The sequence below is a fragment of the Halichoeres trimaculatus genome, unplaced genomic scaffold (genome assembly GCF_033239565.1).
Source record: "Halichoeres trimaculatus isolate MK-OKI-2021-1 unplaced genomic scaffold, fHalTri1.1 fHalTri1_scaffold_3, whole genome shotgun sequence".
In the NCBI taxonomy this organism is placed as follows: Eukaryota; Metazoa; Chordata; class Actinopteri; order Labriformes; family Labridae; genus Halichoeres; species Halichoeres trimaculatus.
The window spans coordinates 16,918,732-16,974,137 of record NW_027437181.1 but is presented as its reverse complement, the minus strand read 5'-3'; the positions used below and the strand labels follow the sequence as shown (position 1 = coordinate 16,974,137).

The 55,406-nt window shown below is 40.2% G+C and overlaps 5 protein-coding genes across 8 annotated transcripts; 4 read left to right on the top strand and 1 right to left on the bottom strand.

The window, feature by feature from the left end:
• Positions 1-239: 239 nt before the first annotated feature.
• golm2 (golgi membrane protein 2) lies at positions 240-10,397 on the top strand. Of its 2 annotated transcripts, XM_074666900.1 has the most exons (10): positions 240-1,349; positions 4,191-4,245; positions 4,394-4,496; positions 4,714-4,801; positions 4,957-5,077; positions 5,286-5,369; positions 5,769-6,044; positions 6,441-6,578; positions 8,180-8,347; positions 9,352-10,397. In XM_074666900.1, the coding sequence occupies exons 1-10, from the start codon at positions 1,023-1,025 to the stop codon at positions 9,426-9,428; spliced, it is 1,437 nt and encodes a 478-aa protein (XP_074523001.1). In that variant the 5' UTR covers positions 240-1,022; the 3' UTR covers positions 9,429-10,397. The 2 variants fall into 2 exon arrangements, with proteins under 2 accessions (XP_074523001.1, XP_074523002.1); XM_074666901.1 differs by lacking the exon at positions 8,180-8,347.
• A 240-nt stretch (positions 10,398-10,637) lies between these two features.
• Positions 10,638-20,727, top strand: ctdspl2b (CTD (carboxy-terminal domain, RNA polymerase II, polypeptide A) small phosphatase like 2b). Of its 3 annotated transcripts, XR_012598105.1 has the most exons (14): positions 11,538-11,716; positions 14,347-14,537; positions 15,250-15,388; positions 15,478-15,627; positions 15,771-16,019; positions 16,148-16,244; positions 16,884-16,995; positions 17,120-17,206; positions 17,556-17,618; positions 17,705-17,784; positions 18,004-18,130; positions 18,357-18,452; positions 18,586-18,707; positions 18,935-20,727. XR_012598105.1 is itself a non-coding variant. In XM_074666905.1 (13 exons), exons 2-13 carry the CDS (start codon positions 14,370-14,372, stop codon positions 18,649-18,651), a joined length of 1,434 nt encoding a protein of 477 aa, XP_074523006.1. In that variant the 5' UTR covers positions 10,638-10,894; positions 14,347-14,369; the 3' UTR covers positions 18,652-20,727. The 3 variants fall into 3 exon arrangements, 2 of the variants coding, with proteins under 2 accessions (XP_074523006.1, XP_074523005.1); XM_074666905.1 differs by lacking the exon at positions 11,538-11,716 and adding an exon at positions 10,638-10,894 and having other exon boundaries at positions 18,586-20,727; XM_074666904.1 differs by having other exon boundaries at positions 18,586-20,727.
• Positions 20,728-22,873: 2,146 nt separating this feature from the next.
• strc1 (stereocilin 1) lies at positions 22,874-41,344 on the top strand. The gene is made up of 29 exons (XM_074666516.1): positions 22,874-22,889; positions 23,461-24,159; positions 24,278-24,302; positions 24,829-26,203; positions 26,409-27,239; positions 28,061-28,126; positions 29,248-29,358; positions 29,545-29,699; positions 31,368-31,554; positions 32,188-32,303; positions 32,496-32,625; positions 32,757-32,939; positions 33,547-33,585; positions 33,684-33,854; positions 34,070-34,210; positions 34,822-34,883; positions 35,012-35,147; positions 35,245-35,333; positions 35,615-35,750; positions 35,873-36,069; positions 36,564-36,654; positions 36,885-37,056; positions 37,239-37,414; positions 37,554-37,709; positions 38,989-39,131; positions 39,249-39,397; positions 39,675-39,772; positions 39,944-40,094; positions 40,950-41,344. Exons 1-29 carry the CDS (start codon positions 22,874-22,876, stop codon positions 41,057-41,059), a joined length of 6,111 nt encoding a protein of 2,036 aa, XP_074522617.1. The 3' UTR covers positions 41,060-41,344.
• A 1,201-nt stretch (positions 41,345-42,545) lies between these two features.
• On the top strand, positions 42,546-48,140 carry eif3jb (eukaryotic translation initiation factor 3, subunit Jb). The gene is made up of 8 exons (XM_074665564.1): positions 42,546-42,669; positions 42,816-42,907; positions 45,097-45,154; positions 45,257-45,363; positions 45,476-45,572; positions 46,295-46,468; positions 46,562-46,635; positions 46,976-48,140. The coding sequence occupies exons 1-8, from the start codon at positions 42,657-42,659 to the stop codon at positions 47,102-47,104; spliced, it is 744 nt and encodes a 247-aa protein (XP_074521665.1). The 5' UTR covers positions 42,546-42,656; the 3' UTR covers positions 47,105-48,140.
• A 365-nt stretch (positions 48,141-48,505) lies between these two features.
• On the bottom strand, positions 48,506-53,457 carry cilp (cartilage intermediate layer protein, nucleotide pyrophosphohydrolase). Its single transcript, XM_074667116.1, has 8 exons — positions 53,397-53,457; positions 52,697-52,750; positions 52,279-52,548; positions 51,897-52,076; positions 51,453-51,758; positions 51,218-51,326; positions 50,963-51,111; positions 48,506-50,865 (listed from the first exon to the last, which is right to left on the bottom strand). The coding sequence occupies exons 1-8, from the start codon at positions 53,455-53,457 to the stop codon at positions 48,506-48,508; spliced, it is 3,489 nt and encodes a 1,162-aa protein (XP_074523217.1).
• Between the last annotated feature and the right edge of the window lie 1,949 nt (positions 53,458-55,406).

Genomic DNA, 55,406 nt, shown 5'->3' with positions numbered 1-55,406 from the left:
TCACCAAAATAATAGACGACACGTCTTCAGAAATATCTAACAAATTTCTTTGCCAATTCGGGCGAATGTGTTTCGCTTCTCGCAACACACTTAAGAGTTGCTAACTTTTAAGAGCTGCAAACGCACTTATTGCTACCAGTAGCCATTCAAAGACGAAACACATGCTTCTGTTTCCCGTAGTGGTCACTGCTGTGCTTTTATTTTGAGATGGGTTCGGGCTTTAATTTAGGGCGGAAGTTGCTCGGACGAATCACTCGAGCTTCACAGAGCAAAAATCATATTAGAGAGGCAGAGAATCGTGCAGGGTAATACAAAGCGTAGGTCATTATTGCTTATTTATTTTCTGGATTATTATCTCAAGGACTTCACCCTCTCTCCGTAAGATGAGACGATGCTTCCTTTCATTCAGTAGTGCCCAAGTGTTTTCTTCCACCACGCGATGCTAGTAGTGTGAGGTGGTTAGCTGGACAGCGTTAACGTTAATGGAAGCTAACGTTAACGTCAGTTCTGGATAGGGAATCATCAGTGGTCGTGTTCAACGACGATTCTGTGGCTGAGCTTGCCTCAGTCGTCAGTGTGCGTGGTCTCACTGGGCTCATTGCAAGATTCAGGTTAATGGGTAGCTGAAAGCTAACGTTATAACGCTAACTGTCTATGATTTGTATGTGCGCTCTTCACTCCCTCGGTGCTGTGTGGCTGTCCACGTCCCGTCTCGTCTGTTGTGTTAACGTTGCCAGCTGAGCTAGGCCACGTCCCTGCGGGCGTATATCACCCAACCTACTGACATTGGACGAGTTGCGGAGAGGATGCCGAGTGTGCGGAAGGAGAGTAGAGATCAGAAGAAATGTAGAAGTCTGGGACATTCATGACTGTTTGTGTGAGTAGTGTTTGCCTTTCTGAACGGTTGCCGCATATACGCGGCATGTCACGTAGACGGATGTGTTGTACAGCAGGAGAATACTCTCATTGAGCTCTTTGGGTTGCAGTAACAACCTAAGGTGACGTGACACTTAAATTTTGAAATGGTTGGGTTTGGTGCAAACCGACGAGGAGGCCGCCTCCCGTCCTTCATCGTCATCTTCTTGATGGTGATCATCGCCGTACTGTCTTTCAACTACTGGACGGTGTCCACCAAGCACGGCCACCTTATCGATGAGCTGGCGGAGGTGCAGACGCAGGTGAAGCGCACGGACGCAGCGCGGAGCCGGCTGGAGAAGCGGAACTCCGAGCTCATGATGCAGGTGGACACGCACAGGAAGCAGATCGACCAGAAGGAGGGGGATTACAGTGTCCTGGAGGGCAAGCTGCAGGCTCGAGAGGGCCTCATCAAAAAGTGCACTGATGAGAAGGTACAGTAGCAGTGTCTGGAACACTCAAGTTCAATCTCTCTCAAAGCCCAGTACTTCTGGAGAAGCGGCCAGTGGGTACATGTCACACTACAAGCAGAGATTAAAAAAACAAACCAAAAATTTTTTTTTGCAATACAGAACAAAACATTATCAGGAAAAATTATGAGAAGCTATTCAAGTGTTAGTCGTTTTAAAATAGACTATCCCTTTACTAGCTATGTCTTTATTTAGTTAGCTCATGCAATATTTGTTCTTTAAGAAAGCAAATAGTAATTAGGATAGGCGTAAAAGTCCGGTATCTTCGAACTTGTTGGTTCAGTTTCCTCAACTAAACTTGGCTCAAATGCAACCATGAATTTTGTTTGCCTTTCACCAAACCCTTAAATGATTGAAAAGCAATCCAAAACATAATGGAGGGAGAGTGGTTCTTTCCCAATATTTTCCACATTAAGTGCAAGCCATTGAAATAATTCATAAATTACACATTATAGTGTTGGTTAGATCAGTAATGAGTCTGTTGTGCTGTGACTCATGGGCTTTGAATCCTCATCTCCTCACATCACTCTTATAAATATTAATAATTTATAACACTGCAAAAGACATGATCAGGTTCACAAAGAAGCAGCAAATTGAAAAAAAAAAACTTTCAGGTGCTGCATTGATGATTTTAACTTTTTAGCTTATTTTTGTAATGCATCCACTGGGAGTGTTGTTTTGTCTTTGTGACTCCCACCTCTTTTACTCTGCAAAAGGAGCAGCCGTTTCACTGTGTTGTGTCCAGCTGCCCTGAGAGATGTTTAGACAACAGATGGGAGGGAGGTTTTCCTGTAATTTGCATCTTGCCTTTCATTCCTGTCTCTCGTTGACAGACACACGTTTGTTTGGCCTAAATGTTAATCCTAATGACTGCAATGTCCATCCAGGACACAACTAAGACAGTCTCAGGAGTAAGGGAACTGGCACAAAAGGCAACTTTAGGTTTGTCAATGTGATCTCAGAAATCAGTTGCATGAGATAGTGTTTGAATCTTTGAACAGCAAAAAAAAGAAAAAACATTTATAGAAACTATCTGAGGTGGTTTATTTAAGCAAGCCTAAGGGGTATACATGTCTTGAGCTTTACCACAATGAACTTTTCTCCTACTGACCATCACACACTTTTACTTTGTCAAATCCTTTTCCTGTGGCCAAATCAGATCATGGGAAAACAAAAGCCCTGTTACTTGCACAGCTGACACTGCCTAAAACACCACAAACTGTTTCATTCTTAAAGATACAAGACATTAAAATCTTTAGGTTGTTGAACACCCCAGTAAAGCCGTTAATGTACACATAAGGGATATTTCTGGTTGCCAGGGCTTAGTTAATTCCCTTGTTAAGGTGAGTTTAAATGATGAAGTGTTGAACAAAGAGGATTCAGAGCTTATTGGTTTCTTGGAAGTGACTTCAGGATATGCTCCCTGTTTCCCTGACAGAGGTGTGATAAAACAGAATTCCCACTCCTGTCTTTTGTCAATAGCCCAACCCTGTTTCAACAGAGGTACATCCTACTTAGAGTGAAGGCCCTGCATTGCAGAGGGAATAGTGACAGTTTGAGTTTAAACTGGCTCCCACACAGCACTGTAAATATATGGTCGTGTACCTATTTAGTTCAGCCAATGTCAGTGTTGTGAAGAAAAAGCAGTTAACCACATGTGATGGGGTGACAGCATGAAGCTTCAATCGTGAGAGCAGTTTGTATTTGAATCTGTATAGAGGAGAAACTTTAGAAAAAAAATCCTAATAGCATTAAAAAGAACTAAATACACCACAAGAAAGAAGAAAGTACAAAAAAGAATTCACAATTGGATGTGCATTACGTGTTGCCTGTTTTCCTCCCTATCCATGCTTGTTGCTGTGCTATCCCTCCCTTTGTATCATTGCCAGATTATCAATTTTGAAACGCAATGAGGCTGCAAGTTCAAATGGACCTTTTAGGATTTGCCTCTATTTAACATGAAATATCAGTCATATTCAAGGTTACCCCAGCTACTGTATTTGAAGACAGATAAGTATGTGTTTTAAACAGATTTCAGACCTGTATAGTGTGTTTTCAAGGATGTGGCCTCATCTCTTTGAAGTCCAGGGTCCTTTTCCGCCTCCTCCATCCTTACCTTACTTGGCAGTTCCTTCCCTCCTCTCCAGTGCAACACAACCATGAGTTTTATTGAACCTAAATAAACAGAAGCCAGCAGTTCCGTTTAATTATATCATAGAGAGCATCCGTGTGGGCTGCAGGTAGAGATTCATGTTTCATATCAGTCCTGCTGATGATGGGCTGTTTTATTGGGCTGTGTGTTAGACTGCCCTGAGATTTCTGTTTCCCTTACCTTCAGTGAAAGTGGAGTGTCTGCTTTAAGAGGACAATAACTGTATGATCTCTCAGTTTGTAATCCAGAGTTTTCTGCTGTTACAAAGGATCAGGGTTTCTTTAATAGTGTAATGCTTATCATTCTTGTATCAATCTAAGTCATTATTTCACAACATGAGATTAACAAGTAGGCCTGTGTTAATTTCTCAATATCCTACACTCATCTAGACTAGCAGGAATGTGTTGTCATGTAGCAGGAGCTTAAATCAAGTCGAACAGGATACCATCTGTTTGTGCTGTGAAGCCATGATACACAAAAAACAAGACAAACCTGTTCCCTTAGGGGAATATTTGCTAATTAGAAAACCTGTTGCCCAGTTTTCCCAAAGCTTTCAATAAACTGGTTTTAGGCATTGAAGAACTGAATGGGTTGTTGATTTCCCTCAACTGATTAAGTCTCCTTTTACCAGTCATTCCTCTTTTTCTGTGCAGATGAAGCTGCAGGCAGAAAACACAGCCCAAATGACAGAAATCCAGAGGCTTAAAGGTAGGCTACCATCCTAGTTAAGCCAGCAGAGGGCGCTCTCATTTGTACTTCAAACGTCTTAAAATAATTGTTTATTAAACAGAAAAGTAGTATTTTTTTCTGAAATGTCATGATTTTATTTTTTGTTGTTGTTTTTTGTGTGCAACAGAGCAGCTAAAGGATCTGAAGCAGGAGTTCATGAAACAGGAAGAGCAGCTAAGAGAAGTGAAGAAGAATAGTACTACCCTTGAAAGAAAACTGGAGTATGAGAGGTTTGTTAGGTCTACATATAACTTTATGTAAAGTTTAAAGTTTGATATTTCATTCATGTTGCATTTGTAAGGTGTCAAGAGCTGGTTTAAATGTGTCCCAGTCTTTTCATTTGGAAATTATTGATTTATTTATTTACAAAAGAATTACTTTTATTCTACAAAGGAGAAGTCATAAAGGCTTATGCGGGTAAAACTTTTCTGTGAATATGTTTACTAGTTTACAGTGTGGACGTCAGATCGCACAACTGAAGGAAGAGTATGAAGAAGCAAAAAAATCTCTGGAGATGGAGGCAGCAAAGAGACAAGTTAGTATCTGAAAAACCAGAACAACCCAGTGTTCATTTTCCTTTTTATCTTTAATAACATTCCAGTGAATGTACTTGAAGAAGCCAACCCTGCTTATTCCCCTTCTATCATATCAAATTTGCTTATTTTCTGATTCACCTTTGATAATTTTCAGGGTGCAGTTGGCCACAAGGGTGTAGCAGCAGGTAGAATTGCAGACAGAGCACTTGATGTGGACTTGGTCAGAGAGCGCCACACTGTGGCAAATCGCCAACACGACAGGCAAGATTTAAAAGGTACAGTAAGCAGGGCTGTGTCAAACAGTGTAATGTGCCATAACGTCTTTGAATTTGTCGTAACATTATTTAAGTTTCATGTGTTTGTTCTTGTGAATCACCAGTGGGAAATTTTTAAAAGTACTTAACTTTTTATGGGAATGTGGTTCTTTGATGTCTTTATAGCTATCCATCAAACCTAAGTCTCTTTTCCTCTTCTCTGTTTCAGAGGAGTTGGGCAAGCCTGGTAGTGATGCTGGTATGCCAGGTATTGAAGACAGTGAAGTGGGAAAGGTCGATGATGTGCAATTCGGTAAGGACTAAAGTGTATCTTGTAGATCTGTTAATAGGCTGGTAAACCCAGGGAGTGAGGAAAAAGCACTTAGTGCAGTGAAGGGTCAGAAACAACATATAACAAATATTTACAAAGTTTAAATTATAGATTCATACCAACACATCAGTTTAAGAATGAAAACTTTAAGACAGAAACAAACACTGTGAAATAAACTTTCCAAAAGACTTCAGCTGTTACTGTGGCAGGGTCAGGAAATGCCCCTCCTTGTGCGTCACTGAAAATGATGTAAAGAGACAAAGTTTCTTGGGATATGGCTTCAAATGCTTGCTGTATTTTGTGTCTTTGGGACAAATCAAACTTTCCAGAGCTGTCTCACTTCCTGAGTTCCCTCATAGTGCTCCCCTCTTTTATCTCCAGCCCTGAAGAAACCAGCCATTACTCAGAAACATGACGAGGTCGCTGAAGTGGCTGTAGAAGCTGGTGCTGGACCTAGAGTTGGAGCAGCTGATGGCCCTGGGGGCCAGGCCCTGTCCCTGGACCAGCCCAGGCTCCAGGACAGAGTGGAAGGCCAGGCTGGCGTGATTGGAGTCCCAGGAGGCCTTAAACAGGCGGACAAACCGATAGTGTTTGAGGAAGATAACAAGGCTGGCATCAAAGCCGATGAGCTGGGAGAGCAACAAAGACAACTACAAGGTAGTTACATCCTTGTAATTAGTATTCACTGTCACCATCAAATGTCTCTTTACAGGTTCAAATTTTCCCGTTAGGCTTCTTCTACCAAATACTTAGTAAAATTAAGACAAGAGAGAGATAACTATTACCTCAGATCAGGTCTATTTGGTTCCCACCTTTCTAAGGAGGTTTGTAGTTAAGTACAATCTGTCAAACTTTAGATCGTAGCTAAAGAACATGATGTGTTTGATTACCGTGCTGTTCTTAGAAATCAGTGTTTATAAAATGATCAAATTTAAACCAAGTAGTCATGAAGTTGCTAATAAGACTAAATTGCCTTTGAGGTAGATAAAGAAAACTTTGTGCTTTGTTGTATTTGTCTTTGGTCACACAATACCAAGGTTTCTTTCTCCTCAGTTCCTGATCATGTCAAGGGTGATGGTGACCACTTGAAGGGGATTCCTCTGCCCAACAATCCAGCACAGGTGCCCAACCCCATCCAGCCTCACCATGCCAAAGACCAAGCTCCAGTCGAGGCAGTTCACCACCGCCAAAGTGAGCATCTTCCGCACAGATTCTAAAAGTTTCTACTGGAACTTTTTGTAGCTTTTTATTAACCCATGGACTGACGGCTAACTACAAAGGTGTGCAGTCAAACAACCAGAAAAAAAATTCCCAGCTGTCATTAGTTTATCCTTTGTGCTTAGCTGCTGCCCCCTTTTGAGTATTTTGAGGTTACACTTTATATTTTCATGTAAGGTATACTATTGAGTTTGAATGCAAGTCATGTCTGAATATAGGGAGGGGAAATTTCAAGGAGCAGAGAGAGCTTAGTTGCAGTGCAGAGGAGACAAATGACAAACACCTGGCTCCCAGATGATCCTTTCCTGCTGCCTGCTTCTGCTGTGCTGCCTTCTTCTCCCCCCTCTCTCCTCTGTTTTCGTATGCTCTGTCCTTTCATCTCTCTCACACACCCACCTCAGCCCCTGCAGCTCTGCTGCTTAAACACCAACTGTATTCAGCTCACGTCTTCAATTTGTTTTTCATCAAATCTTCTGCTTCTGTTCTTTTATACTTGCATCCCATTATGGCAAATTAACACCCAACACACACCAGATGTCTTGTTTTTGGTAGTGTCTGGTGCTCACTAGACGCCAGCAGCGCCGAAGTACGGCATGCCTCAGTGCATCTCCAGTCACCTCCTAGAGCTGACCTGATCAACAGTGCAAACTCAAATCTCGGTGATGGAGAGATTGGAGGGTAAATGTTATCTTTATTAGATGTGCGTATCACAGATTTAAAATCAATACAAGTCAAGCCGTTCAATTGATGCTGTTTTAATATAAAACACAATTGATCTGTAAATGCTATTTTAGCTTCTCTTACTTTAAAGTTCAATATATTCACTTTCTCCTGATTCCTGTCCAACATTTTAAACACTCAGTTAAGTCATTTTAATTTTTCTCCATTCAGGGAAACATTCCCAGGTTGCTTAGAATTATCATAACTGACTTGGCTGCAGCTTTGTGCTAACCAGTGTCTGAGACAGTAAGTTGCATTTAAATGTTATAAAAACCACCTTTCTACCTTGGCACATATCATAATATAACTACATGTGTTTTAACATAACTTGATTTTAGTTTAAAGTGTATTGTACAACTACTGCCTTTCTCTGTCACTTAAAACTGCAACATTGTTTAGAAGCAAAAGAAGCTCATGGTATCTTTGGCCTTTAATATAACTATTCAGTTAAATCAACTCCTCTCACAGCATCCACACAAACTCAACCTAAAATTGGATTTACAGCAGGGCCATTGTGTTGTATGATTGGATTGCACAGATGATTAAACCCCTAACTCGATTAGCGCTGAGTGCTTTCGTGACTTTTAAGAGACACTCATTGAAAGTGAACTCCATTTGTTTTCTCTTGACTCTCTGCTTCAAGGCCATGATTGGTTTCTGTTCTTCTCAGAAAACACTTGTCTTCTACTTACTCTGCCACCTTGTATTCATTTACCTCATCTTTCATCCTCTACATTCGTTCACTCTCTCCATCACTGCGTTCGTTATGCTGTGTTTCACTCATTCCTCTCATCTCCCTACAACTGCCTTTGCTTGCCTTCCTTCCTGATGAGGCCCTTCTCTGCCTCCTGCAGGCCGGTTCTTTGATGAGAACGAGTCCCCAGTAGATCCGCAACACGGCTCTAAGCTGGCGGACTACAATGGGGATGATGGAAACGTGGGTGAGTATGAGGCCGACAAGCAGGCTGAGCTGGCCTACAATGAGGAAGAGGATGGTGATGGTGGGGAGGAAGACGTTCAAGGTGAGCCAGGCTGGGGGAATGGACTGCCTGTCTAGATGTATATCCACCATTCCTCCCTTGCTCCCACCCTCCACCCCTGACCTACTGCTGAACCCCTCCCCTGCATTTGTTCGGACAGTTAGAGTTGCTCACAGCACCCTGAGTTTGGTCCTTGAATCTGTAAAAGAAAAAAAAAACAGATTTCTCAAAAATTAACATTCTGGGTCAAAGCAGGACTGCCATGTATGAAGATTTTTTTAAGAGTAGCTGAACTGTGCCAGCCATGGTTTTGACTTGAGAATCCTTGACCCAGGAACTTATGGTTCTGTGAGAGTAATACAGTTGCCATCTAGTGTTTTCTCTCTTGCCTGTGCTTCATTTAAGCTATACCACCTGTCTGTGCCCACCAAACATGTGACCCACATCCAGACCAGTAGATAAATATAGCTCACTGTTTGTGAATGTGTCTATGTTCTCCATGAATAATATAAATGCATGCCTGTTTTCAGTTTGTCCTTTGTTGTAGTATCTTTCTACACTATTTGTTTTCATCCATTTAAAGATAATTTCTGTCATTCATTTTGAGCAATCGCAGTATGACACTGGTGTTTTTTAATGTTATATTTTTGATAAACTGTTAGTAGGCAGCCTCTGATCATTTATAATGACCAAAAACAAAACTACTGTTATGCAGACAAATGCAGAAAGTGTTACAAAATCTAACACATTGATCACACAAGATTGATATGATCACCAAAAAATATTAAAGCTGGAAAAGTCAAGTCATTGTCACTTGTGACATCCATTGTGTTGAAATGTATTTAAAAAGAGGAAAAACAAATCCTGATGGTTCCTTGATAAGCTTCTTGACAATTTTCCATTGATATGAACTTTGTCTGATGTGATTTAAGCTATTTTTGTGATTGGATTCATTGGGGACACAGTTCAGCTGCCATAACGCTTTACAACACAAACTTGATAAAATGTTGTGCCTGTCCCTTTATCTGTCGTTTCCTTTTTTCCAGATGACGATGATCGAGACATGCAAGGAGACCGAGCTGTGGATTATGGGAAAAGACATCAAGCTATGGATATTCTCTGAACAGGAACTTCTACAGCAGTGACTCATTGGAAATATCCAGACCTTCCTCTATGGGCAAGGTCATCCTTGATGAAACAGCTAGAACATCAATATGTTTGAGAAATGTGTAGGATGCATTCTCAATGTCATGGACTATTTTGAAAAAAACTGGCACTACAACTGATGACTTTGAATTACATAACATAACAGGAAGTAAAAAATCATGGGGTTTTAGCTGCTGTTTAATTGCTAATGATTCTAAATTATGACAGTAAAAATCATTTCCTGTAGACTGACTATCGTTTTTTGTAATTTGATACCTGCCTCAGTGTGAAGAAAAGTGGTCCAATGGAGCCCTGTTGATACATCTCAATTTGAAGGTCAAACTTTTGTTTTTGCTATTTTTCTTTTGAGGTTACTGTTGTTGAGATAAACAAAGTCTTCTGCTCAGCTGTTTGTCAAAGAGACTATTTTGGCATTCATCCTTTCTAACATACTTTTGGGACTTTTACATGGAGGTTTTATTTGTTTTTGTTTTTTTTTTTGGCCCATGAAGAGGGGATGGTTTGCAAATGCCAAGGACCATACAGACCTACTGAATCACTTTTCTTTCTGATAGACACTCCAAAGTGCTCCTCATTTTTTCTAATGATGCCACTGCATGCATTTGAAACTTTTTATTGATTAAACTGAGCAAAATAATGAAGCTTAAGCAATACTTAAAGTGATGTTAGCGTCCTTCACAGTGTGCAAAAATTAACCAAGCACATATGGAACCAACTGTATACATGCATCCTTTAACGGGGTTTCTTGTACATAATGTAGTTAAAACTGTTACCATTTGTACTGCAGAAATCAAATTATTCACCTTTTGGGAGAAATCCGTGAACCTAAAATCAGTTATGTTTGTGCAGCCATGAAAATGGATTTTTCTCATGGAAAGGCACAATGAATGTAATTTAATTTTATTAAAGGTGATGCGTCATGTTATGTCTGAATTGTGCTGGTGCTTTATACATGAAGAAATGATAATCTGTCATCTCCGTGAAAAGTACCACTCAGGTGCTAACATTTTAGATGTGATTACATGATCCATTGAAAATTCATAGTATATCAACCCTGAATGCGGGACCCTCTGAAAGCTCAGCCATTTACAGCCTACTCTAGGAGTCATGAAGAGGAACAGTCTTTTTCCTGTTGCAGAGCTGTGGTGAAAGAACAACTGGTAGCGTTGGCTGCAGACTGAAGCTGGTGTTTTTGAGAGGCAAGGGGGTGTGTCTGTGTCCCATACGGGTATCTGCCTTGGAGAGACTGAGCAGAGGCGGGAAATGGCGCCCGGTAACACAACGATGTGTCATATCAGAGACGGCCCTTGAGTACAGAGATATAGAAAAAGTCGGATCTGTTCACGAAAACATCTACTGCCTCTGCTGTGATGGTTAAATGGTCTTGAATCATTGTCACCAGAAACTGCGGATCACCGTAAAGTAAGTCGGTAGCATTACCAAACCTTTTTTTCGTGCATTTGTTGAATCTGGCTCGGCGTTAATGTAATGTTGTCTATCGACACGATAAATATCTTGCTTTCCTGCCTGTGCACATCTGTTAGCCCGAAGCAGTTTCCAAGAAGCATAGGTAGAGTCTGCTAAGCTAGCTATGCTATGCTAAGTTAAATGGCTAAGGTTAGTGAAAACACGGCCTAAAACGGATCTGGCTAATTCCTGGTTGAATTGGCGTCTTGGCCATCTGAAGCATACCTCTGCATTTTTAATATAAAGTTTTGTCAAGGGAAATATTTCCTATGATGCATTTTAAACGAAATGCATGTGTATCTCACAAAGACGAATAACTTTAGGTTAAAATTGCATGGTTTAGTCCTTAACTAGCTTTGAGGCTAATATCCCAAATGGCATTCCTTAACACAAGTTTGCTAGGTTTCCGCCAGCTATCGTTAACCAGCTCAGTAATATTTATGACCCCATTTGTTGATTTTTAGCAAGCCGTATCGGTATGCCTGAAGTGGTTAATTTAATCCCATCATTTGCGTTGTAAGCCAGTGGTTGCGCTAACTAAATCAACACTTCATTTGAATAACACTACCAGTGACTGTTAGCTAGCTGTTTTGATTAACGATGTCTGATGAGTTGGACGACCAGATACCAAAGGCGATAAAATGCTTAAAAATCGCGCAGACAGTCGATTCAACTCTTCAAACACCCTAACGACAGTTGGAGTAAATATGCTTGACTTCAGTTTTTCGTTTTAATGCTATCTTGCTTTAGTTACGATGTCGGACTGGCTTGCTAACGGTAAGTTAGCGTGTTTGGGCTTGCCTTGATAGGGAATGCTAACGCTACTTCACAAAAAAATACTAACTTGAAAACAGTGCAGTGTATCACGATTAACCTTAGTCCCTGCTCAACTTTTACGGTCTTACAGTGTTTGGGAATAAACCGTAGTGTGGTAAAACAAATATTTGCCCCACATGCCCGTAACCCCTGACCCCTTGTGAATCGTTTAGTTAGCAGTAGCTTATAATTGAGTTAGCCTCTCAGCTTTTTTTGGTAAATATTCAGTGCAGTTTTTGCAAACACTGACTTAATCGTGTTTAAGGCATTCTAAATGATCGAACAGTCAGTGTGTGCACTGTTTTTCCCTTCGATTATGTAGATTACTTTAGTCTGGTTGCGTGTCGATTAGCTTTCTTAGCTTCAGAATAATTTCGCACGGGCTATCGGAAGGGCCCGACTTGTTTTTTTTTTTACTGCTAGCTCTGCTAGCTTCCTCATACAGTCCCAGTGGCATGTTCTTATTTCCCGCTCACTTAATCGTACCCAGCCGTGTCCATGATCCTCGGTTAGTAGCAGATTGTTTTGAACGGTGGATGTATAGTAGCTATATCCACGTAGCAACACAACAATTGTCAAGGTTTTATAATCATATTACTATGAAAGATACCTCGCTTTTATTGTTATTAGCACGGAAAGAAAAATCTTCTCAACACTTGCATGCACTGTTTTGCTCATCACTAGTAGGAGGATAACGAAGAGATCAAGAGTAGCTCAGTGTGCACATTATGGCAATATCTCCTTTAATAAAACAAACTTCGATTAAATTCAGCGTTCGATCGACTCAATCACAACACGGGGACAATCCCTCACTGGAGGGAGTAGGGCAGGATGCCAACATGCAGCATCTGTCAGTGTTCCTTGTGTAGGTGATGGGGGAAATTTAATTATTTAAGAAGTCGGGATATTTGAACTAGGAATTTGTAGTTTGATGAGGATGAAGTGCTCAAACTCATAAGAGTACATACCAACATTAAATAAGCTAAGAGTGTCACTGGGAATAAATAGACCTACGGCAGTATAAAACAGACAACCTATGGGACATCCCCTTTCATGTTTTTTATATTGACTCGGAAAAAAACCCCCCACAAAATTAAAAAAACATAAAAGCCCACGAGAATCATGACCTTGAAAGTTCATTTTCTGTATTTTGTTTTTAAGAGGGAGAAAGTAGAGAATTAGTAGCGCTCAAAAGGAGTTTTTAAGTAGATTTAGAATTGAGTCAGGTACTCAAACTTTACTCTCTGGCTTATTGCTGTGATTAGTGCAGTTTAGAGTGCAGAAATAATAACTAGAGGAAAGGCAAAGAAAAAAAACTTTTCTAAGTTTACTTCTGAATAGAAATCCCAATAATGTTATAGAACACAATGTTCTTTGTTGAAAAAGTGTCTGAAGTTGAAAAAAAAAAAAAAACTTTTGAAGTGTTCATGACTCCAGCACACTATTCTGTTGCATGGCCTCCTACGCAGTTGAATTAAAAAATGTCAGTTTGACGGAAAATTATCAAATTAAATGTCAGTCTGAATGTCTTCAGCTATTTTTAATCTTTACCGCTTGAATAAGCGCAAAAAGGGAACAATGTCTTGTTTTGCTTTGTTGTCATCTCAAACAAATGTTACGATGCTTCTATAGTCAGATCGATACTTTTCCTGTCCATCTTTTTTTGAGGGACAGTGAAACCAATGCTTTTTTAAAGTAACACTTTAGTTTAATTGTTCTAATAGAAGTATAATATGTATTTTAAAAATCACATACATATAGTGAGTAGACCTACCAAACTATGAGGCTCGTCCTACCTTTCTTGCCTGCCTGCCTGTCTGGTACTTAAATGTTACCCTCTACTCTGTGCACGATTAAGCACAAGCAGTGTCCCTCTGGTGTTTTCATGGATGCACCCCTCTGTAAATGAACAGTAAGTGTTGTAAATAGCATTTACAGCATGTGGGATACTGTACTGTATTAAGAGCGTACCATTGTGTGATTAAGGTTCCTGACAGGTTGAGGATATGTCCAGACACATTTTTAGCCAGCTGCTGTTATGTAAGCGCAATGGGCTGGCATGTTTGACTCACAATTCACTGTGGACAGTTTTTTCACTCCAGTGCAAACTCATGTACTGTACATGCTGACATAAATCCTTCGAATGAGACTTATTTCCATAAAACCATTTCTGTGTACATTTGAAACCATACTTTAAAAAAAAAAGAAAGAAAATAGTTATTGTATGCTGCTGTTAATTTAACCATGATTTGTATAGAGCTGAGAAAAGGAGCACTTGTGAGTAACAATCTTTTGCAGTGCGTGTTTTTTTTAACTTTCCAAATGGAAGTAAAGCCAGCTGTGGCTGCTGTGATCCACTGTGATGTAAGTGAAATGGGATCTTGAATGCATCCAGATGTTTGCAGAAAATGCACTAGTATTACCCCACTACAGAACTCAGGATACTGTCAATAAAGAAGAAGAGTAAATACTGTTTCAATAACCTGTTTTTCCACCTCAGAGTTTGTGTATTTGTTTTAATGTGTTTCCTTCCTTCACAGTACATTAGTATTGATTTTTCCTCTCTTTCTTTCTGCTGTTTACTTAAACAGCCTTACATGTGACTGCAAAAACAATGAGGCTGAGAATGCGTAAGGCGTCTCAGCAACCGAACCCCGCGCTGGCGAGCCGCCCATCCCGTACCAAGCGGAGGCACTCCGAAGTCGAAGAAGACACTCCTACTAGCGGAGGGAGGGGCTTGTTCTCGACCATCAAAAAATTCATTAGAGGAAACGCTGTCAAGGTAACTACCTGTGTGCTCACATCAAATGACCCTGCTGCTTTCCTGTTGCATTAAATCAGATATGAGGATGGTGCCCCTTCAGGAAACGCTGAATTATCACAGCTAAAGATCTCCTCCTCTTCGCAGTATTTGGTACATTAGTGGTTTTTAAGATTGTATTCTTGTTCTGCAGCTCTCCAGGTCCCTGAGGTAAATACAGTGTTTCTAGGTGGAAAGTGTCACAAAAAAAATTCAGCTGGAATGCAGCGGCTTGTCTGAGAACCCGGACTCCACTCTATTCTTAGTTTATGGCGTACAGAGTTGGTGTGCAGAGACAGAATATAGTAACAAGTAGAAAAGTGAACTTGACTAAAAGAAGCTTGTCCTCCAGTTTGTATATAGCCCCTGATTGCTGCTTAGTTTTTCCTGTTTGTTTCTGAACTCCCATAAAAAGTGGTTAAGAAACGTATTCATTTTTTGAGCAATATTCCTGTAGATCGCTTCAATACCTTTTTCACACTGGTTCACACTTTTTAACACTGCCTTTCTGACGTTGTCAACATATTTTGTAAGCCATTGGCAAAAAAAAATTACTCCGCTCTTTGATTTTAGGCCACGAATGTGGATTTACTGCCAAAGATTTCACTTTCTATGACTCATGGTTATCTTGTTTGTTTGTGAAAGAAGTCTTCAGGGGCTTCTTTATAATTTTATGATGTCTTGCTACATTAAGGTGCAGCAGGAGAGCCCAGCAAAGAAGACACGACTCCATTGCGATGTTGACAACAACCTGATCACCTCTACACCTTCGAACACCAACACCCCTCGAAAGACTATCAGCAGGGTTGGCAGGAGAAGCTCCCTCAATGGACGTGGGTGAAACTCAAAAAGTTTTAGTAATGGTCAGCGTCACTTGTTTGTCTTTCTTCACTCTCTTAAATGTGCTATTTCTCCTTGGCAGAGGCAACCAATCATGACAGGAGTAAGGAGAAGCCCAATGGCAGCCTGGGGGAGACCACAGCCGTTGAGGTGCCTACCAGCCCTCCAAGGACCACCCTCCTTGGGACCATCTTCTCCCCAGTTTTTAACTTTTTCTCACCAGCTAAAAATGGTAAGCACACTCAGAAAGGGCTGGTGGATTCCTGATTAGCATGCGCTAGAGTGCTGTGTATGTTTGTATCTTGGTGCTGAAGATCCTTGTGTCAGATATATCAGAATAGCGCTCAACTCAAAAGCCTTTTGTTTGTTTTCCAGCCTCCTCTGGCTCAGACTCTCCTGACCAGGCATTGGAGGCTGAGGAGATAGTCAAGCAGCTGGACATGGAGCAGGCTGTAGAGACACCCACCAGCACAGCCACATCCACACAGGAAGTGTGTGCCCCCACTACTTTCTACTCTAGTGTAACCCAGCTGCCACCTCTGCGACCTCCACACATCCCTGAGGTGTCTCCCACAGTCGTAGAGGGAGAGCTGGAAGCTGATGCAGACCTTCCACCCCTCACAGGTAGAAATGACAAAAAATTTTGTTTTTGTCTTTAGCTCAATAATGAAGTCAGGAAAACTGATAGATGGCTCTGCTTATTGTCCTGTTTTCTATTTCTGTTTCTGATGTTGTTCTCATTGTGGTCCAAGCTCCAGGTTCCAGTCCTGAAATGACATATGTGGACTCCCCACCTGCTGTAGTGCCACCAGAGGCGTCTTATGAGGAGGACTGGGAAGTATTTGACCCGTAAGTAAAACAGGGTAGCCCTCAAAAACTGTTCAGACATAACTGTACAAAACCAGAATGCAAAGAAATTTAAAACAGTAGGTCCTCAAAAGGCATATGCAAGGATGTGCAAGGGTAGGAAGCAAGTTGGGTTACATATTGTGTATGTAGAATCGCAAGACATGCGATTCACCCAGGTCAAACAATATCAAGACAACTAACCCTGACACCCCAGCCCACAGCACTACAAGGCAGGTTTGACCTAAATGTTTGTTTTCTTAGTTTTTCAAATAAAAAGAGGAATCCTGCCAGTCACATCAGCAACCTTGCTAGAATTCAAGCATGAAAAGCTGCACATTGTAAATAATGTCAGACACATGCTTTCACAGTTTAGTTTCTCATTTTTTTTCTAGTTGATGAGTTAAACCTGTGAAGTTTTTATTCTAGACTATACACCAAAGAAGAGTTTAAGTTAATGATTTATGAGAAATTATGTAATAACTGGCAAACCCTCTTTGGATTTCTGTTTTGGTCTACTAAATATAAAGTAAAAAATAGAGTGGAACCTGAAATTTTATTCTTGTTGTACTGCTTTGTCATTGATTTGTAACCTGGTGTTCAAATTGACAACTGAAAGTAAATGTGGCGTTTGATCTGCAGGTATTTTTTCATCAAGCACGTCCCTCCACTGACAGAAGAGCAGCTTACCCGTAAGCCGGCCCTGCCGCTGAAGACTCGCAGCACACCTGAGTTCTCACTGGTCTTAGACCTGGTCAGTAGTATGAATATGACTTTTATATATTTTTTTGGATGAATGTAATAATGCCATTTTTTTTTTAACTATCTCCAAAAGATTAAAAAGAGTTTCATTGTATTTCTTCTGTTGTATTTATCAGGATGAAACACTAGTTCACTGCAGTTTGAATGAGCTGGAGGACGCAGCACTTACTTTCCCTGTCCTCTTTCAAGATGTCATTTACCAGGTGGGTGCTGTGCTCAGCTCACTTTAATCCCTAAGACCACTAGAGGGAGACAAAGCCTTCAATGTAAAACCCCTTACCTGTCAGGAAGGTGCGGGAAAAATCCTGCACTGTGAAACTTTCCGGTGAATGAAGCTGTGGATTGTGGGGAAAATGTGATGATTGAGACTTTTGTTTTCATCTCTAAATGACCATTGATTGTTTTTTTAGGCAATAGAAAAACAGTAACATTATAACAGTGAATAGGAAAATAAGAAACAATTATCAGCACTGCAGCTCTAGTTTTGTAGGAATAGTTATTCATTTTTGGTGAATGTGAACATTTTGTAACTGACAGTGTTATTATTTGCAGGTATATGTCCGCCTAAGGCCGTACTTTAGAGAGTTTTTGGAGCGCATGTCTCAGATCTATGAGGTAAGTATAATAAAGTTCCTGCTGTTCATTTACCTTATTGCATGCCTTTGACGACTGTGACATTTCTCTTCTCCCTATGTTTCTAGATTATCCTCTTCACAGCCTCTAAAAAGGTGTATGCAGACAAACTGCTCAACATCTTGGATCCTAAAAAGCAGCTAGTAAGGTACAGTTGTACTTATATATCACATATCACACCTGGGAGCTGAATAAAAACTGGGTTGAGGAGCTCCAGCAGCTGTGTGCAGCTCTGGTGTTGTCTTGTACTGCTGTTAAGGTGTCAGTGTTGTAGTTTTTCTGAATTATTGATTGCCCTGACCTTGTCACTGATTGATTTTTTTCCTCTGTCCCTCCTCTTTTCTTTCATTCTCAACTGTAACTGTAGACACCGGTTGTTTCGAGAGCATTGTGTCTGTGTCCAAGGAAACTACATCAAGGACCTCAACATCTTAGGCAGAGACCTGTCAAAGACCATCATCATCGACAATTCACCACAAGCCTTCGCATACCAGGTTGGCACTTTAAGCACACTGTAGCATTACCAAACAATATAGCATACAATGTAAAGTGAAACTTGTTTTGAAAATCAGGTCTAATAAATGCAAAAACATAATAATAGTGATAAGAATACGCACATTTCATGCATACTTGATTAGTACAACTGTTTTTTTAATTTAACTTGTCACAGTACCAAATGTCACTGATGAGATCCTATTTGATATGTTCTTGTCTCAACAGTTATCTAATGGGATTCCCATAGAGAGCTGGTTCATGGATAAAAATGACAATGAGCTCTTGAAGCTGGTGCCCTTCCTGGAGAAGTTGGTTGAGATGGTAAGTTATGGATTCATCACACACTGTATGCTTTGTAGGATCTTAAAAGAGCTACATCAGGGTAATATTTAAGCACTGAATAAATCTGACCACTCATTCATTCCTCCTTTATATGATTGTCCTCCCTGCCCAGAACGAGGACGTGCGGCCCCATGTTCGGGAGAGGTTCCGGCTTCACGACCTGTTACCCCCTGACTGAACTGGACCACAGTCTCTCAGAACGGGACACCACAAACAGACTGAAACAACATGCGTGTAAAAAGCCTTTCTTTGGATTACAGACAACATTGCCATTACTGTTGACATTTTGGCCCTGTTTTCTTTTTTTTTTTCTTTTTTAAAGCCACCATTGCTTTTTAAAACTTTAAAAGAAAATGTTTTTAAAATATCTGGGTAAAAATTTTCTTAATATCTAGATATATGGATGAAATGACAAACTATAGACGTGCCCAGGTAACTCCTCTTTTTGACTGACTCTCTAGCTGTGGAGACAGGCATTGTCTACACACTTCATCCTGCTGTCCTGGTGCTGGTTTAGTGGATACGAAAACGCCACCCAGTAAAGAGGAAGTCTACCCTGAACAAGTTTCTGATCCTTAACCAACCCCTTGGTGCTCACGCTGTTGACACTGATGAATAACGACACTCTGTGGCTACAGACCATTTTCAGCAGGAATGACTGGCCTGTAAATGAATCTGTGCATGTGTGTTTGTTTACTCCTAGCAAAACACAAACATAAACACACACACACTGATTTGGTGTTTGACAAACCTACAATCTGTAGCCTTTAAATCATATGCATTCCTCTGTAGCTGAGTCAAGTTTCTATTGTTGGTTGCAGTTTTTTCTGGTAAAACTGGTGTTTCATTGTTTAAGAAAAAGATAGCGTTTCAAATGTTTTACTTCTATTTGTAAGATATGATGTTTTAAAAAGGGGATATGTAAGTTTTGTTGTAGGCCTTTCTCCCATTAGGAAGACATGGCTGTGTGTTAATTGACAGTCCACTGCAGATGAAATGGAATCAATCCAGGACTTAAAGTATAGTTTGTTTTCTTCCTAACAAATAGAGGTGTGAATGAATGTGTTTGCTTCACTGTTGACTTCATGGCTCTTTAATTAAATGTTAGGATTAAGACTCTTCTTATCTGTAAATCTGACACATTGTAAAGGTTTGAGGGCATTCATTTTCAAAGTGATTCGTATCAACCTTTCTTTAAAAAATAGTATTTGATTTTGTCAGTTGTCTATTATCAGTATTTTCTTTAGCTCCTAATCAAACAAACTGGCTATTTCAGAGCAGTTTCTTTTAGTTGTAATGTGTAATTTGATGGCTATATCAGTAGCATTATGACTAATGTAGCACATCTCTGCCAGTGTGTCATGAAGTCTACCCATGGAAGGAATCTATGGCCAGACCCTGTACCAGCCATAACTGGCACCAGCAACATACTGTTTAGTCAGCTTGGCTGGCTGCTCCTCTACCTGTTTCACATGTTTTCGTTTTTTTTTTCTTTGTACTCATTAGCTTTTGTGTTTATTTTTTTTCTTTTTGACGTCTAGTGCAGTTTGAGGTGTTCAGTTTAAGAATGGTAACTATATGAATGTGTATCGGCCCAACTTCAGCCTGGAACACTCAAAGCCAAACTGACATATTACTCCCTTTTGTTTCAGTCTGATTTAAGTGATAATGAAACAAAAAGTAGGCAGAGACATGGGTGCCGTGTAAGCATTCTTGCGAGCAAACAAACCTGGTAGAAATTGCAAAAAATCAAGTTAATGCAAACCTTGAAAATTTGGCATGCATTGTTGAACTTTTTCTGACCTTGGTCAATTTGAATCAAAGTGCGTTTTATGTTTAAGCAAATGTGGATGTGTTTGGGTTGCCTGTATAGTGCCATAAGATTCTCCCTCTTACAAGCCCTCCCCCCAACCTCCCAACCCTTAAAAAAAGCTGAGATAGAAAGAGACAATCAGACCTCAGAGCTCTTGCAGATACTGAAATATGAACACACCCACCCTTTCCCTTTTGTTTCAGTGTGCCGTAAGTGTTGTGTACCGTGATTCCATGGAGTTGCACCCACCCATGAGTTACTTTCAGGTGAATCCTGATGTGCCCGGTCCAAACAATTCCTGCTGCTCACTTTGAACGCAGGTTCTGTTCAGAATCTGTTCATCTTTGCCTTTCTGTTGTCACCAGAAGTTAGTTGCTCTATGGGAATTAGAATTAGTTTGTGTTCAAGTAAAATTGTTACAGGGCACAATAGTGTGTACTCTGACACAATGTTTTGAGTACACATGTCCAGACTATGAATGTAAATTGAACATGGGGGTGGCATCATAAGTGATTGCCAAATCCCTTGTTGTGTTCTTTCCTCACCAACAAGAACAAATAGACAAGACAAGGTGGCAGCCCACTTCTGCTGTTCAAATGTTGAAGAGGAGGCAAGGACAATGTGTATGAAAGAGGAAACACTTAGGGTCCCACCATGGTTTTCACCTCCTCTGCCCCTGTGCCCTCCCACCATCCTGACTGCCAGCTTTCAGTATGCAAGCCTCACCCTGAGTGTGATGTAGCCCGGGTGTGCTCGTCTCCTCAGCAGGCTGTGCGATGATGTAAAATTATCAGTCATGGCTTGTTTTTGAATGACCAGTGTGAGGCGTTAATACTTTTCATCCAGCTCATTTTTATGTGCATTACCAGTTTATTGTACACTCAAGTGTTGTACAATACATGCAGCTTCATGTTTAAAATATCCTTAAAGTAAGGAAAATCTTTTGTATTTTTGATTTCAAAAGGCATGTCATATCTACTTTTTAAATGTATTAATGAAGATTTAACTTTACTTCAAATGGAGTGTTTTTTTTTCTTACAAATATCTGTATGTTTAGTTTAGCGCAAATGTTACTGAACTGTTAAACTTAGCATGTAGAGAAAACAGCCTGCTTAGTAGGAAAGTCCTGAATTAAATTTTAATCATGGCACTTTTCTGCAGAAAAGAGCAATTGTGTTAATGATTTTTTTTTCAATATCCGTTAAGCCATTTTACTTGCAAGAATTGCTATTTGTGCTGAAGATGTATTTAAAATGTTTTAAGACATCTTTGTTAGCCGTCAGGCTACATGCTATTGTAAAGTGTATATACAGTTACATTGAATTTCTGAAACAAAGTTTTAAAGTTAAAAAAAAAAAAACTCTTGCATGCTTTGTTTTTATTTCTCTTGAAGGCCTCAAATGAAGCTTGAAGCTTTAAGATGTGAGACCTAACAGGGAAGAAAAAAGTAGTGGCAAGACACTCACCCATGAGATTCTCTTACAGGAGAGGAAATTTAGTGTTAACTGAAGGTAACAATCTATTTCTCAATATTTGATCAAAAAAGTCAGTTGAAGTGAAAAGATTGGTGCTGTATTTTGCTTAAAAATCCACACTACTACTACTACTACATGCTAACTAAAAGCTTTACTCTTTATTTCACCATGTTTTGTGGTCGTAAACATAATTTTAAAAGCACATATAATCGTTTTTTTTAATTAGGTGGTCTATAAAGTATCTCTCTAACTCATATCTTTTCCGTTTATGGTTGTGGCTTCACGGTTACATCAAGGAGTTTGTTTTGGATCAACTTCTCCATAAGAAATTATCAATGAAGACATATTCCAGTTGTTTGTAGGTGTAAATGTTTTTACACCATAGAATCTTGATCGTAAGAAATACGGCCCAAAACTCTTAAGATCTGCTGAACAAAAGGACTCTATTTAATCCTTTAATTTGACACTGAACTGATGAATGTATTTTGTTTTTCAAATGGTTTTATTTATATGAATTTCACTGTCCCCGTCCAAATAAACGCCCCACAGCAGCAGCAGCAGGCGCTTCACTCAGGTGTGTAGTGTTAGCAGCAGATGTCGTGTAAATCCTCCAGCAGTCTGTCTGGTGTCTTCTGGCTCCTCGTGCAGGACTCGGGTTTCACGCGCAGGAGTTAATCAACACACCCCGTCAATAATTCAGCAGCGGCGGTCGGGCTTGTTGCTGAAATCCCTTCTGCGTTTCACAGCCCCCGTTTCGCACCTACTTTTTTCCCCTTTACCGGTGTCCTTAATTACGCTGCTTCAGACCCGGCGTAGAGTTTCAGGTAGACACGGGGCAGAGACGCGCGAGCCTGTGAGAACACAGTGACACGTAAGATGGATCATCACCTCAACCTGCGACGGAGAGATGTACTTGAAGGATGGGCGCGAATACTGACGCTGTTTACTTGACAATTATGAAGCCTGGTCTTTGTCCGGTTTTTCTGACTCAGCTGAATACTTCTGCTTCGTCAAAAGGATAAAACGAAGTGGGTATTAATTATCTGGAGTTGCAAATTTCTTGGATTGGAATGTGGACGCGTAAAATGTGCTCGACATCAGCTGTTAGCATCATGTGCATCCTATTAGGTAAGTATGGGATAAAAAAATGATAAAAAAAAAAAAAAACGATTGCTCTCTTATTTATTTATGACTAATTTGCACAAACAACGGTTCAGTACTGGAGTTTTACAGAGACATTGTGCAATCAGTTTGATAAGATTTTTTTTTTTTTTATTATTTAACAAAATGAATTGCGTTTAAAAATAATGTTTGTTGATTCAATTCATTTCTCTCATTAATAGGTAGCACTTGCTTTTTTCTATTTGTTTATTTTAGACTGCAAATTTCTTAAATTTGTTTGATCCTTTGCACTCACTACCTTGCAAAACAAGAACTGCTTCGTTCAGTTAAAGTGAGCAGCTAAACTTATTTACCTTGCAAGACAGCCTTTTTTAGCATTAAATGTGTAAATGTTATAATTTAAAACCTAAATAGGTTCTTCTGGGAAACAACACAGGAAAAACAATTAAATGTAGTGATATGCATTATTTGTTGTGACTTAACAGTTTTCAGTAGAAAAAAAAACACCAGTAGTATAATAATCATCATGGTTTGAAAAAGTTTTCTTTTTCAAGTTATTTCTTCTTCTTTTTTACAGGGATCTTATGGGATGTCCAAAAAGTTAATTCACAACCCAAATGGATACAAAGAAAGCCTCAGCAGATTCCTGATGAAGCCCCCAACCTAGAGGAAGATATCCAGAAAGTTATTGATGAAATACACGCTCTGTCTAGTGACAATACAAATACACGCAGCTTCAGCACCTCATACACCGCGGGAGGTTTGGATTTGAATGCATATTATCGTGCCCTGAATGACCTATACGCTGTCTTTCAACCTCTGCTGAGGGACAGATTTGTAGATGACCTTCCCAAAACATTAGTTTGTATTCTGTCTGGCAGACGGGACTGTGGCCTGGAGGCAGAACTAACAAAAACAGTGTCGCTGGAGCTAGGAAAACCACTTCTGAATTTTGTGTCATCTCTGCGGTCAGAGACTTGCACTCCACTGAATCGTAACGCAGGATCAACCAGCTTTCTAAATGCCTATCTTCAGATTGGGGAATCCACAACAGCAGCATTTGATAGTTTTCAGAACACATTGTTTAATATTTTGTACAGTTTTCCTCTTTCTGGGGATTTGATGGACACAGTGAGAGGGCTGGCAGATGCAGCTGTGACGTATGTGTCAGACTTCATGGCCACTTTACTCCAAGTACCTTTGGACTATATCAAATTAGCACTACAGTTTGGTATTAGGATACCATCTTTAGATGGGAAAGAGACTTGTGAGCAAGGTAAAAACAATATTCCATATTAAAATATATACACATAGTCCCACATAGTTTTCTGCACTGCACTGTGTGATATGCAGTTAATTACTTGTACTTTACGTTTCGTTTTGTTGTTCTGCAGGAGATCTCAAGCAGCTCATTATGTGGTAAGTCATCACAAATATACACACATGAGCTCTCTTTAGGTTAGAGCTTCCTCACAGATCTTCTAAACCACAGTAGTAGGACTAAACATGGTTGATTTCCCATTGTTGTAATTAAAGCCATACCAGGCAAATAGGAGCATTTCACTAAAGCTTTAATTACTCAATTTTTTGCCACAGAAGAACTTGTAGGAATATTTTATTGCTGTGTTGAGTTTCATATTTTTATAACGAACAAGAGTTAACATTTTGTGAGGAAAATTGAAAGAGGGAAATACAAAAAAGGGGAAAGCACTTCACTTGTATTTCCAGAAATTATCAGTAAATGTCATTAAAAAACAAAAAGCATATACAGTGAAGGAACAATATTAAAACAATTGACTAAAAAACAAATAAATGAGCTAAAATAAAACCTGTTTGTGTGGCCTCAAGCAAATACAGTGCATCTTTGGTCTGAGAAGTCTTTTCAATTTCAGTTTACATTTTTTATTATCTTGGTGTATAGTAAAGGTGTCCTTTGTACTTTCAGGGGTATTAACAACAATGTGAGCTGGTCCTTTTCTACCTCCCTCATTGACATCCTTCTGGATATCTTCCTGGCTCCTGATCCACCTCTTTGTCCAGGACCAGAATGCTCAAATCCTCCCAGTGTCCCTTTACAACGCAGTGCCTCCAAAGCAACAGATGACACCAATATTAACCACGACATCCTGCTTAAGTGTGATCGCCACAATCTTGCCAGGATCAACGACACGCTGTGTGCTGACATCCTCGCAGGCTCCCGGGTGGCATCATCAACATCTGTGCCCACCTTTTGCCAGGAACTGAGCTCCCTCAGTGAAGACCAGATCGAGGGGGTGTGGAGCAACACATGTTCTGTCATGCAAGCACTGATGTCTCTGCTCCTCGGCGGGTCGTCTGACTGCCCACAGCCTCCGCCTGCAGTCACCCCTCCCTCTGATACTGCCCTCCCACCTCGTGCTGCACCTCCTCGAGTAGTTCGAGAAGCCTCCAACCTCAAACAGCTGGCCTGTAACTACAACACCTGGATAGAAAATGGGGTGGTGGACGCTGTCCTCGTGTCTTTGTGCAGTGATAATGAACGTGAGGAGTTTGTGCAGCAGGTGTGTAACAATGCTCTGCTGATGAGGAAACTGCTGACCGACCAGATGAACAGCTGGTTGTATGGGTACTGTGCCAACTCTTCTGCAGACTTGGGATACCTGGTGAGTCAGTTCTGTGTTTATGAACAGTGGATGGAGCAGCCTTCAGTTCCTGTGAACCCTTCCTTGCTGGAGTTCTGCATGACTTTGGATGGCCTCCGCCTCAAAGCGCTCATCTGTGAGCACACTGGGTTCTTCATGCTTTTATTCTCCAACCCTGAAAATGGATGGCTCATGCCTAACTGTACAGCACTGCCCTTTCTACCACCTTTCCTTGGCGAGGATTCATTGATGTCGCAGTCCTGCCGTTACTCTGAGTGGCATGATGTCATGCAAATTACCATAGATGTTTTGTCAGAGTGCATCCGTACAGATCACATTGGTTTTACCCAAGAGGTTTGCGCTAATAAAACTTTCCTGAACAGCCTCCTGCTCAGAAAGGAAAATGGTTGGCTCGAGAGCCACTGCGATGCTTCCCTGAATGCTATGCCTCCTACAACGCCTCCTACAATGACCCAGAGCTTCAGCATCGCCAACTGGTGTGATTACCACACATGGGAAGACCGATATGTTGACGATTCTGTGGTTGGCCTCTGTTGGCAGCATGATCAGCTGGCTTTTCAGAAGAATGTCTGCTGCAAAGCATCATTGTTTGAAAAGCTTGTACAAAACCCCCAGAACAAATGGCTGAAGTCTGTCTGCACGGACAAGGAAATGGAAGAAATTGATGTACTACCACAGGTTAGTAGCTTTCCATGACAGCAAATTTATGGTCATATACAAGAGCAAACATGCTGAAGATTAAAAAAAAAGTATTTGTTCTTCATTTGTTCTTATTTTTGCGGCCGTTTCTCCTGGAACCCTTTAGGGTACTACAGCATCTACAAAACAAGAAAATGTGTCAAACTGTTTAACCCCATTGTTGTTCTGATTATCTATTCTCTAGGTGTGCAAGTATTCAGAGTGGACCCGCCCTGTCATCGTTGACATGACCGAACTTGCTCTCTGTGCTGAGAAAGACCCACTTAACTTCACCTCTAAAGTCTGCTCCAATGAAACAGTCCTCAAGAACCTCCTGGTCAATCCGGACAACACCTGGTTAATACAGCACTGTGCCAATGATACTCACTCAGGGGTCTCTCCTGATGAAGAAGGAGGTGAAGGAGGAGGCGAAGGAGGAGGCCCCTCTGGATTTGACCCTACAGTGCAGTGCCAGTACTCCAGCTGGAGCATTTCTCTTCCTGATGTAGTTCTTCTCACGCTCTGCTGGGAGCACGACCAGACCAGTTTCATCTCCTCTATCTGCTCCGATGCTGGGCTTCTCCTTTTGCTTTCCAAGGAGCCTTCCAGCGCCTGGGTGAGCAGCATGTGTACCACCTACACTAACTACACAACCAGCAACAGCAGCTTCACTCCAGAGCCAGACCTCTGCCTTGCCCGAGAGCTGATGAGTCGGTTCAACTGGAGCTGCTCGGTTGACCTCACCTCCGCTTGCCAACCAGGGGCCGGTCGGAAGATGGCCCTCCAGATGATGGTGCGCTGCTGGGTGGAGAGTCTGAGGTCCAGGGTGGAGGATCTGCTGGCTCCATCTGTGTCTACAGTGTTGGAGCAGGCAGTCAGCACCACTGTAGTGATCCTGTTGGCTGTGGAGGAGCTCCAGAACACCTCACTGCATGTCACAGAGAACATAAGGCAGAATGTGTTGTCTTCCGTGGTTCAATATCTGGAGAGGGAAAACAACTTTGAGAAAAAGAGAGTCCTGCTGCAGTGCTTTGGGGTAAGTAGCTTAATGATCATTTATATGTTGTGGTTTCAGGTCCTCAAACACCACAGTAATTAAAACTATTCTTGCCAGTGATATACTGAAATTAAGACGCTATTTACTTCAGCTGGTCATGGATCAGAAATGAGAAGTATAGTTCAGTCTCTTTGCATTATGTTGTGTGTGTTTTAGTTACACATCATTTATAGTATACACTATACATTCAAAGCAGTCAGTTAAACACTTTGAAAGGCACAAATTATGGAGGTTTAGAGTGAACATAGCCAGAGGCACCCCTCATTTTCACTTTATAATGTTATACTTGTTTGTACCTGATGAATAAACAGAATTATGTTCTATTGATGATGCAGTATATTTAATGGATTTCATACAAACCTATTTACGGAATAAATTGGTAAATATTCTGAACCTCTATCTTTAATTCATAAAGACTCAATCTTTTAATTCATTGACTTCAATTACCATTAGCGTCATTATATGGAAGCTGACCTGCAGAGTAGGACCTACTCACAGCTGGTGTACAGTTACACTCTTGTCATCGATAGTGACATAATGAATCCTTCACTAGGTGTAATCTCTACAGGCTTACACTTGATTTGACAATCTCAGTATTGGGGCCTCTCCCAGATCAGATGATACCATTAGGATCTATGTTAGAGGTGTTTAATCCCTCTGTGTGTGTGTGCATGTGTGTGTGTGTGTGTGTGTGTGTGTGTGTGTGTGTGTGTGTGTGTGTGTGTGTGTGTGTGTGTGTGTGTGTGTGTGTGTGTGTGTGTGTGTGTGTGTTTGTGTGTGTGTGTGGTTCCTTTTCATAGAGAGTGTTAACCAGCTTGATGCAGACAGCAAGAGGTGTGACCAGAGATGAATCCTCTCTCATTAAGGTGAGTTACACCAAGCCTCAAATATTATTGTCCGGATTTTTTTCTGGGGATGTTTGACTTCAAACACTTCTTTTTCAGACCAATACTGATATCAGTACTCTCCTTTGAGTAACTAACAGTGACTGATCATTTTGAACAAAGACAACACAGTCACTCTGCAATTAAGTCCAAAATAAAACACAAACAACTCTCATTTTATGTTTAACAAAAGTCCAAAATACGAATAATAACTGTCGTAGTTTTAGTAATTTTTGAAAAAAAAAATACTGAAATGCACAATAAAATTATTCAACTATAAAGTCTCCCTGGTTCATTCATGTTGTCTGAACAGGACCTGATGCACATTTGCCATGGTATCAAGCCGCAGCAATGTAGTGACAACTACTGGCAGGAGGACTTACTCTGTGGAAGACTTTTTGCCTTGAGTATTGACTCCTGGTATCAGCAGCCTTGGCGAGTAGCCATGCCTTGAAATAAGGCTGGTATCAGCAAGTTACCGATAGCAGTACTCACCCATTCCTAATTTTCATTAAACACTTTAGACACTAATGGTCCCCCGAGGTTGAATCATATGGACTCTGTTAGTCCTCTGATTATTACTCTTGAGCAGCCAGTGAGCCAGAGTTTTACCTTTTTATTACAGTTTTTCTTGTTGTTTATTTCTTATATCAGTTTGTTGTGGTCCTCATTGATCCTTAAAAGCCATAACTTACTGAGTTGATCCCTTGAATTTGCCCTTTGAGTTAACATGAAGAGGGATTTAAGGTTTAAAGACCACTTTTCACTTACAACAGAATTATGTAACTGCAAGTTACTTCACAGGTCATATTGCGTCCTTCACAAACAACAAAAATAACTTTGATGATCACCGTAATTTTCCTTGAGCAACATTGTACATTGGTTCATGATCAAATATCCAAAGTCTTTAAATTTCTACAGCCTCAGCAATAACTAACATGCAGCCCTCACTATCTAAATCTAAATCTAAAATGCTCTAACTAAACTCTAACTAAAAACAGTCTAATACAGCTTACAGACCAGCTGTAGAGGCTTATTTTTATTCCAATCTTTTATTTTTCGTTTCTCATTAGATGTCTCATTTTTTTGTTTTGTGTGTCCAGGAATACTTCAGAATACCACTGAGTAGACTGAGGTCTGTGCTGAGTTCAGCTCACAACACCACCGTTAGACTCATCCTTCAGTACTACAGCAGAAACAAGGACACTCAGCAGGTGAGATAAAACAGTGATTTAAATAGCTGAAAAACACATATCAATCATATCAAGCGACATTTATTGTTTCTTAGTGTTATTGTTGGGTATTTGTTACAGCCATACACTTTCTGGCCAATCTCACCTATTTTAATGACATAATAAAATGGTATTATGTTCTTGCGAAATTATTTTTTTGATTCCCAGTTACCTGACAAGTACCTGTCCACCATGGTGTCAGTGCTGTTCCAGACACACCTGGTAAAAGATGATGGTCTCTTCCCTGAGCTGGCCCCACTTCTGGCTGCAGCCACACCTGCTGACATCCAAGCGTTGCCACCATTGCAGAAAAACATCAACGTGTAAGCAAGAGTGTCAGCTATAAACAATTTTTTTTTTATTAGCATGCTGCTTTTTGAGAGTGTTGTTAATGATTCCAACCAAACAGTTTTATATGCCTTTTAACTTATTATCTGAATCCTGCTAGCCCAAGAAAATATATTACCTTTACAAGCCCCTATGGTCTGTCTAATTTTTGATGTTCCTAAATTCACAATGAATTGATTAATTTAAATTAGTTGTTTTTCTCTAACAGCACTTTCCCTTTTAAAGATAAACTACATATTGGCTTTGATTGGCATACACTGTACAGGGGTTGATTTTTTTTTTTTTTAACTCGGCAGTTCGGAAGATGTTAAGATCATGGGCTCGCCCAATCAGAGGTCACTCAGGTCACGTGACTGATGGCTATATAGCTGTACTTGAAGCCCCTGTCACTTTCTATATGGTTGCAATTGCCAATTTGCTTCAAAATCTGTTTCAGAAACAGACAGGTGACGGTGGGGAGACTATGTCCATTAATTATAGTCTATGGTCCTGACAAACCCAGGTTCAAATTAAAACAGTGAAAAGATCCCCACAAAAGATGTCTGTGTTGGTAGAAATGCACACAGTACCTGGGAATTTACCGCATGGGTATAAGAGCATAAAATAAACTTCTTAACTATCTGTCAAATACCTGGAAGGGTTAAGGACTCTTCCCACAGGGAAAGAGATCCTATTATGTATTATATGTCTGTTTAAATCAAAGTGAATAGCATGCTCTGCTATGTGTCGCATCTATTGAGTATTTAGTAAACAACATGATTTATTCACTGTGTCACGAGAGTGCTGTTTCCTTTCCTGTATATGCCATGCTCCTGTCTGAACAAAGCACAGGTGTAAGACGTGAAGTGATGTGTTATTGCACCCGGAGGTGTCAGAAGCATGCATTATACATTGAAAGTAAAGGAAACTAATTCCCGGACTAGATTACGTTCTAGGACTTGTTCTGTGTTTGGGTATTTTCCACCCACTAAATAATGAGTCAGTAAACGCCGAAAACAGAACGAGAAGAAGTCAGCCTGCCGTCATGACTCTTATGTAGCTACAGCCTCTGGCCCCTCTAGCTCTGTCTTTGTCTTTATTTTCTGTTTATGAAAACTGTTCATGTAAAATGTAACAATCTGTGCTGAACAGTGAGCCCTAAATCACTGCAACATTTAACCGGAAAAACCCTGAACTTGAACAGGGTTATATTCAAAATAATCAAAGCAAAACTGTGACTTGTTTCGAAATGCCCACTTAACTCCTGTGAATATATTTCCTCTTTTTATTTAAGTACATTTCAGTAACTCTGTTTCAAAAAAAATGTTCCATGACATCTGTACATTAAATATGTGTCTAAAGCCAGCTGGTAGTTAGCGCAGGTCAAGAGTGTGACTGGAAATATGGTAAAACTGACAGCTTTTTTCTGTGTAAGACAGTAACAGAGAAAACTCTTACGTATTGTCATCCTTTAATGTTTTTAGATATTTTAAATATTAATTTTTGAACTGCAGAGGTGCTTGTTAGCTCTTAATAACCTTTAATAATAACAGAGTCGAATAAGCTTTTAGCCCATGTCCCTAGCTACTTGTACCCAGTCTTTTGTCTTTCTAAATGTACACCACCTTCACTCAACAGGTTTAATGAAACATTTTTTTTTCTAGAAGAGAGACCATCAACAGGAACTTGGAACACATGACTCTGGAGCAGAGACGAGCTTTTGGCTTGTGGTACAGCAAAGTTATGTCCCCCTCCGACATCAGCAGAGGTCAACAGTCACTCATAAGGGACACCGGAAACCTGATCGCCTACCTCCCCTTCCACAACTTCCAACACCTCTCACCTGCTCAGGTAACAGCTCTCTGAGCTCTGACACCTGGCTGGGAAACCTGAGAAGCCAAGCATCTTTCAGTATGGTCGGCCTCAGGGTGCATCAGAGCTAGCTGTCACACACTGGTTAAGAAGCACAGGCAGCCTCTTCCCTCCCCGTCAGCACCATCCTGTGTCATATGCTGCTAGCTGACATCAATAAGTAAAGACAGGAACTCATAAATAATGAGTGGTCATCAGATAAAGCCACCTAAGCTTTTAACTCTCAACCATGGAGTCTTAGAGAAAACAAGAAATTCGTATATCTGCCTCTGGTTTTTCCACCCTCTAGGTTTTTGCGTGGATCAGATAAAGAAGGTGCTTGTAAATATTTTGTTACCTTTGGAAAAAACAAGGCTAGCCCTCCCTATAATTTAGTTTTTATAATGCTGAATGAATCTAAAAGATAGAGTATATATATCACTTGTAAAATGATCTGTAAACTATAAACTCTTTCCTACTATTTGATGCAATTAATTAATTACAGTCGGATGAACAGACAGCTTCATTATTTCTTTCTCACACTTTGTGATCATTTGTAGAAACAAGTGAATCAATGAAAACAAACTCAAATGTATTAAGAGTCACAGGTTGTAACATTATGTCTGTTTGTAGATGTTGGACGGTCTGGAAGTGCTGCAAAGAAACCCCCTTACTCCTTCAAAGCAGAAATTCATCTCTCACAGCCTCATCAGCAGTTACAGGAACCTGACTGCTCAGGATTTCACCAGGTGGAGATAACAATCAAACTTCTCCGTTTGAACTGTTTATAAGATACTGGCTCAGTTTCCTGTTATAATGCAGTACTATTTTGAGGCTTACATTAATATAATAATACTACAAGACATTACTTTCCATAAGGTGCTTATCAAGCTGTTCATCATCTGCTTCCTGGTGAGATTAAAATGTGTTTATAATTGCAGGTTAGGTAATCTCTCCTGCCAGGCAGACCCAGAGGACCTCCTTGTGTACAAAGACACTGAGGTCTTCAGTATAATCCAAGACATTGTTCTTAACTGCACTCGAGAGGGACTGAGCATGCCTAGCCAGATGGTAGGCACAAAAAAGTTGATTTGTGGTTCCTGTATAATTTTTCCTACATGTGTTTTCACCTAGCAGTTCAAATTAAATGAAATGTTTAATACAATTGATGTCTCTGTGTTTGCTGTGAACCCTCAATCCAGGTCTCTAGTGTGTTACTGAACAGTTCAGACTTAGCGGTCCCGTCTTCGCTCAGTTCTGCTCGACTGGTGGAGCTTGCCCATCTTCTGCCCCTGCTCGGTGTTCCCTTTCTGCAGGATCTCACATCGTCCCAGCTGCTGCCTGTTCTACCAGCCCTCAGCTCTATTTCATTCAGCCCTGCGCAGGTAGAGGAGTGTAGTCAACCTGTAACGTACATTTGATGTTTCAGAAATCATCCTCTATAACCAGACTTTATTTCCCAGACAACACAGTTTGTTCACTTGTGAGTTAATCCTTTAGTGTAAACTAAGCTTCAGGTGTTGCTGAGTAGGAGGTTTAGTCAGTCCTTTCACTGGACTCTGTTGCACATGGTTGGTTTTGCTGGCAGCTGGCGGGGCTAGTGGCCCTGAGGAACAGCTGACAGGCAAGTCAGTCTTCAGCACACTGATCCCTGTAGTGTGATAGCTCATGAAGTAAAGATCTGAGTTTAACTTACCCTCAGCTATAATCTGAGTTGAAGCCTTTTACTTTCATCTCAGCCACACAGCTGTTGTCTGTCTTATCTGCCACTGTGCACCTTGAGATGTATTTCTTTCCAAACCTATAAACAGTTTGGCAGGTCTATCCTTGAAAGTGTTATTTAAGACGTTTGAACTTTGCTTAAAATTAGTGTAGTTGGTTTTAATTGTAATTAAGCATCACAGTTTTGTTTTTCAAAATTCCCACCGGAATGTAATTTAATGTAATTCATTGTGTATATAATTCATTTGCTGCTTTTCTGTATGTTTTCAGGCTTCCATTATCATAGACACGCTGTCAACAAGTAATGCAGTAAGTTATTCTTAAAATACACAACAATGTGAATTAAGTTAAGAGATGTTTATTGTGTTTTCATGACATGATCTCCACATCTTCGTCCCTCTGGCCAGCTCATCACTACAGATCAACTGAACCGGCTCGGCTCCCTCATTGTGGGTCTGAGGACTGAAGACTTGTTGACCGTCACCTCTGACAGGCTGCTGTCATCTTTGCCTGCCATCGCACAGTACACAATAAACCTCAGCCCACCACAAGCTAATGCTATCTCCACCAAGCTCTGGGTAAATTACACACACTTCTTTATTTGTCACATAAAAGAAAAGAAAATTGAAACATATGTACAAAAAAAATCGATATTTAATAAATTGGCATAAAATTAATTTGTAATATCATAGTTCTGGCAGCATTGAGCATTGGGTAGTGTATAAAATGCAGTCAAAAGAGCAACACTTTCTTATTTACCCTACTTACCTACTTATGTGCTCTTTTTGAGCAGGGCTTTCCAGAGGTGGTGGGATGGCTGGACACTGTAGAGCTTTTGCTCTACGCCACACCTCTTATCAGTGTTCTGCCCAGGACCCATCTGCTTGTTAACAAAACAACCACTGTGTCCACGAAATCATGGAACACACAGCAGGTATGTCCCAACAGTTAGCTAGTAGGTTGGCAAGTAAATTGGAAAAAGTTTTCTTTTTTATGACGCAACAAGCTCATTCGCCAGGTCCATCTACAGGGTTCTTTGGTTGATCAAACTACTCAATTAAAATGGTTTTAAAAACATACAGTATTCATTATTTCAGATAGGTAAAGATGAAACATTTTGGTGATCTGGTACACAAGACTATGAATTAAGGATAGAGAAATGTTTGCCTTTCTATCCCGGAAACAAAAATACAAATTCTTAAAAAAAGCTTCAAGGTCTTAAGTCCATGGTTCATCTTTTGTGATCTCATGATCTCTTTGTGCTTCGTCTGATTAGAAATGCTTCCCTAGTTTGGCTTGATAAGGTGTGTATGACACTGTCTTAATAAGCTGCTAAATTATTAAGTGAAGAGGTACAAGCAATGCGTCATCTTCAGCGACACTGTGAATGGACCCACCTGTGAATACTAACACAAACAAACCCTCTCATTGTATCAGATTGCCCTTTCCACGACACACAAAACTGTGACAAAAAGCAGCCCACAACATGCACAAATATTACTGAAACAATACAAAATGACTTTTCTTCTACCACTCTCTCCCCAGGCCAAAGCAATTTCCAAAGAGGTGTTTTACAACAAAACAGACCGCATCAGCCGAGACCTTCTGTAAGTACAAGTTCTCTGTCCTCAGTCTTTGTCCTTGAGAAATTGCTGTTATATTTCACCCTCTGTAAAACTGTGTTTTTCAGATTTTTATTTTTAAATGATTTCACACTTGTCCCTTTTTTGACTAGGAGCCTAGGAACAGTGGCTCAGGGTGTGAGCTGTAAAGTCTTACAGGGATATTTCCAGGCAGATCCATCACCCTCTGCTGTGAGAAAAATCCTGCTCCTTCTCAGACAGCAGCCCAGTCTTCTTCACACCTCACTGGTACACTTTGTTTGATTGATGCCCTACTGTCTTTATTGTTGTGATAAATGCTGTTATCTTTATACCTTTTGTCATTTGTAATTGATCTTCCGGACAGAAAAGGTGTGTGATTGAGGAGCTATACCAGTTTGAGTTCTTCTCTGAGCTGCTAAAAGATCTTGGAACTGAGATTGCCCTCTCCATGCCGTAAGTACTCATTCCCTCGCAATAAAGATATTAGTCTTGGATAGAGGGGTGATGTAAGTTAACCTCCCATTAATTAGTCCAATGATTATATAAATCATTTACATTATTGAACAAATCAAAATAATTGCAGGGAAATGATTGTCTCATTATGAAAAAAATGGAACTGAATATTAGAAATTAGAAAGAAAGAGATCAAATGTCTTTGTTCATGGATGTAATTCAGTATTGGCCCACAACATTTTTTTCTTATACCCCTCCCAATGTGTGTTTATTGCTTGCAGGGTGAGCACCATTAAGAAGTTTCCTACAGATATGATGGACACTCTCAGGAGGATGATTATTAAGGACCCTCTGCACTTCCTTCGGCTTTCAAGGACTAAACAGGCACTGCTGGTTGACAAAATGGTTCAGAGGATGGTGAGAAGAGCTACACTGCAACGTCTCCTGTTGAATGAAACTTAATGAAACTGAATCAATAGAAATCTTGATCTTGCATCTTGACCCACATTTTGTTATTGTGTAAGACTCTCTCTCAGCAGGGAATGTACTCAGGGGTGTTCACTGAGGAGGAGTTTCATTCCCTGAGCATCATGGCCCCGTTTGTGGCAGATGAAGTTTTCATTCAGCTCGACCGCAGCTTCTTCACTGAGAGTCTGGATTACCTCCAGGGGCTGTGCTACAGCAGAAGCAAAATGGACATTGTGGCCCGTATCTTACAAGATCCTGCAGCTTTTGGGTAACGAACATCAAATTTTATAAGATTTTCAGTGTTGAAGGCAAGAAGGTTGAATCTCTTGTTTTACATTATTCAACAATCTGTTATACCGTAGCAGAAAGATTTAAGGAACCATCCAAAAAATGTGTTACATTTTTAAAATTGAAATTCAGTCCAAAAAAAATACGTAGTGAAAAGTCCTTTACATACCATGTTCTATGTAAATTAGGCTTATTGTAAACAGTCTTGTGTAGTGTTGAGGACAAATAATTCAACAAATGATTTCTCTTGAGAAGAAAGAGCAAATTCAGGAAATAAGCTTTATAGGCTTTAAAATTTACTTTTACAGACTTTGGAGCATTTATTTGAAATGTTTTTTCATTTTATTTATTTTCATGTAAATTTACTTACATTGATGTTTTTATGGCAGGTTGTATATTATCAAAATATTGAAACAAAAAAAAATCATAAAAAGATGGAAATAGAATGAAATTTTTCCTTCTCTTTGCTCACAGTCCAACCAAAAACTGGAATAAGACCACAGTTAATCAGGTGGACCGCTTCCTCTTCTTCCTGCCCAAGGCTAAACTGAAGGAGATCCCTCTGGTGAGTTCACTGCTGTATTCTCACAGATTCACCTGATGTCCAGAATTCCACACTGAGATGTTTGGATTGCCACTCGATCCCGTGGCGGGTTAGGCCAACAAAGGCTGTAAATAAACCCTCAGGTGTCACATCTCCAGCAGGTGTCAGGATCAGGTGGTGAAGTTCCTCGGCAAACCACTGATGTGTGTCTGTGTGTGTCTGTGTGTGTTTGTTTGTGTGTATTCCCTTAGGCACTCATGACTGTGGGTGTTATAGAGAAGCTGTTCATGAGCCAGCGGCAATGGGAACACAGCAGTGTGGGGGCCCACTGCTTGGATGAGAACGAGAGGAGGACAGTTTTTGAGAGGCAGCAGTTTGTTCTTCAGTTTTTCCTTGGCTTCCTCAAAATAAGCCCATCGTCACGTGAGCATCATTTTGGTTTCTAAAATATCAGACTTAATAAACCTAAAGGGACTTCTAAGGGGCTACAGCATAAAATAATAGGTGCCAGAACAGTAATTGTGGCTATAACAGGACTTTGATCCTTTGTTTCTTAGTCTACAGCAACTCATGATTAGATTCAGTGTGTTTACATTCTTTTCCAGCCGCTCCTATGATTCCTACCTGTGAGATCCTGCACACCACAGCTCCCTCTGTCTGGACTTCCGGCAGTCTGACCAACATGTCTTTATCAGCCTTCTCCAACTGTCTGGAGCTGATGGGCCAGGACCCATTTCTTGCATCCTACCAGCGCAGCGAGGTGCTAAAGAGAGTCAAAAAGGTGAGAATCACTGTTTTCCACCCTAATGAAGTGAGCAATCTTTGTTATTAGTCCCGGTTTCATCCTGTATTTTCTGCCTTATCTTCACATGCTTCTTGTTGACTCACTTGACCCAATATGTGTGTGTGTTTTTGCACAGATATATGGCTCAGTATCCAACTTCACCCAGTCTGTAATTGCACAGCTGGGTGGGATAGCGACAGAGCTCACTGTGGAAGAGCTGAGCAGCCTCAATTTGACAGAGCGAAGAAGCATTGCTGCTTTAGGTGCTAGCAGTACCTGGAACAAAAGACAGGTAGCTCTTTGCTTAATTTAAAAACATTTTGTTTACTCCGTAACATATTGGAACAACACCCTTCTTTCCAAGATTCTCTTTTAGAAAGACCCTCTAAAGACCAAATCTTGTTTTTATGGTGAAAAAAAAGAACAATTGAAAACAGTAACAACTGTCTCATGAAATAAAAGGAGGTAGGCTGCAACTTTCAGCACTTTTAAAATAAAATAACGTTTTCGACATATTGAATTGTCACCAATCAAAACAAAAAAATGGTCTCATTAAGCACTTCCTGCATCAGTATTTAAACATTTAAATCAAACAACCTGCAGCCTATGGGGTGGTAAAAAACTTAAAAGCGCCTTATAAGACAATCTATTTGTGTTTGCCACCTCTGATTACTAACAGTGACACAATATTTCCGGACAGTTTAAAGTTTTTCAGTTTTTTTCCCACTGCGTTTAGGGATGGGTACTTAATTAGGTACTTTTATGGGCACCAACCGAATTCTGTCAAAAGTACCGGGTATCGATTCTTAAACGCATCCTTGTGACTGTGAGGGAGTAGAATAGTTTACGATTTTCCATGCTGGACATGAACACAACAAGGTTATGTACTGAAGAATAAATATGTTGAATTGAAAAAATGAGATTTTATTATTAAACAGATTAATATTTATTACCACAGAAACACACAAAAAGTACTGAAACTTGGTAACGTTGAGTTCCAATACCGATTGCCAGGTTCCAGGCATTGGTACAGTATCGTGTCAGATGTGAAAGGTACCCATCCCTTTCTGCATTCATTATTATCTTCAATAAAAGCCCCATAGTCCTCAGTTATAAGTCAACTTGTCTACCTAGGCTGGTCACAATATGTATCTATCTTTCATTTCCCTGCCCAATTTTTTTAACTTAAATGCCTGGAATTTTTATTGGCAAGTATACCATTTATTAGTGTCCCCCATTCACCATGGATGATATGGAAGCCAAAAGTTGGAAGCAAACCTCTTTTCTTATCCTTTGTCCATCCTGGTTAGATCAACGACTTAATGACAGAAACACATCAGAATCAGAATACTCAATGTGATCTAAAGGCATTATACACAACAGCTTATACACAACACAAACAACTAGAAAGTTTGGTCAACTTCTCAATAAATAATAAAACCATCCTGTGATAAGCAATTCTGCAAGCCTGCTGTATCAGACTGTCTTTAACCAGGCCACACCTACAGATATGAGTAATGGGTGTATGATGAAAAATAATGCCTGGATCATAACTCTTGTTTCTGTCCCAGCTGGCTGTACTGTTTAGCGTCATCTTGAACTCCACAAAGCAAAGTCCCAGCCAACTTGACTCCAGTACACTGGTAGCCATGGGACACATAATCTGTGGAGCTAAAATCACAGAGATCAATTTGTTCAATGCTGTAGAGTTCAGGTGAGCAGATATTTCTCTTTCATTTGCACATTCTGTCTCTGATTGTTTGACATTGGACTGTGATTACAAGTTTCCCTCCCATCTGCTCGGTGCTGTGTCTCTCCCTGCTGGCTGCAGTAAGGCGGTGCTCTGGCTGGGTCAGCTGAGGTTATCCTGCTCTGAGGAGCAGCTGCTGGCTTTTGTTGGGCTGCTGAGTCACAGCCTTGCTTTTGGACCCATAAGTTCATGGGGAACTGATGTGTTCCTTGAGATAGGAGTCCTTGCAGGTATTAGTTTATATTATTTAACATTAAGCAATAAATTATTTTTTCTTAGCTTGTTATAGCTTGTTATACCATTGTCAATGGTAGTACAAAAGAAGAGTCAATTCTTTGTCACAGTCCAGCACAAATATCTCTCGCTTATACATCTGTCAAATCCCAAGTGTGGTCACAATTAAGTGTTCTTCAACACCCTCAAATGTATTCCTTTCCCTCGTTTTTATATTAATGGAAGCATTTTGTGTGTCTCCACTCTTTTATTATCATTTTGAACATTTTACAGCAGGCCTCCCAGACATGGCCATGTCAGCATTGGTGAAAGAGCAAATTGAAGGCATTATACCTGTGGCTATTTCAATGATACCAGCTGACAAGTTTGCTGTAAGTTAATCATTAAAACTACAAAATTGTCTGAATGATCCAAATTTTAAGTGGGAGTCATTACAGTTTGTTAACAGGATCCAGAATGTGTTAATCTTTGCTTGTACTCGTCCATTTTAGTCTTTGTTGCTTCTCATCTCTCTTTCTTCCCGCTTGTTATATTTCTTGAAGGTGGTGTTTGACCACAAACACATCAGCATGTTCTCTTATGAGCAGGCGGCTTCTGTGACCCAGGATCAGCTGTCTGAAATGTCAGTCGTTCAGAGGACAGCTCTTGATCTGGTGCTAACTCCCTGGGAAGCACGCCCTGTGGACTTCAGAGGTGAGCCATTGAAATAATTGACAGGCTCACCTGGTCACTACGAAAGAGGGGACAACACCATTGCTTATTTAACCAGATTAAATATTTTCAGTTTGAGCAGGACAATACTATGAGCAAGTTGTAAGCATACATTATTGGGCAGAAACAGTGGCAAGATCATGTAGGTTTTCTCTCCAAAGTTTTCTGTTTTAATATTTGGCTATATTAACTAATTATGATTTATTCCCAAATCATAATACAATGATTTTTTTTTTCAAAACACCTTTATTTTCTATGTTGTTCAGCAGGATATCCAAAAAGCAAAACATAAATGCATACAAACATCTTTGAATATAAATAAATCATTGTCACACCCTAAAATTATGGAGGTGACATAGTATTTGCACCTGTAAAGTGAAATATTAAGGTAAAACAGAAAAACAATCATATTAATACTCTGTGAAAGTCTGTTAATTTTTGGGCTCTTACATCTAAGCTTTACAGAAGCCTTTAGTACAGTGAGATATGATCACATCCCTTAAACACAAAGTGGAATTAGCATTTAAGTTTAGATTCATTTTATTGTCACAAAACTTTGGTTAGAGTAGTTAGGATTGTGATATTTGGATGCACTACAAGGACATAATCGGGGAATTGTTACCGGCTTTAATTGCCTCATAAGTCGATATGTGTGTCTGATGAAACCAGTCTGGTGGATCCTGAGCTTTGAGGGAGGGAACAGTTAAGATTTCAGAGCCTGTGATGAAGTACTCAGAAAAGTGTTACAAGAGTTTTGTGCTGTGATATACAAATAATGTGCAGGGATCGTGTTTTGCATGGCTCTACATTTGTGACCATTTCGCTGTGCTTCTGTAGGAAAGTCACAGGGGTTGGCGCTAAACCACAGTCCTCTGTGTCTCATACTGGGACTGCTGATGCTGCTGATTGCCCTGCACTGCCCTGCCCTGATCTGCCCGGCAACATGACCCCAGTCACCCCTGCTGGATCAGGAGGCACCTCCTAATCTAAATAACTAAGCTCAAATTTATCTGTGCAATACAAAGAAGCACTTCCTAATGTCTTTCTGTCTACCTGTTAAATAAGATTGTTATTTATTTTGTATAACCATCACTTTTTAAACATCAACATTCAGCACTGAAAAAGTAAAACCAACAGTTAAACTCAGTTTTCCTACTTTCTGCCTCTGTCTGTCTCAAAACTGAATGAACCTCTCATTCTCCCTTATATCCTACTAAGGGATGTGAAGCCATACCCAGATAAGCAATACAACAATACAGCTTTTATGAAAAAAAAATAGATGTTGTTTAAATATCTACAGTTATATGTTTGTATTCAAAGTTATATATTTTCATGAAAGGCTCATTATTTTTGTCAGAAAAAATGCTCTTAGTGTTTGCTACATTTATACTTGTGCTTTGAGTTTCAGTGATAAGATAAAAGGTATTAATTGCTCATAAAGACCTGATTGTATTACTGTTGGTCATCTGCAGTGTATTTTTGCAGTGAGTTTTGTATTGTCGTGCAAACTTTTTGTGTGTAATAAATATAACCATGTTACTATACTGAACTGCTCTGCAGTGGATAGCCTTTTTATTGTTTATTTCTACTATATCTTTATTATTTTAACTAAACGTTGCTTACAACAGTTGAGCTAAAATTGTTCGGGTCAAAGGTCAAACAAAGCTGTCTAAGTTGTCTCGTGTTTGTGCTCATGATGTTGTTTTATATGTGCCTCTGGACGTGCAGAGATGTACACAATGAGCTGGACAGCCTGGGGTCATTTTAACTCAGGTAGCAGGGACAAATCAAAGAAGTGGTAGAGGTGACTTGGGCCCCACTTGAAATCTGATTGGCTACCCCAGATGGCACCCCAAAATTACCTGAACTATGCTGCAGCAGACTGCTAGCTTTCTTTCAACTTCAATTGGAAAGAGTTCAAAGAGTTAAAAATATATTTCAAAACTCTCATTTTGAATTAATCACATGGTAAGCAAAAAAAAAAAAAACACTCTACTGTAATTAATCATGAAAATCTAATTATTGACAGTTTGACTTTTTTTGAAGTCATGCTCAGCTCATTGCAGAACTGTTACACTTTGCCCCCATTCTATCTTGTTTTAGACACTTTATTGAATCCCTTTTTCTAAAATTCTAATGCATTCCTTGAAGCAGCAATTCAATGTGTGCGGCATATTTATGGTATCAGTCAAGTAGTTGCCTTGCAATTTGATAATTTTTAACTTAAAAAGCTAAATCGTCAGTCAAAGATTCTTAATATGTGGGCAGTTTGAAGAAGGCAGGCAGCAGCCTGTGGGCTGTCACGCTTCCCAAATTATTTTACATTATTGATTTAATACTTTTTTTTCTATTTAAGTAAAAAAAAAAAAATAAATAAATAAAAAAAAATGGCCTACTAGTATTGTCTGTAGTTCTCCTGTGGCTATGACATTAAATAAGCCCACAGAGTGACGTCCAGAAGGTGGGAGCCGTTTCCAAACGCAGCCAACGGGCAGCAGCTCTGACTTCTTTACGAGCCTGTCAAACACAACCAACACAGCCAACATGGCGGACTGGGGTGAGAAACTAAGTTGGGAAGGATAGCTGTCTGTGCACAATCCGCTCCCACAATCTTTGGTTTTTAGAAATCTAACTCTAGATTATTGTTACACTCGCCAGTAGATGTGGATTGGTTTAACGAAATTCATGTTGTCCCTTTTACAGATTCTGAGAACTTCGAGCCGGAGGAGCCGATTAAAAAGGCGGCAGTTGCGATGGACAAATGGGAAGGCGAAGACGAAGAAGAAGATGTTAAGGTAAATAAAGTGTATTAATTTGGGACTGAGGTAAGCCAACGTATGTAAGGTAAACTTTATGCCAGCTGTTAGCCGGCCCAGTTAGTGTCAAGCTAACGCCGAGCCGAGGTATTGTCGCCCCGGCTTTGATGCCATGCTTCACCGTTGTCTCGGGCTGCCTGTCAAGCCTCCGAGCCCGTGTTAGCCTGATGCTAGCTGACGGCTAACTCATGTGGCTCCGTCTGTTGTAACTCTCGGTTAGCTAACGATTGGCTTCAACGCGGTTCTTATGTCATAAAACGCCATTGACACCGCAAGTGCCGGCATGGCATCTGTCTGGTGTTAATGAAAAATATATCAAATGCTTTTTTTTCTCATCCGCCACTGGAAATGAGCGTCACAGTTCGTGAATAGCAAGGATAAGTGGGATAATGAAGCTCAAAGCTAACCGGGCCATCCAGCTAGCGAACTTGCTAGCTCGCGAACAGCTTGCGCCTGTAAATGAATGTTGATGTAAGGTAACGTCGACGATGGTTACTTGAGCTTAACTTTGTATGGATTCTTGGTGAAAGGACGGTTAATGAAGACTGTTATGTCATATTTAGTTGGCTGTAGTAAGTGGTTTGAAGAGATCAGTATTTGTGTCCTGCCCTGAATTCCTCCAGCTTTAGTTACGTTCAACATGAGGCGGCGTTAGCTTCCTCACCAACTTTAGCCACAATCAGATGAAATCATCTGGGTTGATGACTCAACTCATATTCAAGACGGAGGCCTAGAACTTTCCGATCGTACAACAGGCGTGTTGTAGTAAACTGTTGCTCCATTGACACTTCAGTACAGGGGGTTGTTGCCCGTATGTTGGCATGATACTCTCCAGAAACCTCAAATAATTGAACCAGGGAAAGTTCTGGTTGAGGCCCCTTCGATTGTCCCGTTTTTCTGTCACATATGGTGCCAAACCAAAGAAACTGGTGGTATCACGTCCCTCATATAACATACACACTGTGAAGTTGTTGAGCAAGCCTGGAAAACACAATTTAAATCAACATTACAACAAATTAATTTCAATCCTAGATAGACATAGTTGAGAGATTGCTTATAAAAGCTTTCATTGGCTAGCAGGTACAACTTATTTTGAGACCTTTAATCACCTGTTAAGTGTAACATTACATTGTAAACTTTGCAAAATATATGAAAAATTATTGCTTATTTAAGAGTAGTAAAGGATTGCAATCAAAATGATACATTTATAAAGGGATGGGTACGGCAAAGGGTACTTTTACAGGTAACAACCGAATTCTGCCTGTTGTAGCGAGTAACAATTCACATAAAATCAAACAGTACCATGTATAGGTACCTTAATGCATCGTTGTGACTGTAAAGTAGTGGAAGAGAAGCCAATTTTTCATGCCAGAAACAAACACAGCATTGCAAGTTTACATATTAAGAATGAATATGTAAAACTGGAAAAACTCTGAGGTTTTATCATTACACAAATTGATATTTGTTACAGCATAAACACACAAAAGAAACAAAAATTGGTACCTATACCAATTGCCAGGCATCGGTACAGTATTACTTAGGATGTTAAAAGGTACCCATCTCTAAAATTCACTGTATGCATGTTAATACACTGTAATAATGCCACAAAGTTGATTTTTGTAGGGCATGAAGTGAAATAATTGAACTTTTTGGGGAAAAGTAAAAATCTCGATAATAAGTTCGATGTTTTCCCACAGCAATATCCACGTTACTCTAGGGAACCTATTTTCCATTCAGTGAACCATGGTCTCTCTCCAGTGGCTACATTGCCTGAACCTTGATATTTGTGTCAAACAAAATCATTGAAAACTTTTAAATTGCCTAAAAAAATGTTAGATGATTAAGTTTCTGTCAGCGCATTCCCCAAATGAATATGTAGGTTGTACTATTAGTCAAGGTCTTTAATTTTTGTTGGCAGTGGATACACAAAACTTGAAAACTTCAACCCTTGGTCTTTCATTCACTCATCACAGGTTTGTATTTGTTTAAGAAATATTGCTGTCTGTACATATGAGGGGCTTTGGGTAGTTGTTTTGTATGGCTGTTTCTGAGTAATATTTAAAATGTTTGCACCAATAAATTTTAAATATAATTCCCTTTATTTTGTTTACACATATTTTTCTTGCATAAATCCCTTAACTAAGCAACATTATTTTTTTTTATCACAGGACAACTGGGATGATGAGGAGGAAGATGAGTCAAAAAAAGGAGAGGTGACAAAAACAGGTATGTATTTGATGTCTGAGTTGGGCAAGCATTTAATGCATTCCATGACGTTACAAACATTTTTTTTTTTGCATCTAACTTTTCTATTGTTCAAATTTTCAGAGCCAAAGGTTTCTGAGAAGAAAAAGTTGAGCGAGAAGATCAAAGAGAAGGAAAACCGGCTAAAGAAAAAACAGCAGGAGCAGAGGGAGAGAGAATTGGAAAATAAGGTGAGTATTCCAGACAAATAAGGTTTGGAAAAAAAACTTTGATGCAACACTTTTTGTCCTCTCTTTTATCCACATGATGTGTAATCTAGCCTTTCTTAATTTTTTACCACAGCAAGCAAATCTATCACCTGAAGAACAACTTGCAGAGAAGTTAAGAGTGAAGAAATTACAGGAAGATTCTGACTTGGAGCTAGCAAATGATGCTTTTGGTGAGAGAGGATCAGTGAAAGATGTCTTTCTTGTCTTTATATTACAATTGTCCTTTTGTTTTCACAATACACACTAGCCTTAATGATGATGTATGGCTACTGCATAGTTTTAAACACAAGTGTGCAGTTTCAATATCTGTAATAATTTTTTAAGCTTGAAAAGCTCAAGTTGTTTTTTAATTGCCTTTACTCACTTTAAAATATGATTCATTTTAACTCATTCGCTCATGATGTTTATGGTCGTGTCATATATTCACCTGGGTAATTTTTTTTGACCTTTAAAATAAAAGTGAACTTTTTTCACTTGTTTCCGTCTTGGCGCTGGCAGCTTGGCTCAAGCTATTAAACGACCAACATATTTTGATTTTAATAATTTCTTGCAAATGTCAAAATTTCTCTTACCATGGGAAATGTTAAATAGTGCCATTTTTTTATATTCCTTTACTAATTTTTACATTTTTCCACTTTACGTGCTGTGCAAGATATCTCACAGTTGTGAAGTTATCTTGTAAACATTCCCCTTATAGACAGTATATGGTGAAGTTATTGTAGTACACTGATGGTCTATTCTTTCTCTATTGCCATTATCTTAGCATGCTTTTCATTTTAAACCCATTTTACACTCTCCAGCTACATTATTTTTGTGAACGTAAGCAATGCACACCTTTGATTTTTTAACGTATGGTCCTATACTTATTGGGGTTTCTCTTTTATCTTTTCAGGTGTCAGCAGCACTTCAAACAGCAGTGTCACTGGGATTGATGCCATGTGTCCCTCTTCCAAAGAAGACTTCACAGAGTTTGAAAAATTGCTGAAAGAAAAGATAACCCAGTTCGAAAAATCTGTGCATTATTCAAGTTTCTTGGATTCTTTGTTTCGGGAACTCTGTATTTCATGTGAGCCCAGCATCTTACTTTTATTCACTTTATCAATGTTTGAAGTCAAAGTTGACTTTGTTCATTAACATATTTCCCTCTCTCCCTTTACAGTGGAAGTAGATGACTTGAAGAAAGTCAGTAATTCCTTGTCAGTCCTACTTAGTGAAAAACAGAAACAAGAAAAAGTGAGTAGCTGCATGTGTGCATTTTCCCACGGATAAACTCATACTTTGAATGGAAGTGAACACTCAGAAGGGGGTGCTGTTTACCTTGCCTTGTCATTTCATGTGCATTCATAGTAGAAACTGTCTGTGGCCAGTCTGTTTAGATTCTTTTTGAATATTAACTACTCTTGAAATTTCTTTTTAACAAATGATGATGGTGAAGTATAATTTTTAAAATGTCAGTTCACAGGGTGAATTTATTTTTGCAAAGCCCAACAGGTTCATCACATCTATTGATATACCTCCCTGCTGTAAACCTGTAGCTAGTCTTCTGAAGTGGCTCTTGTTTGTTCTTTTACAGCAAAACAAAGGCAAGAAAAAGAAGAAAGGAGTCGTACCTGGTGGTGGTTTAAAAGCACAGATGAGAGATGACCTTGACTATGCAGAGTTTGATGGTGGCTATGCCCAAGACTACGAGGACTTCATGTGACACTGGCTGCATCACCACTGCCCTTTCCCCTTCTCAACCCTCAGAAATGCAGCTGTACATTCTCATGCTGTCCAGTGCCATCCTGGAAAATCTGAACTATGTGTTGCCCCCTTCATTTTGCTTCAATGACCAGAGAGACTTTACCAGGGAGCATCCAGTTACAACTCTTTATGTTCATACATATGGAATTGCCTTTTCTCTTTCATTCAGCCTCAACTCAAACACTTAACCACAGTATCTGTTGGGAGCCCAAGCTTCAGTGAGGAGTACATCATAACTGCTGTTTGAGTTTTGCAGGTCTCATTTTTATTAAATGTTGCTCCTGTTTAATGGCAGATAAAGTATTGCAGTTATAAGTGTAGTGACATAGAAACACAAGGTTCTATGCAAATTCTTTAACCAGAATGTCATGTATATATTATAGGTCTAACTTACCTGTTGATGGTTTTCTAACGGGGAGGTAAGAAGTATCTATAACTTTGATTGCCAAATTGAGAACAATTATTCAATACATTATTCAGCTTTATTTCTGAAAAGGTTGCAATGAGGGCAAATTGAGACTGAAGCACCATGTAAGTAGTAGTTGTAATTTTACAGAGAGCACATGACATTCATTGTAAGGCAAAAGGGATAGAAAAGTGAAATAAATGTGACTTCAAAAAAAAAAAAAACTAACAGCCATTCTTCTTAAGACATCTCTGGATTATCCTTGAAATCATGGAGCAATGAGTGCTTATAGGTATTTTCTGTGCATGAAAAAAAATTAATCTACCTATTTGATTTCTACTAATGCAGAAAATAATGGATCAGGCAAGTGGACTAACTTGCTCAAACTGGTCTCCTAATCATTGCTTCTGCAGGCTTGTATCAAGTGTGATGAGGAGCGGGGGCTTATTGGCTTCACCCCACCATGTCTTCATATGGGCTACAGTTGAAAAGGGTTTGTTTCTCCTTTTCTTTTCTAGCACTTGACCAGTGTCATTGCTAAATGGACAATTGGATTCATACAATGTGGAAAATACAGCATCTGCAATGTTTTATAAGCATCTAATTTAATAAATCACTGGTCAAAATGACACGTGTTTCTGTTCTTGTTCACACTGTCACTGAACTTTTACCAGCACCCTGCTCACTAAGTGATTTTCAGGAAGGTGTAATAAATATTCTATGTACAGTCTCAAGTAAATATTTACCACAGTACAGATCAAAAAGTAGTAAAAAGTATCAATACCATTATGCCACAAATGGAGCTCTTAAAAAAACAGAACAAGCTTTGATAACAGTTAATTTCAAACCATTCATACAGAACATTTGCACTAAAACAGGATTTATGTTAATCAGTCATCTCTATTGCAGGTGTTCAATTGGCCTCCACATAGAGCCATGACTCAGTGTTGACATTTAGCTTGTTGCTTTTTTGCGTCGTCCCAGTGGATTTCTGGTGCTACGTCTTTGACTGTTGCGGGTTGCATTTGCCCTCTGCCGACGTCTGTTTTGTCTGCCCTCTCCTCTCACCACACTTGTCACTGCCTGACTTTGAGTATTCTGCAGGGCTTGGAAAACACTCTGGCGTGTCACCTCTCGGTCTCCACAGGTGAATGTCAGCGCTACACCATCATTGCTCTTCATGACACGAGATGTACCATCGGAGGTGCCATCAAAGCAGCGGCCAAGTGCAATCTCTTTGGCTGTGCGGGGATCTTGGTCTGTCACGGTATATATCCCATAGTTATGGCCCAGAGGGTCAAGAGGTGCTAGCATGGTGAACTCATTGGTGTCATTGTTAACAGCCAGGGGCAGGTGGTTGACCAGATACTCTTGAAGCATTGAATTGACATGATCCCTCTTACAGCTTCCTTGTGGGATCACTTTTACCAAGGTACGATCTACACGTTCCTGATCATACAACATCCCACTGCACTTGAACTCCAGGCACACTGCTGAAACAGCTGTCTGGTCCATGTCACGGATACTTCGGGTGTCTCTAAGGCCATACAGCTGGCCTACTGTCTTTGGATGGGTCCCACCCATGTTGCGTGATCGCACGTTGATCTCATGTGGGCTGTTGATTTTGACTTTAATATAGCAGGCCCGATACTCCATGGGTTTGGGCCACCAGCTCAGGTAGTCTTCTGTCCAGCTCATGGGGTCATCTTCATTAAACGGCACTGTGTTGTAATCGTAGCGGTCTCCTTCTACTCTTGAAAAGCGGAAGTGTGCAGCACTGAATGGGGCCTCCTCGCATTCTTTTAAGTTCTCAAATGAGTACACTGGTCCATTGCCTTCCTCAGCTGTGTTCGTACCTGGTTTTGCCACATTAATACTGAATGCTGTCTTTTTCACTCTGGGATCCTCATGGTCAGTCCGCCTGTAGTTCAGCTTACCCAGGAAAGGTTGAGGCACTCCAACAAGGTTAGGGTTGAGTTTGGGAGCAGAAGGGACAGCCTCCAGCTCCTCTCCGCCCAGGTTGGCCATGACGTAAGCAGAGTAGGCATCAGCTTTTTGTTCATCACAGAAGGCAGGAAGACAGGCACCATTGGGACCAGTGACAACACTATCAAAACGACCCCAGGCACGAGGGTTAGTTGAGTAACCAGCTGTGGGCTCCATGTTTATAAGACTGACCACAACCCCCTCCACCTGCTCACTGGGCATGAAGCGTTCACTGCGGAAGGCTCTCACTTTGACATAACACCTGCGGTTCTCTGGGACATCTAAGTTAAATAGACGTCTCTCTCGAATCTCCATGTTACCAATCAGGAAGGTTCGCTCTTCCCTTTTTCCTCTTTTCTTCTTCTCTACTTGCAGACTTCCTTCCTCCTCCCACAGGCCTGTATCAGGGTTCAGTGACCACAGCTTCATGTTATCAAGGTGTTCAGACATTTTCACCTGGGCAGAATCCAAGAACACCTTCACTTCACCTGCATTCAGGGGCTCGTTGTTTTCCTCACCCCTAAAGTCAACTGAGAACATCCCATATGTCCTCAGGGGCAGAGTATCTCCTCCATCTCCAACAAAGTTGAGATCACTTTGAGCTGCGGCAGCTGTGGAGACGTCTCTGGGATCGAGGAAGGTCACACTCGCATTGACTTTACCTGTGAAGACCTCCCCTCGCTCAGTGTAGAAGGAATTGGGAGGAATCTGGATCTGAACCATTGCCTCCTGGCCCTCCACCTCTCCAAGCTCCAGTGTGTTGGTTTCTGTTGAGCTGATGGTCACGGGGGTTTTCTTTCTTAAAAGTTTGATCTCATGGTAAACAGCCCCTCCTTTGGTGTTAAATGGGAGTACTTTGGTAGTGTTGATGAATTTCTGCATGTTGTCCACGAACGTCAGTACAAGCCTTTCTGTGTCTGGAGGAACCTGGATGGAGAAAGTGCCTTTGTAGCCTGTGCGGCTAATTCTGACCCCGTTCATAAAGATGTGGCCGAACCTCATCGGCTCACCATTGTCTGCAGCAATGGCCCTACCGTGCACAATGGCCTTGGTGTCAACACATTTCTGGCAGCCACACTCTGTCACCACCATAGTGGGGAGCTGGTAGCCCTGGCAGGTTAGCTGCCTCTCCTCCATCTTTTGCACACCACAGCAATAAGAAACCTTGTCTTTGCACCTGATGCCATTGTCCAGCTGTCCAGCACATGTGTTTGATGGACACCTGCCCACATCGTAGTAGAAAGAGTCTGTGCTGTTTTGGTAGCAGTCATGTGGAAGCCGGATGAGATGGGACTCTGGTTCGGGATTACATGAATGCTCCTCTTTACCTATGAAATAAATTACCGTAGTCAACAAAATACAACAGTTACAATTTAAAATATGCATTCTGTTATATCTGTGTTTATCAATTCATTAAGAACGCACCTAAGACTTTGAGTGTAGCTGGTTTGGTTTTGATAGCTCCAGATTGGCTGATTGCTCTGCAGTGGTAGTCCCCACTCTGCTCAGGACGCAGATCTTTGAGGACCAAGGTGCTCTCAGAGTGCCTCTCCATGAGGCTGTTGTTATGAAACCTGTTGATTCAAAAAGAAGAGAATTAAATTTACCATATCAGTTTGATTTTCGAATAGTAGAATAATGTTAATTTAGGGGGGATAATTTGTCTTTTTCAAGCCCTACCACTGGTATTTGTGTGGTTGTGGTGTTCCTTCCACGTTGCAGCAGAAGGCAGTAGCTTGTCCCTCCCGCCTGACCTTGCTCTCAGGATTGCTTAACACATGAAGCTTTTCTGACAAATCACAGACAGTACATATTATCACTGTTTAGTTTTCTGCCATCCCTAAAAAGATCAACAGTAAAAGGAGACTTGTGAAAAATCTGATAGTACAACAAATGTTTTTGTTTGATTTAATACCTGCTCTTTTCAGCTGCACACTAAGAACAGAGACACGTTCAGCACTATGAGGCACAGCAACACTGAGGCTGGCATGACCCTGCAGCGTGAATGTCAGGGTGGTGTTTCCATCTGGGCAGATGCCAGGGATGCGGAAATGCCCGTTGTGGTCAGTAAGGGTGAGAAGTTTGGTAGAGCGCAGGATGGTTGCCCCTTCAGCTGTAAGACCCCCAGCCCCACGAACAGAACCCAGTAGGATGTGATCTTCACACATGCATGCGTCACACTCAGCATTCACCCTTCCCATCATACACTGCAGAGAGCAATCTGGAGAGAGGAATAAATCAAGGTTAGCTTCTTTCTGAGGACTTGGTGCCCAACACATGATGAGCAAAGTCGCGCTTTGGTTGATTGAGGAGATATTTGAAGACAGTGAACTATGTGGCCAAAGCAGGTCTTCTTCACCTGTTCCTGGGCACTCTGGTCCATCACAGTTTCTCCCTTCCACTTTAGATCCAATGCATGGCACCGATTTAGACTGGCAGTTTCTTGAGCGCAGTTGGACCCCCACCTGACCACAGAGGGCAGGGCATGGACTCCAGTCTGACCACTGACCCCAGGTACCCTGAATATTTCCCAGGTTTTCTGTTAGAAAAGGAGTGCAAGAGACAGTCAAATTATCACCTGAAAAGATTTGTTGCCAAAAAAAACTCCTGCATACACATTTTTCACTATTTGAACCTTAAGTCAAACTTTATACATTGTGGGCTAAGAGTGTAAGGCATTGCTGTCACACTGAATTGGTCTTTTTGAGATAGAATAATAGTAAAGGTTAACAGAACTGAACCTCGAGGACAGAGGAAGCGAACTGCGTAGTTGGAGCAGTTGCGTTCAGGACCCTGCTCCTCATTGAGGCACCAGAAGCCAACAGCGGGGTCTGCATGGACCGTCTCCCCAGTTTCTCGGGCTGGCACCCAATCAGTTGTTCTGGCCTCTATTGCACGAGGAGTCTCACATACTCGAGCACGGTAGTAGAAGCGAATGGCTTCCAGCTGTTCGTAATCCCCACGGCCTCCAGGGTGATCGACATTGAACCATGTGGTCCACTCATAGTTTTCTGGACACAGAATGTATAGAAAACCAGCCTTACTACCAGCTCTCAGTGATTTGTTTGAAATACAATGTATGTTAGGAATGTAACTGTAAGCAATAATAAAAAGACAGGTGTGATGAAGTGTAGGTTTTGAATTTAAGAAGAAAATTACCATCAGAGTGGTACCCAAATAGGCTCGACTCTTTGTTGTCTGTTCTCCATGTCCCTAGAGGAGATAGGTCAGAGTAAGTGAGTCATATTCACTAAATCATTGTGCACACCATCTGCACTTGTAGTTATGGGAATTATTCTGAGACCAAAGTATCTGAACAGGGGAATGAATCAGGTTAAAAAGAAGTCCAGATCAGTTGGCCCAAGGTCCTCTCCCTACCCTCTAAACACCAACTGACTTAAAGTGACCAATTCTTTTTATTTATAATTTTTTTAAATGACTCCTCACATAAAATATCTACAGTATTGTAAGTCTAAAGCGAATTACTAGGGGTCCTGTTTAAGAAATGTGCTACATTTAAGAGATATTTATGTTTTAAGGGGAAAAAACAATCTGTAAAATTTGCACCATGTATTTCAGTACTGACCCTTTTGGGAAACTTACTCAGGGTCATGGAAACATAAAAGAAGAGAGGGGGGCTATACTGATTTAGAAAACATGATAACCCACAAACAGCCTGGTTAAGTTCAGACAAGCCTCATACTTTAGCGAAATGTTTCCAGTAAAAATGAAAAAAGTTTCCTCTCTGTCATGTTGCATCTTTAACAGCTTTATGTTTATCGCACTTGAACTCTTAGTGATGCTCTTTCTTTATAACATGCATGTATGTGAAAGGAGAAGAGCTTTGAAAGTGGCCCACCTTGAGCTGTAACAACAGTCGTTAAGGTTATTCCAAAGATGAGAAGAAACCTCAGCAACATTCTCACACACTGCTGCTGTGTTTGACCTTTGAACTTTCACCTCCACAAAAGGAGTCCAAACAGAGGAGCTTCAGTGGGGTAGAATAAAGAAAGAAAGAATAAACAAGAGAAATATAACTTTATCAGTTTCAGTCTAAAAAATACTGATATTGAAATAGTTTTTGTTTGAAAGTTCTAAATCAAAATACAAGGATATTTCAAATCTTAAGGGAAAAAACATGAGTTTGAGGGTGAAAAAAAACATGGCTGGACAGAGCCCCCCACTCGAATTACACATCTGTGTTAGCCATCACCATTTGTCACAGGAACGCTAAAACATCATGCATCCACTGACAAAACATTGGCAACACACCCCAAACACCCACACATACAGACACTCAAATTTTGCATTTGTATAATTCTAGTTTAAAAATACAGACAATGACACAGTTACCCGTCAGTTATGCTGTCAAGCTACTTGAAAGGCATAGATGGTTTAAAATTGGGTTAGATGTGTTGCATAGATAGCAATGTATGAAAAATGAAAACAAAAGCAAAAAGAAGATATGCAGGTTACCAGCTGTAAACTGCATCGATAAAAAGACTTTGTATAATGGATAAGGTAGTCACATCATCACCATTTCAAATAACTGATTCTCAAAATACAGGATTTGAAAAAGTTAAGTCGTATTACTTTTCCCTCTGATAACAGTGCAAATTCATACTTAATGATAACTATCTGTTTCTTTCTTACCTTCTTGTCAAACTTACTTTTCTGCTCTGAGGTCCTGGATAAGTTTTTTAAGTTCTCCTCAGTCTTTTCCTTTGTATTGCTTTCCTTACATTTCTCTCCTCCTCTCGTTCTGCACTCTGCCTGAACACTTCTTCGCTCTTTATACCCCTCTGGCTCAAGCACCCCTCCCTCTTCTCTCGGCAGTGTGCCACAGAGTCGTTTGATTACACCATTATCTTCATAATCTATCACCTACGTTGTACAACCATGACACCAGATGGTTGTTTTAAGTGATCGATGTGGAAAAAAAGAGCAATCTGGGGGTCTTGTGTTAATATATTGATCTTACGATGTCTAAGGTAATTGCTGTCAGAAGTAAAACTGGGATTTTTTTTCTGCTCTCCTTTCAGTTTTTACTTAGCATGACTTAAATCAGACTTATGTGAAGTGAATTATTGAGTTATTTCCTGCCTATAACATAACATGTATTTACCAAAGCAACACTCTGTTCTGTAAACTTTCACCACAGGTTAGGGTTCAAACCAGCTGTAAAAACCTTGAGAATTATCTCAATTTTTTTCTTTCCTCTAAAAAAAAGAAGAAGAAAAAAAAACCCCCCACACAGTTTAATTAAGGTATTCTGCTGATGTAAGCTTTATCTTGCAGGCGTGCACATGTGCTTTTGCACTGTTATGTAATATTAAAAAAGACCACCAACATATTTTTTAATGACCTTTGTTAAAAGTTTGAAGCTGGTCTTTTTGCAATCGGTGTCTGCAGCGTCTGGGATCACTGCGTTGAAATCTGACACTGATTTCTGCAACCACAACACAACCCTTTAAAACCTAAGCATTGTTATACAATCATGTAAAGTAGTGTGCAAGTGGACTTTTTATTGCAGTGTCTCTTACACAGAGATAACATGAGAATGAAAATCTAATTATCAGATATGGAACAAGAAATGTTCAGTAAACAACATATGCAGAAATCAGTGAAGCTTTACATAATGTTGCATTGATGTTTTTTCACTTTGACTGGTTGTGTGCACCCTGATAGGTAAGTTCACACCATTTTTTGAACCAGTGGGAAAAAAAACTCTAACATGTAGCATTTCTGAGTTTTCCTTTCATTGAGGCAAAATCTGATCATGCTCACAAGATGATTACAGACCGCTTCTGTTATTGATAAGCGATGAGGGAAAGTGTGTGATGTTGGTGATAATCACAGACTGTGAATT

What these genes read in the sequence shown, in the direction of transcription:
- golm2 (XM_074666900.1), top strand. Translation starts at nt 1,023, where the DNA reads ATGGTTGGGTTTGGTGCAAACCGACGAGGAGGCCGCCTCCCGTCCTTC. An exon ending in GGTCGATGATGTGCAATTCG is followed by an intron (nt 5,370 to 5,768) that starts GTAAGGACTAAA and finishes TTTTATCTCCAG; the next exon opens with CCCTGAAGAAACCAGCCATT. An exon ending in TGGGGAGGAAGACGTTCAAG is followed by an intron (nt 8,348 to 9,351) that starts GTGAGCCAGGCT and finishes CCTTTTTTCCAG; the next exon opens with ATGACGATGATCGAGACATG.
- ctdspl2b (XM_074666904.1), top strand. Translation starts at nt 11,695, where the DNA reads ATGTCGGACTGGCTTGCTAACG. An exon ending in TCTCACTGGTCTTAGACCTG is followed by an intron (nt 16,996 to 17,119) that starts GTCAGTAGTATG and finishes TGTATTTATCAG; the next exon opens with GATGAAACACTAGTTCACTG. An exon ending in TGGAGAAGTTGGTTGAGATG is followed by an intron (nt 18,453 to 18,585) that starts GTAAGTTATGGA and finishes CTCCCTGCCCAG; the next exon opens with AACGAGGACGTGCGGCCCCA.
- strc1 (XM_074666516.1), top strand. An exon ending in TCCTGCTGCAGTGCTTTGGG is followed by an intron (nt 27,240 to 28,060) that starts GTAAGTAGCTTA and finishes TCCTTTTCATAG; the next exon opens with AGAGTGTTAACCAGCTTGAT. An exon ending in CAAAATAAGCCCATCGTCAC is followed by an intron (nt 37,057 to 37,238) that starts GTGAGCATCATT and finishes ATTCTTTTCCAG; the next exon opens with CCGCTCCTATGATTCCTACC.
- eif3jb (XM_074665564.1), top strand. An exon ending in AGAGAGAATTGGAAAATAAG is followed by an intron (nt 45,364 to 45,475) that starts GTGAGTATTCCA and finishes TTTTTACCACAG; the next exon opens with CAAGCAAATCTATCACCTGA. An exon ending in GCTAGCAAATGATGCTTTTG is followed by an intron (nt 45,573 to 46,294) that starts GTGAGAGAGGAT and finishes TTATCTTTTCAG; the next exon opens with GTGTCAGCAGCACTTCAAAC.
- cilp (XM_074667116.1), bottom strand. Translation starts at nt 53,457, where the DNA reads ATGTTGCTGAGGTTTCTTCTCATCTTTGGAATAACCTTAACGACTGTT. An exon ending in CAACCACACAAATACCAGTG is followed by an intron (nt 51,112 to 51,217) that starts GTAGGGCTTGAA and finishes TTGAATCAACAG; the next exon opens with GTTTCATAACAACAGCCTCA. An exon ending in AGCTACACTCAAAGTCTTAG is followed by an intron (nt 50,866 to 50,962) that starts GTGCGTTCTTAA and finishes TTTATTTCATAG; the next exon opens with GTAAAGAGGAGCATTCATGT.